At 49.9% G+C, this 68,531-nt stretch overlaps 1 protein-coding gene and 4 long non-coding RNA genes across 6 annotated transcripts; all 5 read left to right on the plus strand.

Annotated features, from left to right (window-relative positions):
* The first annotated feature begins 13,924 nt into the window (after window positions 1-13,924).
* LOC128810798 (uncharacterized) lies at window positions 13,925-19,204 on the plus strand. Its single transcript, XR_008438133.1, has 5 exons — window positions 13,925-14,004; window positions 15,098-15,328; window positions 16,850-17,062; window positions 17,452-17,483; window positions 18,990-19,204. It is a non-coding gene; the product is annotated as an uncharacterized LOC128810798 (long non-coding RNA).
* A 6,985-nt stretch (window positions 19,205-26,189) lies between these two features.
* LOC128810433 (uncharacterized) lies at window positions 26,190-30,996 on the plus strand. The gene is made up of 13 exons (XM_053983238.1): window positions 26,190-26,585; window positions 26,859-26,923; window positions 27,038-27,223; window positions 27,407-27,555; window positions 27,813-27,960; window positions 28,168-28,352; window positions 28,435-28,572; window positions 28,843-28,957; window positions 29,130-29,267; window positions 29,500-29,676; window positions 29,802-29,957; window positions 30,106-30,207; window positions 30,569-30,996. Exons 1-13 carry the CDS (start codon window positions 26,468-26,470, stop codon window positions 30,806-30,808), a joined length of 1,917 nt encoding a protein of 638 aa, XP_053839213.1. The 5' UTR covers window positions 26,190-26,467; the 3' UTR covers window positions 30,809-30,996.
* Window positions 30,997-33,460: 2,464 nt separating this feature from the next.
* LOC128810847 (uncharacterized) lies at window positions 33,461-35,634 on the plus strand. Of its 2 annotated transcripts, XR_008438159.1 has the most exons (5): window positions 33,461-33,530; window positions 33,634-33,910; window positions 34,213-34,319; window positions 34,853-34,994; window positions 35,613-35,634. It is a non-coding gene; the product is annotated as an uncharacterized LOC128810847 (long non-coding RNA). The 2 variants fall into 2 exon arrangements; XR_008438158.1 differs by lacking the exons at window positions 33,461-33,530; window positions 33,634-33,910 and having other exon boundaries at window positions 34,065-34,319.
* A 4-nt stretch (window positions 35,635-35,638) lies between these two features.
* On the plus strand, window positions 35,639-36,545 carry LOC128810845 (uncharacterized). Its single transcript, XR_008438157.1, has 3 exons — window positions 35,639-35,725; window positions 36,046-36,233; window positions 36,302-36,545. It is a non-coding gene; the product is annotated as an uncharacterized LOC128810845 (long non-coding RNA).
* Window positions 36,546-52,093: 15,548 nt separating this feature from the next.
* On the plus strand, window positions 52,094-52,424 carry LOC128810619 (uncharacterized). Its single transcript, XR_008438092.1, has 3 exons — window positions 52,094-52,140; window positions 52,221-52,261; window positions 52,343-52,424. It is a non-coding gene; the product is annotated as an uncharacterized LOC128810619 (long non-coding RNA).
* Window positions 52,425-68,531: the final 16,107 nt, after the last annotated feature.

The following is a 68,531-nucleotide window of genomic DNA, read 5'->3' on the forward strand; positions in this document are numbered from 1 at the left end:
CACCCTTAAAACCACCCCTACAAGGGTGGAAAGTGCACGGTGGAGGTTAGGGGGCCACAGGACAGTGTCGGGGGGCTTGGGGTGACACACAGACATTGCGGGCTGAGGGGCAAAAAGGGGGGGACTTGACAGGTGGAGAGCTGACCCTGAGGGTTAGGGGTACAAAGGACAGGGCACGGGGTACCAGGAAGGGTTAGGGTTCAGCAGCAGCCCTCACCCCAACCCTAAGCTTACCCTAAACACACCCCTAGAACACCAGTGTTCCTCAACAGCAGCTGCAGGCAGCAACCCTACTGCTGGGACAGCCCCAGAACCCTCCCAGCAGCTGCAGGCAGTGACCCTAATGAAAAGGTAGGGATGATGTTTGCTGGCTAGAGAGTGACTGGTAGAGGTTGGGGACTGAGCACTTTTTTAGGGGTTTTTTAGGGCTTTAAAAAGATATTTTAGGGGTTTTTTCACAGGAGCTTTTTAGGAATTTTCTGTGACTATTTAGGATACTTTTAGGGCTTTTTTAGGGCTTTTAAAAGATTTTTTTTAGGGTATTTTCATGGCTTTCTTACTACTAATTAGAATGTTTATGGGGTTTTTTTGGGGTGTTCTTGGAGCTTTTTTTAGGTCTATTGAGGGTATGTGGAGGACTCTTAGGACTAGGGTATTTTTAGGTCTTTTGAGGGAACTTTTAGGTTTTTTTAGGGTCTTATCAGGGCATTTTAAGTATTTTGGGGTATTTTTAGAGCTCTTTTAGGAATATTGAGGGATTTCTTAAAGGTTTTTTTAGGGATATTTAGGTGTGTTTTAGGGTTTTTTTTAAAAGTAGGGTATTTTTCTTGTATTTTAAGGGTATTCTGAGGCTATTTTTATGTTTTTGTGGGGCTTTTAGAACATTTTGAAGATGAGGGGTTTTTAGGGAAATTTTATGTTTTTTCATGGCACAGCACCTAGAGGCTGAGGGGCACTGTGGGGGCTTGAGGGTGACAGAGGCTGGGAGCTGAGGGAGGCACGGGGAAAGGGGACAGTGGGTGACAGAGAGATGCTGAGGGGGGCAGGGGCAGCTGGAGCATGACACAGAGAAGCTGGGGGCTGAGGGGCAAAGGAGAGGGATTAAGGGTGACGCACAGGAGCTGAGGGGCAGCTGAGAGGGGGCTTGAGGGGCAAAGGGGGGGCTCGAGGGTGACACACAGAGCCTGAGGGCTGGGGGGCAGAGAGAGAGGTTGAGGGGTAAAGGGCGAGGGCTTGAGGGCTGGACAGTGCAGTGGAGATCAGGGCTACAGGGTACAGCTTAGGAGGCAAGTTAGGGTACAGGAGCACCACCTCTCCCCCCAGCCCTAACCTCAGCCTAAGCAGCCCCCCTAACAAGAGCCTTTTCCCTTTTCAGCCCTGCCAGCAGCAGCACCACACAGCAACCCTAACAGCGAGAGCACACCGGAACGCTCCCGCTAGGACAAGGCAGTGACCCTCACACCAGGACAACGACAGAACCCTCAGAGGACAACAGGACCCCCTGGAGAAAGGTAGGGATGACATCTGTGGGCTAGAGAGCACCAGGAAGGGTTTGGAGGCTGAGCAGGTTTCCTTGAGTGTTTTTGCAGGACTATTAGGAATATTTAGGGGATTTTGGAAGGCTTCTTAGGACTTGTCTGGTGTCTTTTAGGGCATTGTTACACCTTCCTAAGGGCTGTTTTAGAATTCCTTAGTGCATTTTAAGGGTCAGGATGAGGGTCAGACAGGCTGAACCACTGGAAATGCAGAGTACTACTGGAATCTAGTGCAATGCTTTGGAAAGGTGCCAGTGGAGGGCACATCCTGGCTTCTTGGGATTTTTTGGAGGTGTCCGGCCACTCAGGGCCACAGGCCCCTGGAGGCAAAGATCAGCCTTTTTCCCTGGGAAAGAAAAGTGGCCAGCCCAGGTTCCTGATGTCAGTTTGTAGGGTTCCCTTGGGACTGTCAGGGCAGCAGAGGATTGAGGTGGGGGCAGCTTGGGTCTGCGACACATCTTCGATCATTTGGATTTTTGCAGCTGTCCGGCCACACAGGGCCACAGGTCCCTGGAGGCAAAGATCAGCCTTTTTCCTTGGGAAAGAAAAGTGGCCAGCCCAGGTTCCTGATGTCAGTTTGTAGGGTTCCCTTGGGACTGTCAGGGCGGCACAGGTTTGAAGTGGGGGCAGCTTGGGTCTGCGACACATCCTCGATCGTTTGGATTTTTGGAGGTGTCCGGCTACTTCAGGGCCACAGGCCCCTGGAGACACAGACCAGTCCTCTTCCCTGGGAAAGAAAAGTGGCCAGCCCAGGTTCCTGATGTCAGTTTGTAGGGTTCCCTTGGGACAGTCAGGGCAGCACAGGTTTGAGGTGGGGGCAGCTTGGGTCTGCGACACATCTTCGATCGTTTGGATTTTTGGAGGTGTCCGGCCACTTCAGGGCCACAGGCCCCTGGAGGCAAAGATCAGCCTTTTTCCCAGGGAAAGAAAAGTGGCCAGCCCAGGTTCCTGATGTCAGTTTGTAGGGTTCCTTTGGGACTGTCAGGGCAGCAGAGGTTTGAGGTGGGGGCAGCTTGGGTCTGCGACACATCTTCGATCGTTTGGATTTTTGGAGGTGTCCGGCCACTCAGGGCCACAGGTCCCTGGAGACACAGACCGTTCCTTTTCCCTGGGAAAGAAAAGTGGCCAGCCCAGGTTCCTGATGTCAGTTTGTAGGGTTCCCTTGGGACTGTCAGGGCAGCACAGGTTTGAGGTGGGGGCAGCTTGGGTCTGCGACACATCTTCGATCGTTTGGATTTTTGGAGGTGTCCGGCCACTCAGCGCCACAGGCCCCTGGAGGCAAAGATCAGCCTTTTTCCTTGGGAAAGAAAAGTGGCCAGCCCAGGTTCCTGATGTCAGTTTGTAGGGTTCCCATTTTTATACATCGTTTCCATGTGTTTTGCTGGAGTGTAAATAAAAAAAAATATTCAATAAATTTGAATCAACCCTAATAATGATGCCCCCCGCTCCCTCCCCTTCCCCCTTTGGCTCCTGTGTTTTTTTGGTGTGGTTTAGTAATTTTTTTTTTCCCCACTGTATTTCTTCCTTTGCTTCTTCTCTTAGTTTTCTTTCTGTCACGTCATTTCTGTCCGTCCCTAACTTTGTTTCTGTTTCTCACTGTTTCTAACTCTCTCTCTCTCTGCTTCTCTATTTCCCTGTATGTCTTTTCTTCTGTTTCTCTGTTTCACTATTTCTAACTATTTATTTGTCTCTCTAGTTGATACTTTTACTCTTTATTTCTTTTTCTCTCCAGCTTCTCTTCTTTTTTTCTCTATTCTTTTGTCCTCTTTTTCACTCTCACCCTCTTTCTCTTTCACTGTAACCCTTCTCATTTTTTTACTCTTTGCCATTCTTTTCCTATTTCTTTTCGTCTCTTAAGTCGTCTCTTAAGTCCTCTCTTAAGTGCTCTCTTAAGTCCTCTCTTAAGTGCTCTCTTAAGTCCTCTCTTAAGTCTGTCTTTTTCTTTCTTTCCATCTTTTCATTTCTAACTTTGTTTCCCTTTCTAGCTTTCAAAAAGCAGCAGTAGAAACTTTCAGGCTCCCTGGGAGTAAAATAAAAAACAAACTTTAAATAATTATTAACAAAAAAAAAGAATTTACTCCCCGGGAGCCTGAAACTTTCTACTGCTGCACCGGACATATAGTTTTTCTTCTTTTTTATATATACCTATACAACCCCTAACTAGTGCTCCACCTGGCACATTACAATACCCACTACCCACATCACCCCCACCATGTAGACACCGCCACCTTGCTCCCCATCACGTGACCCTATGGGCGCCACCATCTTGCTCCCTGTCACATGACCACACAGGTGCTGCCATTTTACTCCCCATCATGTGACCACAGGGGTGCCACCATCTTGTAGGGTTAGGGGTTAGGGTTTGGGTTTAGGGTTTAGGGTTAGGCCCTCAGTGGCCGGCTGCGTCCCAAAATCCGAACGATCGAGGATGTGTCGCAGACCTAAGCTGCCCCCACCTCAAACCTGTGCTGCCCTGACAGTCCCAAGGGAACCCTACAAACTGACATCAGGAACCTGGGCTGGCCACTTTTCTTTCCCAAGGAAAAAGGACTGGTCGTTGTCTCCAGGGGCCTGTGGCCCTGAAGTGGCCGGACACCTCCAAAAATCCAAACGATCGAGGATGTGTCGCAGACCCAAGCTGCCCCCACCTCACACCTGTGCTGCCCTGACAGTCCCAAGGGAACCCTACAAACTGACATCAGGAACCTGGGCTGGCCACTTTTCTTTCCCAAGGAAAAAGGCTGATCTTTGCCTCCAGGGGTCTGTGGCCCTGACATGCCCTTTTCCCTGGGAAAGAAAAGTGGCCAGCCCTGGTTCCTGATGTCAGTTTGCAGGTGGTGTTTGGCTTTGCCCTGTCCACTAAAATTGTATTTTGCTGCAGCTTTGGTCTGGGATATGTGGACTGCCCCCTCCAAATGTCCCTCTTCCCTCTGCCCTGTTCTGCTCTGTCCCCGTCTCCACCCCTCACCCCTACTTGTCCTTCCAGCCCACCCCTTCCCCAGTCTCTCTCCACCCTTCACCCCTCCCCATCCCGCCCCTGCCCCATCCCTCACTCCTCCCATGCCCCAGGTGTGACTCCCTGCAGCAGGACATGGGAGCCCGGACTCGTGGGGATAGTGCGGCCCTCGCAGCAGGACAACACCCAAAGAAAACAGGCAGGGACGACGTCTGTGGGCCGCGCGGTGTCACAAAGGCACCTGGGGCTGAGGGGAGGGGGCTGGAGGGTGACACAGAAGATGGGGGCAGCTGAGAGGCAGAAGGGGTCTTTAGGAGTTAAAAAGGGGGGCTCCAGGGTGGCACAGAGACGCTGAGAGGCTGCGGTGGGAACCTGAGGGTGACACAAGGAGGCTGAGAGGCAGGGGGTGCCTGAGGGACAAAGTGGGGGGGTGCCTGAGGGTGACAGGTGAACCAGCCCTCACAGCACCCTTAACCCCACCCTTAAAACCACCCCTACAAGGGTGGAAAGTGCACGGTGGAGGTTAGGGGGCCACAGGACAGTGTCGGGGGGCTTGGGGTGACACACAGACATTGCGGGCTGAGGGGCAAAAAGGGGGGGACTTGACAGGTGGAGAGCTGACCCTGAGGGTTAGGGGTACAAAGGACAGGGCACGGGGTACCAGGAAGGGTTAGGGTACAGCAGCAGCCCTCACCCCAACCCTAAGCTTACCCTAAACACCCCTAGAACACCAGTTTTCCTCAACAGCAGCTGCAGGCAGCAACCCTACTGCTGGGACAGCCCCAGAACCCTCCCAGCAGCTGCAGGCAGTGACCCTAATGAAAAGGTAGGGATGATGTTTGCTGGCTAGAGAGTGACTGGTAGAGGTTGGGGACTGAGCACTTTTTTAGGGGTTTTTTAGGGCTTTAAAAAGATATTTTAGGGTTTTTTTCACAGGAGCTTTTTAGGAATTTTCTGTGACTATTTAGGATACTTTTAGGGCTTTTTTAGGGCTTTTAAAAGATTTTTTTTAGGGTATTTTCATGGCTTTCTTACTACTAATTAGAATTTTTATGGGGTTTTTTTGGGGTGTTCTTGGAGCTTTTTTTAGGTCTATTGAGGGTATGTGGAGGACTCTTAGGACTAGGGTATTTTTAGGTCTTTTGGGGGAACTTTTAGGTTTTTTTAGGGTCTTATCAGGGCATTTTAAGTATTTTGGGGTATTTTTAGAGCTCTTTTAGGAATATTGAGGGATTTCTTAAAGGTTTTTTAGGGATATTTAGGTGTGTTTTAGGGTTTTTTTAAAAGTAGGGTATTTTTCTTGTATTTTAAGGGTATTCTGAGGCTATTTTTATGTTTTTGTGGGGCTTTTAGAACATTTTGAAGATGAGGGGTTTTTAGGGAAATTTTATGTTTTTTCATGGCACAGCACCTAGAGGCTGAGGGGCACTGTGGGGGCTTGAGGGTGACAGAGGCTGGGAGCTGAGGGAGGCACGGGGAAAGGGGACAGTGGGTGACAGAGAGATGCTGAGGGGGGCAGGGGCAGCTGGAGCATGACACAGAGAAGCTGGGGGCTGAGGGGCAAAGGAGAGGGATTAAGGGTGACGCACAGGAGCTGAGGGGCAGCTGAGAGGGGGCTTGAGGGGCAAAGGGGGGGCTCGAGGGTGACACACAGAGCCTGAGGGCTGGGGGGCAGAGGGAGAGGTTGAGGGGTAAAGGGCGAGGGCTTGAGGGCTGGACAGTGCAGTGGAGATCAGGGCTACAGGGTACAGCTTAGGAGGCAAGTTAGGGTACAGGAGCACCACCTCTCCCCCCAGCCCTAACCTCAGCCTAAGCAGCCCCCCTAACAAGAGCCTTTTCCCTTTTCAGCCCTGCCAGCAGCAGCACCACACAGCAACCCTAACAGCGAGAGCACACCGGAACGCTCCCGCTAGGACAAGGCAGTGACCCTCACACCAGGACAACGACAGAACCCTCAGAGGACAACAGGACCCCCTGGAGAAAGGTAGGGATGACATCTGTGGGCTAGAGAGCACCAGGAAGGGTTTGGAGGCTGAGCAGGTTTCCTTGAGTGTTTTTGCAGGACTATTAGGAATATTTAGGGGATTTTGGAAGGCTTCTTAGGACTTGTCTGGTGTCTTTTAGGGCATTGTTACACCTTCCTAAGGGCTGTTTTAGAATTCCTTAGTGCATTTTAAGGGTCAGGATGAGGGTCAGACAGGCTGAACCACTGGAAATGCAGAGTACTACTGGAATCTTGTGCAATGCTTTGGAAAGGTGCCAGTGGAGGGCACATCCTGGCTTCTTGGGATTTTTTGGAGGTGTCCGGCCACTCAGGGCCACAGGCCCCTGGAGGCAAAGATCAGCCTTTTTCCTTGGAAAAGAAAAGTGTCCAGCCCAGGTTCCAGGTGTCAGTTTGTAGGGTTCCCTTGGGACTGTCAGGGCAGCACAGGTTTGAGGTGGGGGCAGCTTGGGTCTGCGACACATCTTCGATCGTTTGGATTTTTGGAGGTGTCCGGCCACTTCAGGGCCACAGGCCCCTGGAGACAAAGACCGGTCCTTTTCCCTGGGAAAGAAAAGTGGCCAGCCCAGGTTCTTAATGTCAGTTTGTAGGGTTCCCTTGGGACTGTCAGGGCAGCAGAGGATTGAGGTGGGGGCAGCTTGGGTCTGCGACACATTTTCGATCATTTGGATTTTTGCAGGTGTCCGGCCACACAGGGCCACAGGTCCCTGGAGGCAAAGACCTGTCCTTTTCCCTGGGAAAGAAAAGTGGCCAGCCCAGGTTCGTGATGTCAGTTTGTAGGGTTCCCTTGGGACTGTCAGGGCAGCACAGGTTTGAGGTGGGGGCAGCTTGGGTCTGCGACACATCCTCGATCGTTTGGATTTTTGGAGGAGTCCGGCCACTTCAGGGCCACAGGCCCCTGGAGACACAGACCGGTCCTTTTCCCTGGGAAAGAAAAGTGGCCAGCCCAGGTTCCTGATGTCAGTTTGTAGGGTTCCTTTGGGACTGTCAGGGCAGCACAGGTTTGAGGTGGGGGCAGCTTGGGTCTGCGACACATCTTCGATCGTTTGGATTTTTGGAGGTGTCCAGCCACTCAGGGCCACAGGCCCCTGGAGGCAAAGATTAGCCTTTTTCCTTGGGAAAGAAAAGTGGCCAGCCCAGGTTCCTGATGTCAGTTTGTAGGGTTCCCTTGGGACTGTCAGGGCAGCACAGGTTTGAGGTGGGGGCAGCTTGGGTCTGCGACACATCTTCGATCGTTTGGATTTTTGGAGGTGTCCGGCCACTCAGGGCCACAGGCCCCTGGAGGCAAAGATCAGCCTTTTTCCTTGGGAAAGAAAAGTGGCCAGCCCAGGTTCCTGATGTCAGTTTGTAGGGTTCCCTTGGGACTGTCAGGGCAGCACAGGTTTGAGGTGGGGGCAGCTTGGGTCTGCGACACATCTTCGATCGTTTGCATTTTTGGAGGTGTCCAGCCACTCAGGGCCACAGGCCCCTGGAGACAAAGACTGGTCCTTTTCCCTGGGAAAGAAAAGTGTCCAGCCCAGGTTCCTGATGTCAGTTTGTAGGGTTCCCTTGGGACTGTCGGGGCAGCACAGGTTTGAGGTGGGGGCAGCTTGGGTCTGCGACACATCCTTGATCGTTTGGATTTTTGGAGGTGTCCGGCCACTTCAGGGCCACAGGCCCCTGGAGACACAGACCGGTCCTTTTCCCTGGGAAAGAAAAGTGGCCAGCCCAGGTTCCTGATGTCAGTTTGTAGGGTTCCCTTGGGACTGTCAGGGCAGCACAGGTTTGAGGTGGGGGCAGCTTGGGTCTGCGACACATCTTCGATCGTTTGGATTTTTGGAGGTGTCCGGCCACTCAGGGCCACAGGCCCCTGGAGGCAAAGATTAGCCTTTTTCCTTGGGAAAGAAAAGTGGCCAGCCCAGGTTCCTGATGTCAGTTTGTAGGGTTCCCTTGGGACTGTCAGGGCAGCACAGGTTTGAGGTGGGGGCAGCTTGGGTCTGCGACACATCCTCGATCGTTTGGATTTTTGGAGGTGTCCGGCCACTCAGGGCCACAGGCCCCTGGAGACACAGACCGGTCCTTTTCCCTGGGAAAGAAAAGTGGCCAGCCCACGTTCCTGATGTCATTTTGTAGGGGTCCCTTGGGACTGTCAGGGCAGCACAGGTTTGAGGTGGGGGCAGCTTGGGTCTGCGACACATCTTCGATCCTTTGGATTTTTGGAGGTGTCCGGCCACTCAGGGCCACAGGTCCCTGGAGACAAAGACCGGTCCTTTTCCCTGGGAAAGAAATGTAGGCAGCCCAGGTTCCTGATGTCAGTTTGTAGGGTTCCCTTGGGATTGTCAGGGCGGCACAGGTTTGAGCTGGGGGCAGCTTGGGTCTGCGACACATCTTTGATCATTTGGATTTTTGGAGGTGTCCGGCCACTCAGGGCCACAGGCCCCTGGAGACAAAGGCCCGTCCTTTTTACTTGGGAAAGAAAAGTGGCCAGCCCAGGTTCCTGATGTCAGTTTGTAGGGTTCCCATTTTTATACATCGTTTCCATGTGTTTTGCTGGAGTGTAAATGAAAAAAAATATTCAATAAATTTGAATCAACCCTAATAATGATGCCCCCCGCTCCCTCCCCTTCCCCCTTTGGCTTCTGTGTTTTTTTTGGTGTGGTTTCGTAATTTTTTTTTCCCCACTGTATTTCTTCCTTTGCTTCTTCTCTTAGTTTTCTTTCTGTCACGTCATTTCTGTCCGTCCCTAACTTTGTTTCTGTTTCTCACTGTTTCTAACTCTCTCTCTCTCTGCTTCTCTATTTCCCTGTATGTCTTTTCTTCTGTTTCTCTGTTTCACTATTTCTAACTATTTATTTGTCTCTCTAGTTGATGCTTTTAATCTTTATTTCTTTTTCTCTCCAGCTTCTCTTCTTTTTTTTCTCTATTCTTTTGTCCTCTTTTTCACTCTCACCCTCTTTCTTTTTCACTGTAACCCTTCTCATTTTTTTACTCTTTGCCATTCTTTTCCTATTTCTTTTCGTCTCTTAAGTCCTCTCTTAAGTGCTCTCTTAAGTGCTCTCTTAAGTCCTCTCTTAAGTCCTCTCTTAAGTGCTCTCTTAAGTCCTCTCTTAAGTCCTCTCTTAAGTCCTCTCTTAAGTGCTCTCTTAAGTCCTCTCTTAAGTGCTCTCTTAAGTCTGTCTTTTTCTTTCTATCCATCTTTTCATTTCTAACTTTGTTTCCCTTTCTAGCTTTCAAAAAGCAGCAGTAGAAACTTTCAGGCTCCCTGGGAGTAAAATAAAAAACAAACTTTAAATAATTATTAAAAAAAAAAAAAGAATTTACTCCCCGAGAGCCTGAAACTTTCTACTGCTGCACCGGACATATAGTTTTTCTTCTTTTTTATATATACCTATACAACCCCTAACTAGTGCTCCACCTGGCACATTACAATACCCACTACCCACATCACCCCCACCATGTAGACACCGCCACCTTGCTCCCCATCACGTGACCCTATGGGCGCCACCATCTTGCTCCCTGTCACATGACCACACAGGTGCTGCCATTTTACTCCCCATCATGTGACCACAGGGGTGCCACCATCTTGTAGGGTTAGGGGTTAGGGTTTGGGTTTAGGGTTTAGGGTTAGGCCCTCAGTGGCCGGCTGCGTCCCAAAATCCAAACGATTGAAGATGTGTCGCAGACCCAAGCTGCCCCCACCTCAAACCTGTGCTGCCCTGACAGTCCCAAGGGAACCCTACAAACTGACATCAGGAACCTGGGCTGGCCACTTTTCTTTCCCAAGGAAAATGGCTGACCTTTGCCTCCTGGGGCCTGTGGCCCTGAAGTAGCCGGACACCTCCAAAAATCCAAAGGATCGAAGATGTGTCGCAGACCCAAGCTGCCCCGAGCTCAAACCTGTGCTGCCCTGACAGTCCCAAGGGAACCCTACAAACTGACATTAAGAACCTGGGCTGACCACTTTTCTTTCCAAAGGAAAAAAGCTGATCTTTGTTTCCATGGGCCTGTGATCCTCAGTGGCCGGCTACGTCCAAAAATCCAAACGATCGAAGATGTGTTGCAGACCCAAGCTGCCGTGACCTCACACCTGTGCTGCCCTGACAGTCCCAAGGGAACCCTACAAACTGACATCAGGAACCTGGGCTGGCCACTTTTCTTTCCCAAGGAAAAAGGCTGATCTTTGCCTCCAGGGGTCTGTGGCCCTGACATGCCCTTTTCCCTGGGAAAGAAAAGTGGCCAGCCCTGGTTCCTGATGTCAGTTTGCAGGTGGTGTTTGGCTTTGCCCTGTCCACTAAAATTGTATTTTGCTGCAGCTTTGGTCTGGGATATGTGGACTGCCCCCTCCAAATGTCCCTCTTCCCTCTGCCCTGTTCTGCTCTGTCCCCGTCTCCACCCCTCACCCCTACTTGTCCTTCCAGCCCACCCCTTCCCCAGTCTCTCTCCACCCTTCACCCCTCCCCATCCCGCCCCTGCCCCATCCCTCACTCCTCCCATGCCCCAGGTGTGACTCCCTGCAGCAGGACATGGGAGCCCGGACTCGTGGGGATAGTGCGGCCCTCGCAGCAGGACAACACCCAAAGAAAACAGGCAGGGACGGCGTCTGTGGGCCGCGCGGTGTCACAAAGGCACCTGGGGCTGAGGGGAGGGGGCTGGAGGGTGACACAGAAGATGGGGGCAGCTGAGAGGCAGAAGGGGTCTTTAGGAGTTAAAAAGGGGGGCTCCAGGGTGGCACAGAGACGCTGAGAGGCTGCGGTGGGAACCTGAGGGTGACACAAGGAGGCTGAGAGGCAGGGGGTGCCTGAGGGACAAAGTGGGGGGGGTGCCTGAGGGTGACAGGTGAACCAGCCCTCACAGCACCCTTAACCCCACCCTTAAAACCACCCCTACAAGGGTGGAAAGTGCACGGTGGAGGTTAGGGGGCCACAGGACAGTGTCGGGGGGCTTGGGGTGACACACAGACATTGCGGGCTGAGGGGCAAAAAGGGGGGGACTTGACAGGTGGAGAGCTGACCCTGAGGGTTAGGGGTACAAAGGACAGGGCACGGGGTACCAGGAAGGGTTAGGGTTCAGCAGCAGCCCTCACCCCAACCCTAAGCTTACCCTAAACACACCCCTAGAACACCAGTTTTCCTCAACAGCAGCTGCAGGCAGCAACCCTACTGCTGGGACAGCCCCAGAACCCTCCCAGCAGCTGCAGGCAGTGACCCTAATGAAAAGGTAGGGATGATGTTTGCTGGCTAGAGAGTGACTGGTAGAGGTTGGGGACTGAGCACTTTTTTAGGGGTTTTTTAGGGCTTTAAAAAGATATTTTAGGGTTTTTTTCACAGGAGCTTTTTAGGAATTTTCTGTGACTATTTAGGATACTTTTAGGGCTTTTTTAGGGCTTTTAAAAGATTTTTTTTAGGGTATTTTCATGGCTTTCTTACTACTAATTAGAATTTTTATGGGGTTTTTTTGGGGTGTTCTTGGAGCTTTTTTTAGGTCTATTGAGGGTATGTGGAGGACTCTTAGGACTAGGGTATTTTTAGGTCTTTTGAGGGAACTTTTAGGTTTTTTTAGGGTCTTATCAGGGCATTTTAAGTATTTTGGGGTATTTTTAGAGCTCTTTTAGGAATATTGAGGGATTTCTTAAAGGTTTTTTAGGGATATTTAGGTGTGTTTTAGGGTTTTTTTAAAAGGAGGGTATTTTTCTTGTATTTTAAGGGTATTCTGAGGCTATTGTTATGTTTTTGTGGGGCTTTTAGAACATTTTGAAGATGAGGGGTTTTTAGGGAAATTTTATGTTTTTTCATGGCACAGCACCTAGAGGCTGAGGGGCACTGTGGGGGCTTGAGGGTGACAGAGGCTGGGAGCTGAGGGAGGCACGGGGAAAGGGGACAGTGGGTGACAGAGAGATGCTGAGGGGGGCAGGGGCAGCTGGAGCATGACACAGAGAAGCTGGGGGCTGAGGGGCAAAGGAGAGGGATTAAGGGTGACGCACAGGAGCTGAGGGGCAGCTGAGAGGGGGCTTGAGGGGCAAAGGGGGGGCTCGAGGGTGACACACAGAGCCTGAGGGCTGGGGGGCAGAGGGAGAGGTTGAGGGGTAAAGGGCGAGGGCTTGAGGGCTGGACAGTGCAGTGGAGATCAGGGCTACAGGGTACAGCTTAGGAGGCAAGTTAGGGTACAGGAGCACCACCTCTCCCCCCAGCCCTAACCTCAGCCTAAGCAGCCCCCCTAACAAGAGCCTTTTCCCTTTTCAGCCCTGCCAGCAGCAGCACCACACAGCAACCCTAACAGCGAGAGCACACCGGAACGCTCCCGCTGGGACAAGGCAGTGACCCTCACACCAGGACAACGACAGAACCCTCAGAGGACAACAGGACCCCCTGGAGAAAGGTAGGGATGACATCTGTGGGCTAGAGAGCACCAGGAAGGGTTTGGAGGCTGAGCAGGTTTCCTTGAGTGTTTTTGCAGGACTATTAGGAATATTTAGGGGATTTTGGAAGGCTTCTTAGGACTTGTCTGGTGTCTTTTAGGGCATTGTTACACCTTGCTAAGGGCTGTTTTAGAATTCCTTAGTGCATTTTAAGGGTCAGGATGAGGGTCAGACAGGCTGAACCACTAGAAATGCAGAGTATTACTGGAATCTAGTGCAATGCTTTGGAAAGGTGCCAGTGGAGGGCACATCCTGGCTTGTTGGGATTTTTTGGAGGTGTCCGGCCACTCAGGGCCACAGGCCCCTCGAGGCAAAGATCAGCCTTTTTCCTTGGGAAAGAAAAGTGGCCAGCCCAGGTTCCTGATGTCAGTTTGTAGGGTTCCCTTGGGACTGTCAGGGCAGCACAGGTTTGAGCTGGGGGCAGCTTGGGTCTGCGACACATCTTCGATCGTTTGGATTTTTGGAGGTGTCGGGCCACTCAATGCCACAGCCCCCTGGAGACAAAGACCCGTCCTTTTTCCCTGGGAAAGAAAAGTGGCCAGCCAGGGCTGTTAAGACTCGTTCTGTGCCTTCTTTGGGGGCCAGGAAAAAGGGCTGAAGACTCGGGGCTCTGGTGTCATTTGGGGCACCCTAAGGTCCCTAGGAGAGGGACGCACGCTGCGGCGGAGGAGCAGGTGGGTGGTGAATGAGGGGGGGTCCTGCCGGGTGCCGTCCCCCCGAGGGACCCAAAGCTGCCCCAAAATGCACAGGGAGGGGGGTGTGTAGAATACTACATCCTGTCAAGTGCTTCGTTTTTATAGGTATTGGTAAAAATAGGAATTTGTCTCTAAATTCATTTGGAAAGAAAGCTAGAGCAGCCCCAGGTCTGAACTGTGAGGATAAGGAGGGGCCGGCTCCTGCCGGCGGCTGTTTTAGGGGCTTTGCCTCAGCTGATTTTACAGGGAGCTGCTGGAGAAGAGGAGTTTATGGGCGGCTCCTGGGGCTGTCCTTGCAGGGACGGTGACAGCTTCGGACAGGGTCTGCGGAATCACCTGGATACGCACTTGGATACCTGGAGCATTGCTCAGAGGAGGTGCCGAGGAACAAACCTTTGTGCCGGGTAGCGGCAGCCAAACAGGTGAGCCCATGTGCATTTGTAGCGGGGACATTTCTCCTTTCCCTTTTAAATTTCATCTTGCCAATCCCTCCCCGGTGCTCCCAGAAAAAAAAAAAAAAAGGAAAAAAAAAAAAAAAAAAAAAAAAAAGTATTTTGAGTACAAAAGAAATTCAAATTGAGGGTAGCGACTTGTCTTCCATTATTGACCGTGTCTGAACTGGTGGGGGATCCCCTTTCACGTGTGGTTTTGAGGGTATTGATTGAAGGCAAACCTGCCTTTTCCAGGATGTTAGGGGTATCCCAGGGGTGTCAGGGAATCCCTGTGTTCTATTTTAAATGGAAGGGGGGAAATATTGTTGTCGTATGATGGGTTTGATTTGAGGGTAACCCCCCCACACACCATTTTCATCACCCTAAGGTTTAAATTTGGGTGGGCAGCCCTGTTGTCCCTACTTTTAAAGGATTTGGATGGAGGTAAAAATCCCCCTTTCCCCATCATTTCTGTCGCCAGCCGGGGGTCTATGTACAAATCAGGAACGGGACGGGACTGCTGAGGAAGGCGTCTCGAGCTGTTTTATTTTTTTGCATCACTCTCATGACATGGTTATGACAACGGGAAGGTGCCAGCAGCTCACATCCCCGCCAGCAGACCAAGAACTTAATGTTAGAATTTACTTTAAAGTTTTTTGACCAGTCACACGAAGCAAAAGCATATTGACACCCGTTCTATCCCACCACTGCAAGCACACGTACCTTTGGTTAAAACAACGCTCGCTTTTTTCCAATGCAATGCCTGCTCGTAAGCCTTAAAGCACAATGCACAGGGCTCCATTCTTAAGCTTAGAACTTCCTAACATCTCGCTAGATACACTTTTCTGTGGCTTAGGGAGTTATTCCAGACAAGTGATAATACACAGCCCATTGTTCTATTTGTAGTTAACCTCTACTTCTTATATAATTTTTCTGCTGACAAGTCTTATGCTTAGCTCGAATCGCAGTTCTGCTGTTTCTGAGGCCTGCCTTTTGCAGCTTTCCCAAAACCCTCTGGTTTGAAAGATTCCCACAACTTGAGGGATTTCATTTGAGGACAAGCCCTTCTTTTCTGCTCTTATAGGGGATGAAACTGAAGGGGAGAACACATTTATTTGCCCTTGTTGAAGTGAGGCGAGCACCTGAGTGTGGCGTAAGTTCCGGGGGTTGAATTGAAGGAGGCTGCAGCTCTCGCAGCGTTTGAAGGGTTGGAATCGGGCTGTGCCGCTGCATTGGAGGGCGCTTCTTCTGCCCCTGGCCCGGCAGCCAAGGCTGTGGCGCGGGAGCTGCTGGCGTTGCCTGGGGAGCTGCCGAGGTGGAAGGGGACTTGGGCGCGGCCGGGCTGGCGCGGGACTGCCGGAGCCGCGCCGGAGCGAGGCGTGCGGAGCCGCGGGGAGCTTTGCCGGGCCGGCGGGCGGGAGAGGCGGCGCGGGCGCTGCGCCGGTGCCGGCCGGTGCCGGCCGCCCCGTCCGCTCCGGGCGCGGGGCTCGGGCGCCGCCGGGGCCCCCTGGGCCCGGTGCCGGCCCCGCCGGGCAGGGGGAGCGGGCGGGGGGCTCCCGGCGCGGCGCCGCCTCTGCCTGCCGCAGGAGCCGCTTTCCTGCCGGGAGCCGCGCTCCGCCCGGTGCCGGCAGCGCGGCTTTTCATTTTCCGAAGGTCCTTGGTGTAGCGGTTTGGAAGTGGTTCTTAGGAATTGGTTGTATCGTTTTGTTTTGTTCGTAGCTGGTGTATGCTAAGGGACATGGTGTGCTTCTTGAGTGTTATGGTTCTTGGTTCAGGTGCTGATGGCAAGGGTTTATTTGGATTGAGTTTTGTTGTTGGATTTTTTTTTTTTTTTGATGGTGTATTATGTTTTTAAAGGACATGTTTTTAAGGTTCACAGTGTTTTTTATGGGTCGTAGCATGAAGTCGCGGGTAGGTTTTAAATTCTGTTCTGGTGGCTCTTATTAGCGTATGTAGTGTTTGTTTTGGTGGGTTTCAGGTAGTGTCCTGGAGTTAATTGGTGAGGTTTTTAAAATATTGTTATCTGCATTATAGTTTATTATAGGGATTTTATTTCTTTGGTTGGTTTGATTGTAGTGTATGTTTTATGGTTACGGATCCTTTGGGAGATACTGTTTATGGTTACATTTATCTTTTGGCATCCTGTTTATTTCTAGGTGGTATTTTTCTTTTGATGGTTGAGGCATTGTGGGTTCATTGAGTTAGGAATAATTTTTGTATTGTTTTTAATGGAAGTGTTTTTTTGTAGTTTGATGGATTTGGTTGTTTTTTATTAGTTTTATTTTGGGAACATGGGTATTTATATGGTGGAATTTTTTAGGTAGTTTTATTTTGGTAGTGATTTTTTATTTCTTGGTGGTTTAGATTTTTTTATATGGTTAATTAGGTTGGTGGGGTTTTTTAGTTAGTTTTATAGAGTATTGGTTGCTCTTTATGAGCTAGTGTAGAGGTAGAGTTTTGGTTATTTTTTTTTAGTAACAGTCAGGGTCTGTTGTACGGTTTGGAGTTTAGTAAGTTGGTTGGATTTATTTTTTTAGTGGTTTTTGTGATTTGCTGTGTGGGTTTCTATATGGTTGTTTTTTATTTCTGTTTCATTTTTGTGATCTGATAAGAATTGTTAGTGAAAAGAGTGTAGTGTGTTTTTTTTGCTGGTAGTTGGTTCTATGGTGGCGTTTCTTTAGTGTTATTTGGTTTTGGGGGTTTTTTGTTAGTTAGAGATTAAACTTTTTATTTTGGGGTTTATTTGTAATGATTTTTAAGGATTTAGGGCAATTTAGATTTTTGACAGGGTTGTGCTGTATGATGAGAGTAATTTATTTCTTGTATTTCATTGCAGAAGTGTTGCACACACACTTGTATTTCATTATGGAAATGAAGCAAGGAAGCTGGAGAATAATCAGTATGAAAATCAGGGGCCTGGCTTCTCATTTATGTTGAAACAAGCAAAACTTTTCACCTGCTTGCTTTCCATCCAGCAAACGGCTGGACTCTAGCTGAGCCTCACAACAGCAGCTTGTAATCCCAAAATCCGGATGAAGCCCCAAGTCTGGTTTGTTTTACGTGCCTTTGCTGGAACTTGGACTATTTTATGTGGCTGTTAAATATACATGTGGCATGAAATCAGTTGAAATATTATGCAGCAATCATAGATGATGATAACTGTAGATCTAAAATATCTTGTAAAATAATAAGAATTAAAAAATGGTTGCCAGAAGCTGAAATTACATAGCTGGTGGCAGCTATTGCTCTCTGCTTTGAAATGGGTGGGCTGGTCTGTGTTGTGTATTTGAAAATCTGTTGCTGTTGTAGCAAAACCTGAAGTAATTTAATATGAATTTAATGAATGAATTTAATTTAGTAATTTAATATGAATTTTATGTTTTTAGAGACCATTGAGTAGAAATTAAAACCAAACACTTTTTTTCCTTCTTTATGCAGGGGATTTGGGAAGCAAGGATTCCAGTGCCAAGGTAAGCGACAACTGCTTTGCTGGCACACACAGGTGGTGGCACCTCATTTTGAAGGTACCCAAAACTCGCCAGCAGCAAGGGAGAAACAGTCCTGGGAAAACCAAGCAAACATCATTGCCTATGTGAATTCTAAAAGAAGGCAATTATTCAATTAAGTAATTAGTGATTTTTATATAATTGACATTGAACAATCAAGTAATTATTCATACTGTGATAATATAAAAGGTTGGATTTGTTTGTTGGTGGTTTTTTTTTTTAATCCCAGCACAGTAAATATTGTATAATCTGCAAGATTCTACCTTTTCATGGAAATAATCTGTGCAGTTTAGCTTTGCAGAGATCATTTTTCTCATCAGAAGCTCTTGTCTGTGTGGGTGTTTTGGAACATGGATTCACTCTTTAGTCATATGGCTTCTTTTCATAACCCAAAGTCCCTGGTTTTCATTTCCCTACAATGCATGTTCAGGAGGACCTTTGGCTTTATCTCTGTATTAGGACAAGACAGTTCTGCCTTACGTAATACTGAATTACAAAAAAGAAAATTCCACCTGTATAAAATCACTGATTTAATGAATCTGCTAACCTTGAGAAACTGAAAGCTGCTGTAGTAGAACTGCAAATGCTGTATTCTCACGGAGCCTGTACTTCTGCCAAATACTTACCATTATTTAGCATTTAATCATGAAAAAACCACGCCCAACTAGTGCAGGTTTTTTCCTTTGTCATACGGTTGCTTACTTAGGATGAGCTTTTTGTTGTCCCTCTCACTTCTCCACCTTCTCCCTGTCCCTTCTGCTGCAGCTGCATGTTGGGTATTCATTAGTTGGCCTTTCCCTTCCTTCTTTCATGGCATTTCTGATGGGTATTTGCTCTTGCCTTAGAGCACGTTTGACTCTCCTGAACATTGCTCTTACTTAGCAGTTAGGGAAATGATGGATTCTGTGGTGTTTTTGTGAAAGTTGATGTGAGCTGATGCTTCTTGAAATTAAACCCCTGAGAAAGTGGATGTCAAAGACTGATGCCTATTAAAGATTAGTGATCAATAAGTTTTCTTTCTGCAAGTTGAGCCTTGCAGACACACACACAGAGCATTTCCTGATGGAGCTAAGCAGACATCCATGATTTTTCCTCTGTGCCCCAAAACATTGATATGAAATTTTGTAGCTATCGTCCAGGTTTTTGCCCCCCATCACATCCAAAGCAGCGCCGTAGATGAGTGTGCAGTGCTTAGGTGGTAATGGAATGGCATTTCCCCAGTCTCATTCAGGACAGCTCAGTGGTTACTAGTTCAGGAATTATTTAGAGGTTCATTACAGATTCCTCTTGGTATACAGAAAATAATTGGGGCTGCATTATCCAGCTTAGCTTTTGCAGCTTGCACGGTGCTGACTTTCTCCTGTCTCCCAGCTGGGGGCTCAGGCTGGGCAGGATGCCCTGCCCTGAGCCACAGATCCACCCTGGCCTGGCAGCTCATCCCCAGGCCTTTGGGTTTCCTTTCCTTTTCAGTTTCCTTTCCTCTGCCTGGAATTCCTTCTACCATCGTCATTCTGCTGAGCCAGGAGCAGTTCTGCTGCTGAGGACTGATCTGTACAGAGCCAGCTGAAGTTCTGGAGTCAGTCTTGTTTCCCCGGCAGATGCTATTCATGGATACAACCAAGAGTAAAAGCAGTAGGGCAGCTCTGTTTGTTCTTAAGTGCCTCAGAAGTGACTCTTTTTAGGAATCTACACAAACTTGACTTCTGTCTGTATCAGAGCGAGAACCTACACTTTTTCTTTGAAGACTGCTGTATCCAGTGGTTTTGTCTGTTTTCTTGGTCAAAATCTCTGAGAAAAACTCTGATTATACATGGTTTGTAGCAAGCTGTTGTTTGTGCTCTAACAAGTTTGAGTAATGGGGTTTTGTAACCGTCATTCATTACACTTGTGTTCAAAATCAATGCGTTCGTACTCTTGGGATAATACTCTTGAAAACATAAAGCTTCCATGATAAAGTTAAGCCACCGAATCAATGTTTTTTCAGTTGAACTTTCTGAAGCTTCTGTCTAAAGCGTCACCAGCTAAAGCTGGAAAGTCCAATCAGTGATCAAAGTTACTGAGAACATGAGGAATTAAAGCCAAAATTCTGAAACTAGAAGGTAGGCTGTAGAAAAAAAACCCTAAATTCTATAATCTATATATTACTGTCTTTACAGAGAAGAATGACAAATGGAGAATTAAGTGGAATTTTCAGTAGGACACGAAGGAAAGAATACTGCAGCGACAGCTCTTAGCATGACTGCAGTTCTTGGTCCTTCAGCGTTTCCATTATAAAAAGCCTTTTCTACTCTGTTTTCAAGAGTGTTGTAAAATCTCTCACTAGATACAAACTTGATCTCGGGCAGAATTCAGAGCTGGGGGTTTTGTTCTTTCCAGTTGTTTGAAATTCCCCTGGCCTTTTGATACAAAGGGGAAGAAGAGGAAGGCCCACAACAGCCACACACCACACTCAAGTGATGTTTCTACGATAAAAAACTGCAATTCTATCAGTGTTTGGATTAGAGTGCTTTAATTAAACAAAAGGTCTTAGTTGTTGTGCAGTTTTAAGTATTACAGCAAATGTAGTATGTTTTTATGTATTTTTTAAATTTCCATTAAAAAAGTGTCACACAAAATGCAGTCCTAGTTTTATTTTTGAGATGCCCTCAAACAAAATATTTCAATATTTTAATAAAGATTTTCTTAGAATTTAAACTGTGCTGTAGTGAAATGATCTGATTTTGGACCATCAATACCTTTCTTCATTGGACTTGCTTAGATCCTGTTCCCACTCGTATGTTATCACTTTGGTTTTCAGATTTTGATGCCTGTTTCTGCTGTAGTGTTCAGCTTCAGCATTCCATAAAGACATTTAAATGAGCTCTTAAGAATTGAAGAGAATTATTTCCATTTATTTTCCTAAAACATTTTGCAATATCATTATTTTCACCTCCTTATTTATGGGATCCTGATGAATTTGCAAGAGACAGCAAATTAAATTTTGGTGTGGTTTTCATGCCCTGAATGTGGCAGAGGGTCAGGTGCAATTGCATTATTACCACACAAATGCTCAGCAAGGGACAGTCCACATCCTAAGTAGTTTGTCTTTCTTGATGGGTGTATTTTAATGTGGCTGCTGAATATTCCAGCAAACAGAACCTCAGAAAGACTGCTGAGGTTTGCAGCCAGGAACTGGGATGTGTTAGTTCATGGAGAGGAGGCAGAATTCTGTTGCACGATTGAAAAGAAGTTTTTTAGATAAGGGGGTTGGGGATCATGAAGTAGCAGTGGAAAAGGTCTGTCTTTGTGGCCGTGTGTGGGCTGGAAAATCAGCTTGAAAGACTTCAGCTGGATTAGTGTTCACATAGGGATAGGATTCAGGAAGAATTTCTTCACAGGAAGGATGGTCAGGCATTGGAAGGGGCTGCCCAGGGAGATCTGGAGTCTCCTCCATCCCTGGAGGTGTCCAAGGAATAACTGGATGTGGACTCAGGTTTCTGGGCTGGTGATAAGGTGGGGATTGGTCGCAGGTTGGACTCGGTGCTCTGCGAGGTCTTTTCCAACCTCAGTGATTCTGGGATTCTATGCAATTTTTATTCCTGTTACTAGAAAGCATTTTGCCATTTGATATTTGTGGTTTGTTGTTGATTTATAGAAACATGAAGTATTTTCAATATTGTGCTTGTGAAACAGGAGTTCTCATTCTGCTGTTTTGCTTTGGCTCTTTGCTGTTGATCATGTCTGTGGCAGTGCAAACACAATGGGAGGATTATTCCAGGGAGTTTTGGCTTTGTTTTGTTTTCTTACATTGTCAAGCAGGCCCGCACGCTGTCTGTAGCACTGAAAGCTTTCCTCTGAAGTGCACCTGCAAGAACAAGTTGAAAAACAGAATAATTTAAACCTTTTTCAATCTGCCACAGCATGAAAGTTCCTCGTTTGAGACAGCCAACTTTAAATTAAGCAAGCAATTAAGTTAAATTTTGGCTTCATCATTCTTTTGATAGACTGTTCCACTCTTGAGTGTAACCTACACTTGTTTCTTTCTGTTGGATTTGTAAGAAGCATTTTTCTGGCAAACAGAGATCAACAAATAGGAACTCACTCACTAAGATGTGAGGAGCCAACATTGTAGACCATGTATTTCTGTAGAGGTTGTTGGAGGTTGTTTTAAGTTCAGCACTGAAGGCTCAGCACATTTCCTCAGGGCAGAAATATTTTTAGTTACAGTCATATAAATGTGATCAGCTCATGTTCCTGATCAAGGGTCTGTTGTTAATTCTCTCCTAAATGGTCAGAATTTGTAGTTATTGCAGCAAGGTTTCCCTCTTTTACATGGTTGCTGCAGGCTTTACTGAAGTGCAATATTCTGCTGTAGTTCACCCATGAAATACATTTGGCTTTAGGAGAGTAATGAGCTAAGGAAGAGTTTCACATTTGTGTCCTAATTTGCATAAATAAAAATTAGAGAAATCAATTGAAGCAGATCATTATGCTTCCCTATCTGAGCAACTATTGCTCTTTCCACTGTTTTTTCCTGTCTTCCCTCAATTTCTTTTCAGATCAGCTTTCTCTGAATGTTGAATTTTACCTTCCATTCTTGCCCTAAGCTGCTTGGAACAGCTTGTGCCACGCTGGCTCTGGGCTGGGCAGACATCTACAGCAATTCCTTCAGTAAAAAGGAAAACGGGGACATTTTATTAGTTTTTAATACTCAACTATTGTAACATTGGCACATCAAACCAGCACTTCATTTCCTCTGCATTGTTTATCTTTTATCTGATGATTCTTGACCTCTCTTCTACAACAAAAAGACCAAAGAACCCCTTGGTGCCACCTCATTTTTAAATCATGTCTTTTCATTAGAAATGTTGTATTAAATGTCTGTGTAGTGATTTGGTTTTGAAACTAATTTTTCATGTTCTATGATCTGAAGATTTGAACCAATGAAAACTCTGACCACTTCCAACCCGGTTGACACACAGAGTTTTTCATCAATGCTCAGTGCTGACATATTTATAGTAGGAGTGGCACCATTCTTTTCTGTCTTTGCATCAAGACTTAATACTTGGTTTTCCATCCTGAAGGCTGTGTTTCCCCTACAGTTTCTACTTCCTTTTACAGTCTTCATTTTCCTTTGTAACCTAAGAAAAATCTATTGCCTTGTGACATTGCTTCTCATAAAAATAATTTCTCTTCCTTACTTGGAAATATTTTTGCCAAAGGGTGAACAAGACATAAAGCAAGTTCTCTTTGCTATGCCAGAACTGCTCCTCTTGTGTCATTATCATTTTCTGTGGTGAGATGGGGTATTAAAGACCAGGGCTTGAACAATGGGGGTGTTTTCCTTTGTGCTCTTTATATTATTTATTAGTTATGTGCTACAGTCTACATTAATTAATGCTGCTGTAAGCCTGAGACTGAGAAATTAATTCCATGGAAGGCTGTGACTGTGGAGCTTGAAAGCCAGCGTGAAATCTTCTCCAACAGGAACTCAGTAAAAACACACTTCCAGCAGCTGCCTCATGAATGTATTTCCATGTGCATAACTTGGAGGTATCTGTTCAAAAATGGAACCCCCCAGAGCAAAACCCAAACAGTTACACACGCTCCCAAAAAAAATCACAACCCAAACAAAATAATAAACAGCACCTGGGAGCATAAATTGAATCTGCACTCAGTTTCCATGATTCCTCGCTCTCCTTTGGCCTTTCCTTTGGCCTTTTGCCCTCAGCCTGATCTGTGGACTGTGCATTTCTGGACCTCTTCTCAAAGGGCAGTAATTTTACTGACCTGCAGATAATTTGACATATACACACACAGAGATAAGATGCTTCTTGTGCATTTGTCTTGTCAGCTTCTATTTATTGTTCCTCCCCTCGTTTGGCTGTCCTTACTTTTCCAACATCTGACCCATTTTATGAGGCAATATGGTGCCATTAATTGCTGATGCCTGTGGAAGTTGAGATTGTTCCTTTTTCTGCAGGTGAACTCTGAGCGATCTTTGAAAAATTGCCCATGTTCTGAGTTCCTCCTGAGAACAGCAGTGATGGGTGAAACTCCTGAGTCTTAATGAGTGCAGACCCATCAGTGCTGGTTCAGACCAGGAGAACCCTTTGGAAATGTGTATCCCAGTCATCCCAGCTCTGTCTGTGTTGCTGGGTGGTCCTGGGGCATGGAGCTTGTTTTTGGTTCCTGGATCCCACTGCAGCTCATTGGACATAAAAGCCCTGCCATGGAGAGCTTAGTTCACAGCATTTTCCTCCACAGATGTGCTCCCGTTGGCTGGCTCTCTGCATCTTGGAGAGCACAAGGTAGGCATTTCTGGCAGCTGGGCATCAGCAGGCCTTAAAATGGGGGCGTGTTGTGGAGCGAGCCCAGCTGAGATACCCTGAGAGGAGCCCAGTGCTCCTTGCTCCTCTCTGCTGACACGGGAGCGTCTGTCTGCCTTCGGGACGGCCCTGGCTGTGTCAGGGGTGCTACGTGGACACGAGACAGCCGGTCCTGTCCCGCTGGGTCCCAGCAGTGCCTCGCAGCAGTCCTGCATCCACGTCAGGATGCTGGCCAAGAGAGGCCCTGGAAGCTGAGGCAGCTGATTTTAAGCTTTTGCAGATACACGCAGGGGATGGCCAACAGTGCTCCCTCAGGATACTGCAGTCCTCAAGTGCCTCCCCAGAGCTGCCTGATGCTGCCCACTCCTTGTGGCACCAGTTGCTTTCCTCTGGAATGTTCTACCTCCCCCGAGAGTGAAGAGGGAGCTGGAGAAAGAGCTTGCCAGGCTGCTCTCCATCCTTTCCCAGCAGCCCTGGCTGAGTGGAGAAGCCCGAGCTGAGCGCAGATGTGCCAATGGAACAGCCGTGCACAGGAAGGCTCGGTGGGAAGGATGAGCCAGGATCCATAGGCCTGGCAGCCTGAGCTTGCTGCCAGGGAAGGCCTTGGAGCAGATGCTCCCGAGTGCCATCCCACGGCACGTGCAGGGAACCAGGGGGTCTGCTGGAGGGTGGGAAAGCTCTGCGGAGGGACGGGGACAGCTGGGGCTCCTGGTGGGCTGTTGAGGGCTTCTGTGGGAATGTTTGCGGGGGGTTGGTCTTGGGGAGCGTGTTGGGGAAGGAGTTGTCTGCAAGGTGAGAGGTCTAGGCTGGAATTGGAGTCAGCTTGAAGGCAGCATCTGTGCTTTGGCACAGCTTTGCTTATGGAGGGCAGCAAGAATATCTGTGACTATTTCTGTTCATGGTCCTGATTCTCCTGCAGGGAACAAGATGGGAGAGCTGTACTTTATTGGCCACTTAGATATCTGTACTGGGGGAGGATGAGCCCTTCTTCCATCTACTCATTTGTTTGGGCTACTTTTGTAAGACTGAGTGGACTACCATTCCTTGAGAGCTTTCATTCCTTAAGAGAATCACGATATTATCATCCCTTCATCGAAAACCATTTGCACTGAAACATAAACTTTAAGAGATTTAGAGATTCTAGAGGAGCTAAGATTTTAGTTAGAGATAAGCCTTTCTAGAGTTAATTAAAATAAAGGGATTCTGTAAGTAGGCCTTGATGAAGTTAAGAGTTAGTAGTTAACTAAGAATTGATTGCTTGTCAACACAATGTTTAGTGAGCTGAGTTTATAATGAAGACTATAGAAACTGACAAATAGCTTTTAGGAACATAAGACAATTGTGGGCCTCCTCTGTTCTGAAACCAATTGAAGACAAGGAATGGGAGTTCTACCAAGGTTCATATTTGCATTGAAAAGGTAGAAAGGTCAGAATGAGGAAGACTTCATTGACTTCCTCATTTTGGGACCCCTCCCCATGAAAGGGACCACCGACCCATTTCAAGGAACAAACTACGCATGCTTAATAGCTTTTGAAATGATTAGCACAGGAAGCGAGGAATGGGATGTACCATAATGATGAATATGTCTTTGTATTTTAAATATTCAATTCTTGTGTGGATAAAAGGACTCTGTAATCATTGGAAAGGTGCGGTGGGTATTTGGGAGCTATCCCGCACACTGTCCGGCGTCGCAATGAACATACACTTTCTAACTTTAAACTGTTAGAGAGTTTTTGTCCGTCACAGTTGGATATTGGTGCTAGATCAATATCCATATTTCTTTAATAAATCAGCACACCAAAGAATGGCCTTCTTTTTGCCTCTGTATAGTGCTATGTTTCCAAAGTGACTTTCGATGGAATGTGTTAAGGCAAATTAATTGCTGCTTTTAGATGGGAACAAACTTCCAAATCCTTCACATTCTCCGGCAATCGCTATTAATTTGAGAAGTTTGCAAATGTTGGAAACTCCTTCAGTTGTGCAATGAGAAGTAAAGCCTTTAAGAATTGAGGATTCTTAAATGCCCTGATCCCGCAGAGCAGGGCAGGGTTTGCTGGTGGTTTGAGCTGTTCCTAAAGATCCTGTCGGGCTGTCTTAGACACTTGGAGCCAGGGATTCCTTCCAACCTGGGCCATTTTGGGGGGGCTGGGGGCGGCCCCAGGGCAGGTGACAGTGTGTGCAAGGTCCCTTTGTGACACGCTGCACCATGGTCAGCCTGGAATGGAACAGGACAGGGTTTCCAAGGGCCCTCCCTTTGTGACACGTGGTGACATAGGAGCTGGCGGTGACAGGAGCACGCCACAGTGCTTGGTGCACATATCAGGACAGGACAGAACTGAGTAGTGCTGTGAGGAGCCCCCCACAGCGTGCTCATTTGTGTCTGACCCAGCAATTTTCCAAGGCGTTATTCCTGCAGCTGACCTCGCGGCCAGACTGTGGGACTTGGTGATCAGAATCATTTACGAGGAGTCTCCTGTCATTGTGGCAGGAGCCCTCCAGACCACAGTGCAGGACTTGCTGTCCTGCAGCCTTCCTGAGGCTCCTCTGTCTCAGGTGTCTTCAAGGGTCAACTGCAATTGTTGACTTGGATATATCCTGAGACATCTCTCTAGAAGGTGCCTTCAAGGCTAGCTGGTGGAATGGCGGGCAGATTTCTCAGCCTGTGCAAAGTGTTCAGGAGGGGAAAAAAGAAAGGCCCTGGAGTTGCCCCAGCACAACAGCCTGAAGAGCCAGAGCAGATCCAGACACTGCAGGATGGTGAGTGGCAGAGTGGGGCCACAGGGCTGATGCCTGCAGCCAGCTTGACCCCATCCTATCCCATCCCATCCCATCCCCTCCCATCCCAGCCCATCCCCTGGGGACATGCCCATGGACAGGATGGAAGAGGGGCCAGGCAGACACCCCACAGGGGCCGTGCTCCATCCCCTGGGGCATCCCGGGGCTCTCCCTGCCTGGGGAGCGCAGGGCTGGGCTGTGTTCTCCGGCCTCTCCCGCAGCCCCTCAGCTCTGGCTGCGCTCGCTCTTTGCCAGATGCAGCCCTGGGCCGGACACAAGAGCGGGAACCCGCCCGTGGCCGCTTCCACAGAACCCTGAAGGTACCAGCAGCCATCCCCACCTGGGCTGGGCCTGCTGTCACTGCTCAGCCCAGCACCACGCTTGGAGCACTCCATGGAACACTCCCGGCTTCCCTGTCCTTTGTTCTCCTGCAGATGTTCCGGAGGTTACTGCACATTCGGCGTAGAAAGACCTCAGTGAATGAGGATGTGGCCATCACAAACACCAAAACGAGGGAGACTCAGGGCCTCACAAATACTGGTACCACGCCTGCTCCAACTATGATTGCTGCTCCCGCTATGGATTTTTTCAAAGAGACTGCTGTTCCTCCTCAGCAGCGGGTAAGCAGCCGGGGGCCAGGCCTGGAGGCCTCCCAGGATGGTGTGTCCCCTCAAGCCACAGTCACTGGGCCCCTCAGCCTTTGAGGCCAGCACAGTGTGGCAGGAACAGAAGCACTTCTTGGGGGAAGCTGGGCAAGTTTCTCCCTTGGACAGTGCTCCAAGTCTCCCCCATGTCTCCTCCAGGTGCCAGCCAAGGTGAAGGACATCCACCAGAGTCTCCTGTCCCACGTCTCTGCGGATGCCAGGCTGCAAAGGGACATTGTGAGGCTGGCAGAAGAACACCCTGCTGACGTGGTGCTGACCCTCCTGCGCTGTGCCCCAACGTGTGACAGGTACGGGGCCCACGAGTCTTGAGAGCTCAGGGCTCAGCAGCCTTTAGGGCCCGTGGCCCTGCGCAGCCTGTCCAATGGGGTCTGCCAGACAGGCAGAGAGGCCCAGGACCCTCGGGCCCCTCTGTTTCCTGAGCCTGCTGCCAGTGCTCCTTCCCTGCCCTTCAGGGCACCGGGGCTCTGTCACCTGGGCCCCCACAGCTGCACAGGGCATGGTGCTGTGACTGAGATGCCCCTGACACAGAGCTCCCATCCCACAGAGCAGCTGCAATGATGTGGAGAGCCATAGGCTCATCGGGACCAGCAGTGGAGAAAGTGCTGCCAACACTGCTCTGTGTGATGGAGGACTGGCCACAGCACAGAATGTGCACCTCCGATGGGGACAACGAGGATGTTTTTGCCCTGGCTGTGAGTTTCTGGACCTGGCCTCTGCTCGCCCCCAGGTCACCTTTCCAGCAGCACTCCATCCTCTCCATGCCCCAGGCGCTGGGCTGAAACCGGGGCTAGGGGCAGGCTCAGGGGGCACCAGGCCCGCTGCTCCCCCTGCCTCTGCCCTTGGGCCCTGCCCATGGACACCTCGGCACTGAGCGCTGCCTTGGGCTGCTTCTTTTGCAGGCAACTCTGGTGATCTGGGTGATCGTGCCCGTGTACAACAAGGCGACGATCCCTTTTACTGGGCGATTGTTTGTGGCTCTGCTCTTCCATGTTGCCATCACCACACAGCAGATGCCACCAGAGGAAGTTGGTCACTTCTGGAGAGCGTGCTGGGAGGAACACCGCCTTCCCAGCGAGCCCAACAGGTCCCAGTCCTCCTGTCCTTCCCGTGCCCTTGTGGCCAATGCCAGTGCTCCCAGTGTGACCTGGGCTTTGCTCTGCACACAGGTTTGCAGTGCAGGCCATGAAGGCTCTGCTCTACCGACTGCCGAGTGACAAGGTGGTGATGGCTATGGAGCGCAAGCGTGGCTGGGACACACTGCTGCGTGCTCACACCCAGCACTATGCCGTGGGTCTGCTGGCCAGGTGAGACCCCCTTCTCCCCACTGCCCCCGGCATTTGTGCCCTGTCCCCAGGTGCCACTCACAGTCCCTGTGGTCATGGGCCAGAGGGCCTTGTCACCGAGGAACAGCTGAGCAGACTGGAAAAGGCTGGGAAAGGAGGGTGCCCAGAAAGGGCTGCCTCACAACGTGCCCACATCCCCTCCAGGGATGCTGGGGAAAGACCGGACCTCTGTGACTCAGTCCTGGGAGAGGATTGGTCTCCCCACCTCAGCGCCTTTTTCCCCCCTGCCAGGGAGATGCACCATGTCTCCATCCTTTTCTGTTCTTGCATCGCACCCCACGTGCTCTGGCACCTCAGCAGGGAGGAGCCGTGCTGGGATCTGCCTGCCCTGGCATTCCTTGTGGAGGTGAGCCTGTTGGTCAGCGCTGCCTCGCTCAGCTGCCTCCCAGCTCCCTGCCCTCTCGTAGCCACAGCTGCCTGGGACGGTGCCCACGCCCTGTGCTGCTGCCTGGGCCCAGCCCTGTGCGCTTCTGGGCTCCTGCCGGCCGGCTCCCCTGTCACTGCCCTGTGCCTTTCAGGTCCTGGATTGCCTGGACTTGAGTAAATGTGGTGGCAGCGTCCTGAACATCATGTCAAGGCACCTCCAGAGTGAATGCAGTCAGAGGCGTCGCCTGGCACTCAGAGGCCTCGTGCTGCTCAGCAAGGATCCCTCGATGGTGAGAAGGGGGCAGCAGCTGAAGCTGCGCCGGGCAAAGCAGCCCCGTGGGCTGGCAGGGCTTCAGGAGCTGAGGCAGCTACTCCCAGCTCTCCTGCCTCACCTGCCCCAGTGCTTTGGGACAGGCCTTTGGCCTGTGGGCCCTGCAGCAGCAGGGTGGGGTTGCAGTGCCAGGGCGGTATTGGCCATGCAGCCGTCCATGGCTTCCCAGCACAGCCTTGTGTTCCACACAGGCCGGAAGGATGTGCAGTCTGTCTTGCAGCCTTCTGGAGCTGCTGAGGGATGCAGATGGAGAGGTGGTCAGCATGAGCCTCCGTGTGCTCACGAATGTGCTCCCGCACCACGGCATCCTGCGATCCAGCATCATTGCCCCAAAGCTGGCTGAGGTGCTCCTGCTGCTCTTTGACCACGTAAGGTTCTGCATCCTGAGCCACAGGCATCAGGTGCTTCCCAGAAACTTTGTGCCCTGTGGATTTTCAGGCCTTTGCCCAGGTGGGCCTGGAGTAGCTGGTGTAGGTCTTTTCCTTTCCTCTAGAAAAACAGCCACGTGCAGTTGCTCTGCATTCAGCTCTTCTGTAAGCTGATGGAATTGGTAGTGGATGAGGGGAAAAAGCCCCTGAAGACAATTGTGAACAAGAGCCTGTACACACTTTTAATCTACTGCCATGATGACAACTGGCACGTGGCAAAGGTGAGCATTTCTATGATGCTGGGAGGGGGCTCGGCTGCCTCCTGCCCTGGCGCCTGGCAGGCTGCAGCCTCCTCCAGGCCTTGGCACAGGGACAAAGGTCTTGTGCCCTGGGCTGTGGGGCCATCTCTGGGTCTCTGCTGCTCTCCAGGCCTCTCGGGAAACGCTGCATTGTGCGGCCAAGTTCCTGATGAGGAGAGATCTCGAACAGCTGGTGGAGAAGGAGCAGCTGTCAAAGTTTGTCAAGTGCCTGGTAAGAATGGCCTGGAAGGCCCAGCCTCAGCCTGGAGAAGCCCCCTGAGCGCGGTGCTCAGTGTGTGGGCTGGCAGCTGTGCCCCTGCCCGCTGCTGCACCCAGAGGCCGCGCGGGCTCTTCTCCAGGCTCCCGTGGGTCCCAGCCGGGTGCCGATGGAGCCCCGGCCCGGCGGGGCTGCGGGGCGGCACCGCGGCTCCCCGGGCAGCAGCCGGCCCTCTGCCCCCTCCAGAGCCCGGCGCCAGCGGCTGCTGGCCGGGCCTCAGGGCTGTGCGGGCAGGGGAGGCCGGGGCTGGGCGCAGGGAGCGGCCGGCCCAGGGGCTGAGCCCGCGCCAACTCTTCCCTCCTGCCGCTCTCTCCAGCTGGCAGAGGACAGGAGCCGAGCGGCCGAGCACCTGCGCCCTAACACTGAAATTCACGCCAAGTTAGCCCTAAGAGCTGAAGAAGTGGGGTCATCCTCTGGATCCAGGCAATCAGTGTCCCAAGAACAGCACCAGGAGACACTGAAGAGCACATCACCTCTTAGTGCTGCTGGCGCTCCAGGCAGAGCTGACGCTGGCCACAATTCTTGTGGCTTCAGCCCTCTCCCTGCCTCTAGATAGCTCCCTCCCTCTAGATAGCTCCCTCCCTCCAGCCCTCAGACACTGTCTGTCCCCTTTTTTTCCCTCCACTCTTCCTGCCTTTTGACAGCTCCATTCCTCTAGCCCTCAGACCCTGCCCATTCCCTTTTTTTACCTCCCCGCTCATCCCTTTGTTTCATCTTCCATTAATAAAGAGTTTGGCTTTTTCACTTTGCCTCCGTCTCTGTGGAGATGAAACTACGCCAATCCCGAGCCCTGGGACACACAGACCCCTGCTGCCCTTCTCTTCCACACCGTCTTTTGTGCACACACACAGGAACGAGGGCAGATCAGGCTGGAAAGCTGCCTGTGCTGAAGCTGCAGTTCCACAGCACTGTGGAGCTGCAGATCTTGCTGAGCACCCTGGAGCCCCTGGAATTTGGAAGAGCCAACCTGAGGATGCTCTGAAGCCAGCTGTGAGGGATTCCATGGCAAGCATCCACGGAGGGCAAAGGAGCTTGGAATGCTGGAAGGTTTCAAGAATAGCTTCCTGAAAGCACAGCAGTGCTCCATCCCTGCACAGCATGAGGAAGAGGACAGAACCAGCGACCATCCGGGCTTAACAGGGAGCTTTAGGTGTGCCTAAGAGCAAATGAAGCAGCAGCGCGGTGCCCGAGACTGGGACGCGCCACCGTGCCAGTGCCCGGAGCGCTGTCAGGCAGTGCTGGGATCCCGGGTGTGGTTCTGGTCTCCAGAGGTGAGGAATGGCAGCCCCAGGCTCAGAGCCAGTCAGAAAGCCAACCAAGTGAGCCCACAGAGAGGGCACCCTTCCAGTTTCTCTTGGGCATGGCTGCAAAACAGCCCCTGCTGCTTCTTCCTCCGCCTGTGTTTGGGGTGTGCTGCTGGCAGAGGCAGCCAGGTTGTGCTCTACCTTCCAAAGCCTGTTGGGAGCGGGCATGAAAAGCGCTGCCTGCACAGCGGAGAGTCCTGGAAGGTGCTGGTAAGAGCATCCTGTGGGAACAGGGCTCTGGTCTGTGGCCGGGAACAGCCTGGTTTTGGTGCCGTGAGCGCAGGCAGGAGTTGAGGCAGGTGAAGAGGCAGTGAGCAGCTTGTGTTTGTAGAGGGCCTGGGGCTGCACGTCTGAACCTCCACCTGGAAACGCACTTGGGGGACTAGGAGCGAGAGCTGGAGTGCCTGGCCTGAAAGGACATGAAGTCCTTCAGCCTTGCCAGCGTTCCTTAAGGGTGTGTTGGTGTTCCCCAGAAAAGCTGCGCCTTTGGGAAAACGCCTTTGGAGGAAAGGGGCTTGCTTCTCAGGGAAAGCGCTTCCCAGGGAGCTCCCAGTGAGGCAGGTGCAAGTGGGCACCGGCGGAGGCGCGGTCGCAGCGCTCACGGGCCGGGGGCGGCGGGCGGGGGGCGAGCGGCGTCGGAAGAGGGCTGCACCCCGCTTTCCTGACCCCCGCACGCGTCCCTCTCAAGACGCTGGAAGCGACCGCGTGCTGGAAAATCTCGCGGGGTGGCGTGCAGGCGGCGCAGGCGGCGGAGCGGGGCCCCGGCTTTCCCCGCCCTTTCTGCCGGCATCTGTGGAAGGTCAAGCGAGTCGTCCCCGTCCCGCCGCGTTCCCACTGTCTCCACTCTCACACAAACCGCCCCCCTCCCGGCCCCCCTCCGCTGCAGGGAAATGCAGGAGAACGCGAAAGCATCGGGGCAGAGCAGCCGCTGGAGGTGCCCGAGCCGTCTCCCCCTTGCCCGCAGGGCCGGAGTTGCCCACCGCCGGGAGCTGACAGGTACGCTGACAGCACGGGCGGCTCCGGCACGCTTTGCCTCGCTGTGTTCCGGTGCCGTGCTGCTGCGGGAGGACGGGGCCAGCGCTCCAAAGGCCAGAGCAGAGCGCTGGCGAATGGGAGGCGAGGAAGGCTTGGGCTAAGGATGGATTGAAACCGGGCTGCCTGTAAGTGCGCAGAGAGACCTTTGTCATCCACGCTGCCAAAAGGAGCACCTGGCACACCCTATAGGTGTGCCTTGTGTTTCACGTGTTTTCATTTCCTGTTTGTGTCATCCCAAAAAGCAGGGACGGAGCAAATGGGACTGGTTTCCACTATTGCTGTGTGAAGGCTTTTTACAGGCTGCTGTATTGATGTCATCTTTTTTTCACTCCAAGCTTGGCTTTTCCCATTCTTTTCCCGTGGCTGCTGAATTGGGTGTCCCCAGGAGGGCTGGGTTCCTCAGCAGGGGTCTTAGGAGTTGCTATGGATTCTGATTTTTCTGAAGCTGTATGGAAGCGTGCTAGCGAATCAGCTCTTTTCTCTCCTGAAAAGCTTTCCATCTATGTCCACCCGTGCATCTCTGTGTTTTAATCACGTAGCCGGACGCACTCAAGTTTTTACTTTCTAAGCCAAAACCTGTAGCAGATGACCCGTTCGCTTTGTGTGTGTGAGAAGGGGCACTTGTGCTGGAGACCTGCAGTGGGGAAGAAAAGATGGACTAAATGTGCTCTGGGGATGGGCACGGGTAGAAACGCACAGAAAGGCAAGCAGTGATGATTGCGGAGGAGAAATGAGAGGTGGTTGCTTCCCATCCGTGAGGACTTTCCTTGGGAATGATCGATCAGAGAGCATATGGAAGTAGAGAGCATCTTCTGGCTGCTTCTGTTCTGTAAACTTCTCCCTGGCTTCACAGGTCCGTGCTGGAGAGTGGGAGAAAGGTCCCTGCTGTTTGCCGTGTCCTGGGTGGGCACAGAGCTCTGACCTTGGCCAGATGGGCTGGTGAGTATTGAATCAATCCCTGCCTCCTCGTGAACAAGTTGTTTGAAGGAGTTTGAGGCAGGGACAGCTTTTAGCCGGCTGCAGTTCAGTTTCTTTCTCACAGGTTTCCGGGTGTTTTGATCCTGACGTCACCAAACCCTCAGGTTTGCTGAACTGGGGCTCTTACCTGTGTGACCCGTGAAATGTCCCGGAAGCTGATCGATGTCTTTGTGCTCCCGCTGTGTTCATTTGGGCTGTGCTTCAGGCTTCTCTCCCGGGGCCCTTGCCGTTGCTGTATCTCTTGGATGCCGTGCAGAACGGAATCAGGCAGCCAAGCCTCAGGTTCACCTTCTCCCTCACCCTCTGCGCTGCTCGTGTGGCACAGCAGATCCTGAAGCCAGGTACTGGAACGTGCTGCGTGTGTCACTGCTGGGGTGAAAAACAGAGCCCTGGGGAGTGTCGATCCCCTCACCTGCTCTCTGCTCGTGCGCTCTTGCCTGAGCTTTTCCTCCTGGGCAAGAGAAGGGGAGGGTGGGCAGCAATGGGAACGCGCCTCAGAGCAAAGGCCTTCTGCAGTTGCCGGGCTGTTCTCCCAGCTCGGAGCGCTGCACGCTCACTGACTGCAGCTTCCACGAATTGTCGTCCGTGCTTGTGGATTGGGAGCGCTGTCCTCCTCCACCATGCCAGCTTTTTCTCTTTACAGAGGAGCACGTGTACATAAGGGTAAAGAGATTCCTTCTGTCACACCGGTGTTTGGACCTGAGGAAGGTACCAGGCTTTCTCCAGCTTTTCTACAGTTTTGATTTTGAGGTGAGAGTCCCATTTTAGGTACCCAGTAATTCTTCAGAAATGTATTAGAAACAGCCGCACAAATAGAATGAAACCTCATTCTCCCACAGGTAGTTAATTAGAAGCGTCTTTCTTCTGTTTCATATAGGAATTCAAAATGTTATTTCTGTGAGGTTTTTGTTGTCTTCTTAATACTAACGCACAATGAGTTGTGCTGTGTATGCTCTGTGAGCACGAGAAGAGAATGTTCTGCCCCGGCTAGCTACAATTCCTCTTTGAGTTTAGGTTAGTAACTTGGAGTTCAACTGAAGTATTTTAGAAACAGCAACTTGTAAAATTCCATTTCCACTGCATGTTTGGGCTGCAGACTGACTGTTCCCAATGGATGTTAGCGATTAAATTTGATAGGAATGGAAAATTGAGAAGTCCAGAACAAGCTGTGGTAATTCCTGAGCTGGCACTCGGAGGGAACCGGGGTTTTGTGCTCTTAGGAGCAGGTATCCTTAGGAAATGTCGGAATGTCTGACGGTGGTATTTTTCTTTGTGGCTTCCAGTACAAAACAGCACGAGTGGATCCTCAGATTTCTTGGGGAAGGGCTGCGTGACAAACATTGCTGTGAGCTCTATGTCTACCAGAGGATTTTCCGGGTCATTCTTGCCTTTCTCAGCAGTCCTTTGTGTGACCAGGGCTCCCAGGTAAGAATTGAAAAAGAACAGTTCCCAAATACCCCAAAACCACAACAGCTTGTATTGGCCTCGAGATCTCAAGTACCAAACAGAAAGGAATAGCTGATTCTGCCTTGGTCCTCTTGAAAATCTGTTCCTTGTTGGTTTTGTGGATTTGTGGAGGGAGAAATAATTTTGCTTGTGTCTAAACCAGTCCCATCCTTATCCCCTGAAACTGGGACCGGTTCCTGCCGTCGTGGAGCCTCACGGGGGTGCCGTGGTTTTGCTCCTGCAGTCGGGGCCTTTTCTTTTTGGGGTCTCTATTCCCCCAGCCAGCACGTTTGTCACCTGCACAGTGCTTCGGCAGGAGGGAACCTCGCCTGCCGGGAGCTCTCAGGTTTGGGAGCATCCACCCTGAGGATTTCAGGTATCAAAACCTCGGACAAAAAGAGAAAACTGTCTTGCTACCTGAATACTTCTTGTAAGAGCAGCACGTTGAAGGGAGAATGTCTTTCCTTCTCTGGAGTTGCTGAGAACAGGCGGTGTTCGTTTTAGCTGGAAGTTGATGGGGTACCAGCCAAATTGCTCATTTTATTTTAGATAATCAGATCTTGGCTGTAAAAGAACAAGTTGCATTCTCTGTTTCAGAGTCGTATTCTGGAGGTATGACAGAGTGCTGCCCGTGTCACCTCTAGAGCTGCCCATGAGCTGATAGAGGATCACAGCCTCCTCTCGGGGGTCCTGCACAGCTTAGAGAAAAGGTAACCAGGGAAGTACGGGAGAAATGGGGACAATTTCCTGTCCACGGCTGAAGAATGACGTGGCTGAGGATGAAAGCAAGGGGGACAGACCTGGAGACGGGGGCACCCCGAGGGCTGCACTGGCAGAACTTGCTGAACTCTGAGGTGTCCCTTGTGTTTTTGAGAAGAGAATCAAGAGGCTTTCAGGTGGTGGTGGGAGGGACGATGGTGGGGGGGCTGTGTGATTTGGGAATCACTTCCTTGACAAAGCAAAAGGACACCTTGTGCTGGTGTCTTTAGCTTTTAAATTTCAAGCAGCCTCAGTTCCCATCCTGTCACAGGACCTGCTGCACAGGAAGTGGCACAGTAATGGATTTGAGCTGTCTAGAACGTTATTTCTCCTCCCCTTGCCTCTCCCTGACAAAAAAAAAAATCTCTTCTGCAGGCACAGAGTGCCCTGACAGGTTCAGGCAAGTGCACCAAAAGTGCCCTAGAATATGGTCCCCCGTAGGAGATGGACCAGCTGCTGGTGAGGATCTGCCTTTCAAATGTGGTTTTCTTTTTTTTCTTTTTGTTCTGTTTTCTTTTGTTTTTCAGGTTTCTGGAGAACAAGGTGATAAATAAAATGATTTCCTTACTCCATCCTCTATGGCTAATAAATTTAGGAGACAAGAGAGAAAACAGGAATCGGTCCCAGATGCTGCTGTTGAGATGGATATATGATCTATCTATCTATCTGTATATAGATATATGTATATACGTATATCTGTGTAGTGATAATAATGGGATTTTTTATGATACGTTGCTTCACCGTTTTATATTTTTAATAAAGTGTGATTTTAAGTTATTAGTTACGATATTTTATTATAGTTATTGGCTAAAGTAACATTTTCTTGTATTTTATTGGTATCAAGTAATTAATGTTAATCATTAATTGGTAAGAGTTTGTAATGAATTATTAAGCTGTGAATATTGTTCATTAAGGTACGTCTTTTTTAACTGTAGGTATTTTCATGTGTTTATATGGGTTTTTATGTTAATGATTTGGGGTTTTGATGTTATGAATATATTAGTATTTTATTAGGTTTTTCTTGTTAGTTTAGTTGTTTGGTGTGTAGATTATTCATGAAGTATGTTTATCTATAAATGTTTTAAATTTAAGTTATAAATCTACTTGTTAAGGATTTTTGTAGAGTTCTATGTAAAAATTTAAATCGGTAGGGGAGATAAAAAGCGGTAATTATTAATAAGATGAGTATTTTAGTTTTTAATAATGATTTAAGTTATTTAGTGATGTTTTAATTCTTGAAAATATTATTTCGTTATTTTTTATTTATGTGTGATTGATTAATTTAAAATTTTTGTAATGTTTTTGTAAATTGATTTCTTGTGATTTCATCAATTTATATATTTTTTAAATGTTTTATATTTATGATTGTGTGTGAATAATAAAAAATGAACAGTTGTTTTATTTTGTAAGGTAGTATGTTTAAAGATGTTCCTATTTGGCAGTAATTTATTTAATGTTATAGATGTGTTATTGTTTCATTTGGCTAGTTAATAAGTAAGTTCATTTAATGTGGTTCAAGTGTGAGTTGTAGTTATTTTAGGTGTTAAAAGAGATGCAGAAATAATAGAATTAGGTTATTAAAAGGTCGTACTGTTTTGATACTGAGAAGTAAATTTGTGTTGGAGCGATTGGGTATTTTTGGGTGGGTGTTCTTTTTTTTTGGTTGTTTGTTTGTGTTTTTTTTGGGTTTTTTTTTTTTGGTGTTTTTTTAATGTATTATTGTTAAGTTTGGTATTAGTGGATTAATTGTTTTAAATTGTAGGTTTGCTGTTTTGAGGTAACTTCTTTGTGGTTTTGTGTGGTTTGGGGGTTGTTTTGTAACTAAATATTGTACAAGTATTTGTTTGTAATGATTTGAGTAATTTTACTTTTGGTGGTTTACCTGTCATTTGGGGTATGAGTGTATAAATGTTATTTGAAGAGTTTATGTTACGTGTAAGTTTTTTGATTTGCAATTTAGTGTTTGTAAAGGATAAGGTTAGTTGTGAGGAGGTATACAAACGAGACACGTTGAAAAGAGATTTTTCGGGTTGGTGACTGATGAACAGTGTATTTGGATGCGTGGTTTTAGTTAGTGTTACTTGTTTGTTCTGTTTTGGTTGTGGAACTATTTCTTTTAGGTTTCTTTTTTGTGTGTTTTAAATAAGGCTTGACACAGTGAGTAGGACTCGTGTGTGATTTTTCTTTTTTTAAGTGTGGAAACTTAAGTATAACGTGTTCTTTAGGTTCTGAAATTGACGGGACTACTTTCTCGGCTACTTACTGAGTCTTGTAGTTGAGTAGGTTTTTGTAACTCTGATTTTGAAATCAAAGAAGAAAACTGAGGAGACGAAGGAGGTAGAGGAGTTGATCTCCTTCTAGGACAGAAAGGGTTTAGCGCAGAAACTGCTGGGTCTGATGTGGCGCGGGGGTTTCCGTGCGCCGGCCGGGCCGGGCGCGGGGCTCGGCGGCAGGAGAGCGGCGAGCTGTGCGCGTGCGCGGGAGGCGCGCTGCCGCGGGGAGCCGAGCGGAGCCGAGCGGAGCCGAGCGGCTCCGAGTTGAGGCGAGCCGAGCTGCGCCGAAGAGGCGAATCCAGCCGAGTCTAGCGGAGAACAGCCCGAGTGTAGGCGAGGAGCCGAGTGGGGCCGAACCGAGCCGAGCTCCGCCGAGCGCAGCATCCCGAGCAGGGCGGGCCGCCGGGGCGGGCTCGGGGTGGATCGGCGCTCTCTGAGGCTCCCCGTCCTGTCCCGTCCTCTACCGCTCCTTCCTACTCCCTGTATTCCTCTTCTTTCTCTCTTTCCCCCATTTCCCTCTCTCCCCAAAGCCGACCCCTTTCTCTCCCTTTTCGGCCTCCCCTCTCGTCCCCCCCTCCATCCTTCCTTCCTCCTCCCCGTATTCCTGTTCTTTGTCCGCAGACCCTCCCCTCCTCTCCCTCCCAAACCCGACACCCCGCGCCCCCCCCCCCCCCACTCCTTCCTGCTCTGTCCCTATCCCGCTCCTCCGTTCTATTCCTCTTCTCTCCCTCCTCTGTGCACCGTCCCTCTTCCCCGCTCCCGGCCTTTCCCTTGCCCTCCCGCTTTCCTCCACAGCCCGACCTCCCTCCCTCCATACGCTGTCTCACGCCCTGCTAGCCCTCCTCTCTTGCCGTCGCCCCGTTCCTTCTTTCCCCGCAGCCGCGGGGCCGGGGGCGCCGGAGCATAAAGCCCAGAGGGCCGGAGCCCGGCGGCCCCGGGCCCTTGCGGGAGTCCCCGCACGGGGCCGGAGGCTCTCGGCGGATCCCCCCGTGCCGGTCAAACCCCGCCCGGCCCCGCCGGACCTGCGGCTTTGCCGGCATCGCGCTGAGAGCGGCCCCCGCTCGGTGCCGTGCCGTCCGTGCCGCGTCCCCGCCGTCTCTGCCGCTCCCTCTCTCTGCCCCTCGCCCGTGACAGCGAGGCTGGGCAGGAGCTTCGACCCTTCTGGCGGCTGCCCCCCTTTCTCGTTGCGGCAGAGTCCCTTTCGGGGGGGATGTACATGTGGAAAGGGATGGAAGCAAGTGCTGGGCTGCTGTCCGGGGCAGTTAAGACTCGTTCTGTGCCTTCTTTGGGGGCCAGGAAAAAGGGGTGAAGACTCGGGGCTCTGGTGTCATTTGGGGCACCCTAAGGTCCCTAGGAGAGGGACGCACGCTGCGGCGGAGGAGCAGGTGGGTGGCGAATGAGGGGGGGTTCCTGCCGGGTGCCGTCCCCCCGAGGGACCCAAAGCTGCCCCAAAATGCACAGGGAGGGGGGTGTGTAGAATACTACTAAATCCTGGCAAATGTTTCGTTTTTATAGGTATTGGTAAAAATAGGAAAGTATTGCTAAATTCATTTGGAAAGAAACCCTCTCTCTATCCACTCATTTGTATCCAGGAATGTAGGAAACTCTGACTGGCGATGGGTAGTAGTTTTGAAAATAATGCCATAACGTTTTGATCTAGGAATGAACCAAGCAAGTGCCCTGAAACCATCAGAACAGCTGCAGGGGCTGAAGGGAATAGAAAGGGCGCTCTGGCACCTTTTGCCTCCATTCTCTGCCAGTCCCCAAAACGTGTCACAGTCTCGTAAGAGGCGTTTGTCATCCAGACTGCCAAAATGAAGACCTGTAAAATCCTAGCTCTGCCTTTTGTTTAACGTGTTTTTACTTCATATTTATGTCATCACAGAAAGCAAGGAGAGATGAAATGTGACTGGTTCCCACTATTGCTGTGTGCAGGCATTTTGAAAGGCTGGTGTACTTATGTTCTCTTTTTCCACTCCAAGCTTGACTTTTCCCCTCCTTTTTCGAGGTCTGCTGCTTTGGGTGTCCCAAGGAGGGCTGGGTTCCTCAGCAGAGGTCTTAGGAGCTGGTGCTGATTCTGCTTTTTCTGAAGGTGTATCAAAGTGTGCTTCCAAAATGACTATTTTCTCCAGTGGAAAGCTTTCCCTCAATGACCATCAATGCACGTGCGTGTTTTAATCGTCAAACCAGACGGACTAAGAAAAGCCAACACCCCTAGTGGATTTCTGCTTGGTGTGTGTCTGTGAGAAGTGGGCTGTGTGCTGGACAGGGAGAGGCGCTGTTGGAGAGTGGCAACAGCACCAGGTGTGAGCTGTGAGGATGATGAGGGCTCAGAGCAGCCCCAGGTGTGAGCTGTGAGGATGATGAGGGCTCAGAGCAGCGCCAGGTGTGAGCTGTGAGGATGATGAGGGCTCAGAGCAGCCCCAGGTGTGAGCTGTGAGGATGATGAGGGCTCAGAGCAGCCCCAGGTGTGAGCTGTGAGGATGATGAGGGCTCAGAGCAGCCCCAGGTGTGAGCTGTGAGGATGATGAGGGGGCGGCTCCTGCCGGCGGCTGTTTTAGGGCGTTTGCCTCAGCTCACTCTTGCATGGAGCTGCTGGAGAAGAGGAGTTTGGGGGGGGGGCTCCCGGGGTTGTCTCATGGAAGGACGGTGAGAGCTTCAGACAGGGTCTGGGGGATCGCTTGGATACCTGGAGCATTGCTCAAAGGAGATGCCGAGGGACAAACCTTTGTGCTGGGAAACAGCAGCCAAACAGGTGAGACGGTGTGCCTTTGTAGCGGGGACTTTTCTCCTTTCCCTTTTAAATTTCGTTTTGCCAATCCCTCCCCATTGCTCCCCGAAAAAAAAAAAAAAACACCAAAAAAACCAAAAAACCCCAAAACCAAAAAAAAAAAAAACCACAACCCCAAACAAACTAGGGTTTATTAAGACAAAAGAAATTCAAAATGAGGGAAGCAACTTCTCTTCCATTATTGCTTGTGTTTGAACAGGGTGGGATTCCCGTGCACTCGTGGTTTTGAGGGTCTTGATTGAAGGAAAACATGCCTTTTCCAGGGTGTTAGGGGTATCCCGGGGTGGTAGCGAATCCCTGTGTTCTATTTCAAATAGAAGGGGAAAAATATTGTTGTTGTATTCTGGGTTTTGACTTGAGTGTAGCCCCCCCCCCCCCCCCCTTTTTCATCATCCTGAGGTTTAAATGGAGGGGGTAGTTGGTAGGGGACGTGTTGTCCGTCCTTGTAAAGGGTTTGGACTGCGGTAAAAATCCCCCTTTTACCATCATTTGAGGAAAGTACCTTCTTTTTTGCTCTTATAGGGGCTGAAACTGAAGGGGAGAACACATTTATTTGCCCTTGTTGAAGTGAGGCGAGCACCTGAGTGTGGCGTAAGTTCCGGGGGTTGAATTGAAGGAGGCTGCAGCTCTCGCAGCGTTTGAAGGGTTGGAATCGGGCTGTGCCGCTGCATTGGAGGGCGCTTCTTCTGCCCCTGGCCCGGCAGCCAAGGCTGTGGCGCGGGAGCTGCTGGCGTTGCCTGGGGAGCTGCCGAGGTGGAAGGGGACTTGGGCGCGGCCGGGCTGGCGCGGGACTGCCGGAGCCGCGCCGGAGCGAGGCGTGCGGAGCCGCGGGGAGCTTTGCCGGGCCGGCGGGCGGGAGAGGCGGCGCGGGCGCTGCGCCGGTGCCGGCCGGTGCCGGCCGCTCCGTCCGCTCCGGGCGCGGGGCTCGGGCGCCGTCGGGGCCCCCTGCAGCCCTCAGGAGCCGCCGGAGGAGCCGCTTTCTTACCGGAAGCCGCGTTCCGCCCGGTGCCGGGAGCGCGGCTTTTAATTTTCCGAAGTTCCTTGATGTAGTGATTTTGAGGTGGTTCTTAGGAATTGATTGTATCGTTTTATTTTGTTCGTAGTTGATGTATGATAACCGACATGGTGTACTTCTTGAATGTTATGGTTCTTGGTTCAGGTGCTGATGGCAAGGGTTTTTTGAGATTGAGTTTTGTTGAATATTTTTTGTTGTGGAATTTGCTAGATTTTTTAGTTTCTATTTTTTTTTTTTTCTATGTAGTAATATTTTTATGCTATAAAAATATAATTAAAACAGTAGAATTTTACGAGGATCTCTTCTTTAAGGTCTACAAAAGTCTATATGGGTCATACCATGAAGTAGAGGGTAGGTTTATAATTCTGCTGTAGTGGGTTTTATAAGTGTGAGTATGTAGTGTTCGTTTTGATGGGTTTTAGGTACTGTCCTGTAGTTAATCAGTGAGGTATTTATAATATTGGAAATTGCATTATTATTTATGGTATAATAGAGGTTTTATTCACTTAGTTTGTTTGATTGTCGTGTATGTTTTGTTTGTTGTTGCAGCGAATCTCTGAAATACTGATTATGGTAACATGTTTCTTTGGTGTTCTTGATTGTAGCTGAGCAAGGGGCCACAGTCGGTGACTCTAGGAAACTGGGAGCGGGCGAGGCGGCCTTCCTCGGCACCGGACGTGGATTCTCGTCCCCGGACGTCCAAGAGATAAGTCGAGGGCTGGGACCCTGAGAGGGGATGGAAGCGAGGTGCTGGGAGGGCTTTTGGAGGCAGCTTTGGAGATGGGGGTGGCCCTTTAGGCCACATAAAGGAAAAGCCTCGCAGTGCTGAAGTGCTCAGGGCAGAGCAGTGCCGGTGCACGGTGTGTCACTTGTCTGTCGTGCCTTCTGTGTCTTTTGCCTTAGTCCTTTGAGGGGCTTATCGGAAGCCCGGGCGTCCATCTTTGCATCTCTCATCTCTGTGTTCCTCGGCCCCGTGCTGATTCCTTCTTACCTTTGGCTCGGGAGCCCGGACAGGCCTCGGAGTAGCATCCGGTCAGCTGTCTTTTGAGGTCTTGTTCTGGGCTGTTCTCGACAGCTGTGATTTGCGACAATAGTGACAGCAAGGATGCCTTCTAGCAGATTAGGACTCGTAGCGATGCGGAGATCCGTAGAGCATTCTGACGCTAGGGTTCTCGGGCATCCGTCTCTGCCTTGCTTGGAATAGGTCATTCAGTTAGCATCTTGTTCCTGCAGGGTTCTCTGAGCCTTAGAGGCTCGCCATCAGTCTCAGCTAGGTCATCTCATTCTGCAGTCTCTGGCTCCCTGAGGGCATTCTTCTCGCTCAGAGCTTTCTCCCCCTGTTGTGTCCCCTTGTTTGTCTTGTTCTGTGTCACGGGTGTCTGGGTATTTGGCCTGGAGCTGCTCTGCCCTGCTGCATAGCCTGGTGTAGGTCTAGAATGGGGCGTGTCCTGGGGCCTGGAAATTTGTAATGTGGGGTGTATTTGGACTCTAGGTGGGATCTGTAGATTGATGAAGGCTATCTGTAGCTGTTAAGTTATCCTGCAGTGCTCTGACTTTTGTCCTAACGTTCTTTCAGATGCAGCCAGATGGAATCCGTGGCAGAGGGCCCCGTCCCGGGTGAGGGGGGGTCCCCCGAGAAGGTCAGTCACCGTTTGTCTTTGCAGGGGGAGTATAAATGGTGCCTCTGTATTACAGCTATTTTCTTTGTTGTTATTTTTAGGAACTAAAGCCAGATACTAGCAGTCAAGGTAAGTGGGCAAGGTGAGCAGTGAGCGGTGGCCGGCAGCAGTTGTTCTTGCTCCGGTCTCAATTCCCGGTGCAGCTCTTAGGCTCCGTTCTTGTTTGCGTGCTCTAGGCGGTCCGCTCGTATTACGCCGAGACCCCCCTCAGCAACGGGGCCGCAGACCCGCTTGGTCACTCTCGTGGGAATTCGGGAAGCAGTGCACGGATCTGTGATGAAGCCTTGATCTTTGTCATTTGGAGGTGTGACCCGGGGAGCCTTCAGGAGCGGCCGAGGAGTAGCTGTAAGTCGGGGAGCTAGGGAGGAGGAGCCAGGGTCCACTCGAGTTTCAGCAATGCCACGTCACCTCGTCTCCTCTTCACCCAGGCAGATCCTGCCGCGAGGGCATCGGCCTCCGGGCGCGGGCAGCTGAGGCGGACGTTCTTAGGAGAATGGTGAGTAGCAGAATTGTTATTGGTTATTGGCCGCTGTGCAGCTAAGATCCTGCAGTGATGTTTGGTGTTCTTGATTGTAGCTGAGCAAGGGGCCACAGTCGGTGACTCTAGGAAACTGGGAGCGGGCGAGGCGGCCTTCCTCGGCACCGGACGTGGATTCTCGTCCCCGGACGTCCGAGAGATAAGTCGAGGGCTGGGACCCTGAGAGGGGATGGAAGCGAGGCGCTGGGAGGGCTTTTGGAGACAGCTTTGGAGATGGGGGTGGCCCTTTAGGCCACATAAAGGAAAAGCCTCGCAGTGCTGAAGTGCTCAGGGCAGAGCAGTGCCGGTGCACGGTGTGTCACTTGTCTGTCGTGCCTTCTGTGTCTTTTGCCTTAGTCCTTTGAGGGGCTTATCGGAAGCCCGGGCGTCCATCTTTGCATCTCTCATCTCTGTGTTCCTCGGCCCCGTGCTGATTCCTTCTTACCTTTGGCTCGGGAGCCCGGACAGGCCTCGGAGTAGCATCCGGTCAGCTGTCTTTTGAGGTCTTGTTCTGGGCTGTTCTCGACAGCTGTGATTTGTGACAATAGTGACAGCAAGGATGCCTTCTAGCAGATTAGGACTCGTAGCGATGCGGAGATCCGTAGAGCATTCTGACGCTAGGATTCTCGGGCATCCGTCTCTGCCTTGCTTGGAATAGGTCATTCAGTTAGCATCTTGTTCCTGCAGGGTTCTCTGAGCCTTAGAGGCTCGCCATCAGTCTCAGCTAGGTCATCTCATTCTGCAGTCTCTGGCTCCCTGAGGGCATTCTTCTCGCTCAGAGCTTTCTCCCCCAGTTGTGTCCCCTTGTTTGTCTTGTTCTGTGTCACGGGTGTCTGGGTATTTGGCTGGAGCTGCTCTGCCCTGCTGCATAGCCTGGTGTAGGTCTAGAATGGGGCGTGTCCTGGGGCCTGGAAATTTGTAATGTGGGGTGTATTTGGACTCTAGGTGGGATCTGTAGATTGATGAAGGCTATCTGGAGCTGTTAAGTTATCCTGCAGTGCTCTGACTTTTGTCCTAACGTTCTTTCAGATGCAGCCAGATGGAATCCGTGGCAGAGGGCCCCGTCCCGGGTGAGGGGGGGTCCCCCGAGAAGGTCAGTCACCGTTTGTCTTTGCAGGGGGAGTATAAATGGTGCCTCTGTATTACAGCTATTTTCTTTGTTGTTATTTTTAGGAACTAAAGCCAGATACTAGCGGTCAAGGTAAGTGGGCAAGGTGAGCAGTGAGCGGTGGCCGGCAGCAGTTGTTCTTGCTCCGGTCTCAATTCCCGGTGCAGCTCTTAGGCTCCGTTCTTGTTTGCGTGCTCTAGGCGGTCCGCTCGTCTTACGCCGAGACCCCCCTCAGCAACGGGGCCGCAGACCCGCTTGGTCACTCTCGTGGGAATTCGGGAAGCAGTGCACGGATCTGTGATGAAGCCTTGATCTTTGTCATTTGGAGGTGTGACCCGGGGAGCCTTCAGGAGCGGCCGAGGAGTAGCTGTAAGTCGGGGAGCTAGGGAGGAGGAGCCAGGATCCACTCGAGTTTCAGCAATGCCACGTCACCTCGTCTCCTCTTCACCCAGGCAGACCCTGCCGCGAGGGCATCGGCCTCCGGGCGCGGGCAGATGAGGCGGACGTTCTTAGGAGAATGGTGAGTAGCAGAATTGTTATTGGTTATTGGCCGCTGTGCAGCTAAGATCCTGCAGTGATGTTTGGTGTTCTTGATTGTAGCTGAGCAAGGGGCCACAGTCGGTGACTCTAGGAAACTGGGAGCGGGCGAGGCGGCCTTCCTCGGCACCGGACGTGGATTCTCGTCCCCGGACGTGCGAGAGATAAGTCGAGGGCTGGGACCCTGAGAGGGGATGGAAGCGAGGCGCTGGGAGGGCTTTGTGAGGCAGCTTTGGAGATGGGGGTGGCCCTTTAGGCCACATAAAGGAAAAGCCTCGCAGTGCTGAAGTGCTCAGGGCAGAGCAGTGCCGGTGCACGGTGTGTCACTTGTCTGTCGTGCCTTCTGTGTCTTTTGCCTTAGTCCTTTGAGGGGCTTATCGGAAGCCCGGGCGTCCATCTTAGCATCTCTCATCTCTGTGTTCCTCGGCCCCGTGCTGATTCCTTCTTACCTTTGGCTCGGGAGCCCGGATAGGCCTCGGAGTAGCATCCGGTCAGCTGTCTTTTGAGGTCTTGTTCTGGGCTGTTCTCGACAGCTGTGATTTGTGACAATAGTGACAGCAAGGATGCCTTCTAGCAGATTAGGACTCGTAGCGATGCGGAGATCCGTAGAGCATTCTGACGCTAGGGTTCTCGGGCATCCTTCTCTGCCTTGCTTGGAATAGGTCATTCAGTTAGCATCTTGTTCCTGCAGGGTTCTCTGAGCCTTAGAGGCTCGCCATCAGTCTCAGCTAGGTCATCTCATTCTGCAGTCTCTGGCTCCCTGAGGGCATTCTTCTCGCTCAGAGCTTTCTCCCCCTGTTGTGTCCCCTTGTTTGTCTTGTTCTGTGTCACGGGTGTCTGGGTATTTGGCCTGGAGCTGCTCTGCCCTGCTGCATAGCCTGGTGTAGGTCTAGAATGGGGCGTGTCCTGGGGCCTGGAAATTTGTAATGTGGGGTGTATTTGGACTCTAGGTGGGATCTGTAGATTGATGAAGGCTATCTGGAGCTGTTAAGTTATCCTGCAGTGCTCTGACTTTTGTCCTAACGTTCTTTCAGATGCAGCCAGATGGAATCCGTGGCAGAGGGCCCCGTCCCGGGTGAGGGGGGGTCCCCCGAGAAGGTCAGTCACCGTTTGTCTTTGCAGGGGGAGTATAAATGGTGCCTCTGTATTACAGCTATTTTCTTTGTTGTTATTTTTAGGAACTAAAGCCAGATACTAGCGGTCAAGGTAAGTGGGCAAGGTGAGCGGTGGCCGGCAGCAGTTGTTCTTGCTCCGGTCTCAATTCCCGGTGCAGCTCTTAGGCTCCGTTCTTGTTTGCGTGCTCTAGGCGGTCCGCTCGTATTACGCCGAGACCCCCCTCAGCAACGGGGCCGCAGACCCGCTTGGTCACTCTCGTGGGAATTCGGGCAGCAGTGCACGGAACTGTGATGATGCCTTGATCTTTGTCATTTGGAGGTGTAACCCGGGGAGCCTTCAGGAGCGGCCGAGGAGTAGCTGTAAGTCGGGGAGCTAGGGAGGAGGAGCCGGGGTCCACTCGAGTTTCAGCAATGCCACGTCACCTCGTCTCCTCTTCACCCAGGCAGACCCTGCCGCGAGGGCATCGGCCTCCGGGCGCGGCCAGATGAGGCGTGAGGCGGACGTTCTTAGGAGAATGGTGAGTAGCAGAATTGTTATTGGTTATTGGCCGCTGTGCAGCTAAGATCCTGCAGTGATGTTTGGTGTTCTTGATTGTAGCTGAGCAAGGGGCCACAGTCGGTGACTCTAGGAAACTGGGAGCGGGCGAGGCGGCCTTCCTCGGCACCGGACGTGGATTCTCGTCCCCGGACGTCCGAGAGATAAGTCGAGGGCTGGGACCCTGAGAGGGGATGGAAGCGAGGCGCTGGGAGGGCTTTGTAAGGCAGCTTTGGAGATGGGGGTGGCCCTTTAGGCCACATAAAGGAAAAGCCTCGCAGTGCTGAAGTGCTCAGGGCAGAGCAGTGCCGGTGCACGGTGTGTCACTTGTCTGTCGTGCCTTCTGTGTCTTTTGCCTTAGTCCTTTGAGGGGCTTATCGGAAGCCCGGGCGTCCATCTTAGCATCTCTCATCTCTGTGTTCCTCGGCCCCGTGCTGATTCCTTCTTACCTTTGGCTCGGGAGCCCGGACAGGCCTTGGAGTAGCATCCGGTCAGCTGTCTTTTGAGGTCTTGTTCTGGGCTGTTCTCGACAGCTGTGATTTGTGACAATAGTGACAGCAAGGATGCGTTCTAGCAGATTAGGACTCGTACCGATGCTGAGATCCGTAGAGCATTCTGACGCTAGGATTCTCGGGCATCCTTCTCTGCCTTGCTTGGAATAGGTCATTCAGTTAGCATCTTGTTCCTGCAGGGTTCTCTGAGCCTTAGAGGCTCGCCATCAGTCTCAGCTAGGTCATCTCATTCTGCAGTCTCTGGCTCCCTGAGGGCATTCTTCTCGCCCAGAGCTTTCTCCCCCTGTTGTGTCCCCTTGTTTGTCTTGTTCTGTGTCACGGGTGTCTGGGTATTTGGCCTGGAGCTGCTCTGCCCTGCTGCATAGCCTGGTGTAGGTCTAGAATGGGGCGTGTCCTGGGGCCTGGAAATTTGTAATGTGGGGTGTATTTGGACTCTAGATGGGATCTGTAGATTGATGAAGGCTATCTGGAGCTGTTCAGTTATCCTGCAGTGCTCTGACTTTTGTCCTAACGTTCTTTCAGACGCAGCCAGATGGAATCCGTGGCAGAGGGCCCCGTCCCGGGTGAGGGGGGTCCCCCGAGAAGGTCAGTCACCGTTTGTCTTTGCAGGGGGAGTATAAATGGTGCCTCTGTATTACAGCTCTTTTCTTTGTTGTTATTTTTAGGAACTAAAGCCAGATACTAGCGGTCAAGGTAAGTGGGCAAGGTGAGCAGTGAGCGGTGGCAGGCAGCAGTTGTTCTTGCTCCGGTCTCAATTCCCGGTGCAGCTCTTAGGCTCCGTTCTTGTTTGCGTGCTCTAGGCGGTCCGCTCGTATTACGCCGAGACCCCCCTCAGCAACGGGGCCGCAGAGCCGCTTGGTCACTCTCGTGGGAATTTGGGAAGCAGTGCACGGATCTGTGATGAAGCCTTGATCTTTGTCATTTGGAGGTGTGACCCGGGGAGCCTTCAGGAGCGGCCGAGGAGTAGCTGTAAGTCGGGGAGCTAGGGAGGAGGAGCCGGGGTCCACTCGAGTTTCAGCAATGCCAGGTCACCTCGTCTCCTCTTCACCCAGGCAGACCCTGCCGCGAGGGCATCGGCCTCCGGGCGCGGGCAGATGAGGCGGACGTTCTTAGGAGAATGGTGAGTAGCAGAATTGTTATTGGTTATTGGCCGCTGTGCAGCTAAGATCCTGCAGTGATGTTTGGTGTTCTTGATTGTAGCTGAGCAAGGGGCCACAGTCGGTGACTCTAGGAAACTGGGAGCGGGCGAGGCGGCCTTCCTCGGCACCGGACGTGGATTCTCGTCCCCGGACGTGCGAGAGATAAGTCGAGGGCTGGGACCCTGAGAGGGGATGGAAGCGAGGCGCTGGGAGGGCTTTGTGAGGCAGCTTTGGAGATGGGGGTGGCCCTTTAGGCCACATAAAGGAAAAGCCTCGCAGTGCTGAAGTGCTCAGGGCAGAGCAGTGCCGGTGCACGGTGTGTCACTTGTCTGTCGTGCCTTCTGTGTCTTTTGCCTTAGTCCTTTGAGGGGCTTATCGGAAGCCCGGGCGTCCATCTTAGCATCTCTCATCTCTGTGTTCCTCGGCCCCGTGCTGATTCCTTCTCACCTTTGGCTCGGGAGCCCGGACAGGCATCAGAGTAGCATCCGGTCAGATGTCTTTTGAGGTCTTGTTCTGGGCTGTTCTCGACAGCTGTGATTTGTGACAATAGTGACAGCAAGGATGCGTTCTAGCAGATTAGGACTCGTAGCAATGCGGAGATCCGTAGAGCATTCTGACGCTAGGGTTCTCGGGCATCCGTCTCTGCCTTGCTTGGAATAGGTCATTCAGTTAGCATCTTGTTCCTGCAGGGCTCTCTGAGCCTTAGAGGCTCGCCATCAGTCTCAGCTAGGTCATCTCATTCTGCAGTCTCTGGCTCCCTGAGGGCATTCTTCTCGCTCAGAGCTTTCTCCCCCTGTTGTGTCCCCTTGTTTGTCTTGTTCTGTGTCACGGGTGTCTGGGTATTTGGCTGGAGCTGCTCTGCCCTGCTGCATAGCCTGGTGTAGGTCTAGAATGGGGCGTGTCCTGGGGCCTGGAAATTTGTAATGTGGGGTGTATTTGGACTCTAGATGGGATCTGTAGATTGATGAAGGCTATCTGGAGCTGTTAAGTTATCCTGCAGTGCTCTGACTTTTGTCCTAACGTTCTTTCAGATGCAGCCAGATGGAATCCGTGGCAGAGGGCCCCGTCCCGGGTGAGGGGGGTCCCCCGAGAAGGTCAGTCACCGTTTGTCTTTGCAGGGGGAGTATAAATGGTTGCCTCTGTATTACAGCTATTTTCTTTGTTGTTATTTTTAGGAACTAAAGCCAGATACTAGCAGTCAAGGTAAGTGGGTAAGGTGAGCAGTGAGCGGTGGCAGGCAGCAGTTGTTCTTGCTCCGGTCTCAATTCCCGGTGCAGCTCTTAGGCTCCGTTCTTGTTTGCGTGCTCTAGGCGGTCCGCTCGTATTACGCCGAGACCCCCCTCAGCAACGGGGCCGCAGACCCGCTTGGTCACTCTCGTGGGAATTCGGGAAGCAGTGCACGGAACTGTGATGAAGGCTTGAACTTTGTCGTTTGAAGGTGTCACCCGGGGAGCCTTCAGGAGCGGCCGAGGAGTAGCTGTAAGTCGGGGAGCTAGGGAGGAGGAGCCAGGGTCCACTCGAGTTTCAGCAATGCCACGTCACCTCGTCTCCTCTTCACCCAGGCAGACCCTGCCGCGAGGGCATCGGCCTCCGGGCGCGGCCAGATGAGCCGGACGTTCTTAGGAGAATGGTGAGTAGCAGAATTGTTATTGGTTATTGGCCGCTGTGCAGCTAAGATCCTGCAGTGATGTTTGGTGTTCTTGATTGTAGCTGAGCAAGGGGCCACAGTCGGTGACTCTAGGAAACTGGGAGCGGGCGAGGCGGCCTTCCTCGGCACCGGACGTGGATTCTCGTCCCCGGACGTCCGAGAGATAAGTCGAGGGCTGGGACCCTGAGAGGGGATGGAAGCGAGGCGCTGGGAGGGCTTTGTGAGGCAGCTTTGGAGATGGGGGTGGCCCTTTAGGCCACATAAAGGAAAAGCCTCACAGTGCTGAAGTGCTCAGGGCAGAGCAGTGCCGGTGCACGGTGTGTCACTTGTCTGTCGTGCCTTCTGTGTCTTTTGCCTTAGTCCTTTGAGGGGCTTATCGGAAGCCCGGGCGTCCATCTTTGCATCTCTCATCTCTGTGTTCCTCGGCCCCGTGCTGATTCCTTCTCACCTTTGGCTCGGGAGCCCGGACAGGCCTTGGAGTAGCATCCGGTCAGATGTCTTTTGAGGTCTTGTTCTGGGCTGTTCTCGACAGCTGTGATTTGTGACAATAGTGACAGCAAGGATGCGTTCTAGCAGATTAGGACTCGTAGCAATGCGGAGATCCGTAGAGCATTCTGACGCTAGGGTTCTCGGGCATCCGTCTCTGCCTTGCTTGGAATAGGTCATTCAGTTAGCATCTTGTTCCTGCAGGGCTCTCTGAGCCTTAGAGGCTCGCCATCAGTCTCAGCTAGGTCATCTCATTCTGCAGTCTCTGGCTCCCTGAGGGCATTCTTCTCGCTCAGAGCTTTCTCCCCCTGTTGTGTCCCCTTGTTTGTCTTGTTCTGTGTCACGGGTGTCTGGGTATTTGGCTGGAGCTGCTCTGCCCTGCTGCATAGCCTGGTGTAATTGCACAAGTCCTGGAGACCTGCAATTTGGAATGGGGGGACGTAGTTGTATTCTAGATGGTATTCCTAGGTTCACACAGGATGCTTGGACCTGTTAAGTTATCCTACAGTTGTTTGAATTTTCTCCTAACTTTCTTTCAGATGCAGACATTTAAGATCTGTGGCAGATCGCCCCTCCTGGGTCAGGGGGTTTTCCCTGAGAAGGTCAGTCGCTGTTCGTATTTGCAGGGGAAGCATAAATGGTGACTATGTTACAGCACTGTTCTTTGTCTATTATTAGGAAGTCCAGGCAGATAGCTGCAGTCAAGGCCAAGTGTGCCAAGTGAGCAGTGGACAGAAGCAGTTGTTCTCGCACAGGTCTCAGTTTCTGGTGAAAGTCTAAGCATCCCCTTTTTTTTTTTTTTTTTTTTTTTTATTTTAGGCGGTCCTCTTGTGAGATGTCTCTGATCCCAGATGTCTGAGGCCAGGTGGGTGCAAGCTTAAGGTGTAGGTGGGCGTACTTGTGGGGTCTGGGTGGTGGTCTTTTCTCAGTATCTCAGTGTGGTTTTTTTTGCTTTGTTTCTTTGCAGGTGTCATTGCTGCCCTAGGCGTGTGAAGGAACAGAGTCAAGCGGGTGAGTCGGCATTTAGGCTGGGGACTCATAGGTGACCGTTATGCGGCAGCACGCTCAGCCTGTACCTTTTCCTTTTGTAGGTATCCTCCTGGCAGCCTGTTGAGTCGCGTCAAGATTTCAGGTGAGCCGGGGCAGCGGTGCGTCAGAGTTCCGGGGATTCCTCTTTTGCAGGGCGCCAGTTGCATTTTCTGTTTTGTCTTAGGTACCGTGAGGAGGCGCATAGCTGAAGTTTGGAAACGGCAGCACCGAAGCGGACGTAGAGAACGTGTCGCCGTCCACGTCTGGCTGACGATGGATTTTGTCCGGTCGTCTTGCAAAAGCTAAGTGTCGGGGCCAGTAGGTGGGAGAAGGGGAAAAACCTTTACTATCACAGGAGACAATTAGATGTTAGCTTAGAGGAGAGGCCCATAGTGGGCCGGGCCCCTCGGAAGCAGAGGGAGAGGTTTTCTCCTCAGCCTCACCAGAGTCTTTGCCGGGCAGGGCAGTTCCGATCCGTCTTCGCGTCCTCGCGAGGTTTGCGTCGGCGGCCTTCTTCGACTCTCGACGTCGTCGTGGATCTTTTCACCCGAGGAGCCCGCCTTCACGTCCGGAGCTATAGCCACGGTCACGCCGTAGTCATCGCTTTCTTGTCTAGGCCTACTGAGCTTCTTAGGCTTCCTCTTAAGTCCTTTGGCACTAACATCTTGAAAGGAGTTAAACTTCATCATCACATGCTATTGCCCTAGGGCTTTCTTTCCTTTGGCATCATCGGCCTATGACTCATCTTGGACTAGCAATCTTGGGTCCATAAGGTGGAACTGGCAGGCAGTTTCCACTCGTGTCTGTGTTATGTCGTCCGTGTCTGTGTTATGTCGTCCGTGTTATGTCGTCCGTGTCCATTGATTTCTGCGTCATAGGCCTTTGTTACATCTCGAGGCTTTATCGGCATTGTTCTCTGCCGTATTGGCCATATTTTACTCGTGTGCCTTCCTGGATATCGCTTATTCCGGCATCGTTACATTTTTACTTTTTGAGACGGGAAGAAGTACAGGAGACGTTCTCATCCATCTTCTTTCTCACCTTTGGTAGCGCCTTCTCTTCCCGTGCCATTCTCTCGGACTTCTAGAGGGAGCGTATTAGACCCTCATCGCCTGACCGCAGTAGTTCCGTAGCTTGCGCCTTCTCAAAGGCTATAGGGCTCGACAATTAATCTTCCGGAGAGTTACGTCAAGTCCTCACTTATATTGTATCTACGTTGGCTTATATTGTACGTGCTTAGGTTGTACCTACCTATGTTGGCTTATACTGTATGTGCTTATATTGTATGTACTTATGTCGTATGTACCTATGTCGGTTTATATTGTATGTACTTATACTGTATGTACCTACGTTGGCTTATATTGTGCATATATTGTATGTACCTACCTTGGCTTATGTTGTACATGCCTCTGTCGTGCCACTTAAGATCGGAGCTGCCCTGCCCAGGCACGTAGTCACGGTTAGGTAGAGCAGTTATAAAACTTTACAGTTCATCTGTCTTCTGTGGGGGTTTTGGGTACAAAATTTATGGACCCGGAGCGGGAATAGCTCCTAGCCGTCAGATAGTCACTCGTCGACCGCCTCCCGTCGTCTCTGTCGTCTCGCAGGTCCCCGGGTCCCTACACGTTATCCCGGAATCTACCGCCGGACGTGGAAGAGCCGCGGTCAGAAGACGCGTCGAAGCGTCAACGTAGCGTTTCAAGTAAGGGTCGCGGTCAGCGTGTAAGCGGAAGAGCGCGTGAGAGAGCACGATTGTCCGTGTCTGTCTGTGAGAGCTTGTGTCTGCAGGTGTGAGTGTGTGTTGACCGGTTCTAACCTTGTGCATATGGCCTTTGCCTTTCAGGTTTTTCAGCTCTTTTTTAAATTTAGAATAAAAAATCCCCAGCCGGGGTTGTTTTTTTTTTTTCCACCCGGCTGGGTTTTTTTTTCCTCTGTCCCGGCCGGTCCGCGAGGTGAAGTTCATCGCCAAAGTTCGGAGGCGGACCGTCCCGGGACCGGGGTTTTCGTCAGGCAGGAGGATTTTTTAGGAGGCTCCCGGGAACCACGTTCCTGAGGAACAACGCTTGCCGGGGCGTAACAGAGCGGTTGAAACGAGAGCGACAGTGAGTTTGCGTGCAATGTGAAGGAGGCGGTCACGGTGGATGACTGTTGGTTTCTGTGTGCTATTTTTGTTTTGGTCTTTCCTCTAACAATCAAACAAAATGTAATGTAAATAGAAAAAAGTTATATTGTGTTAATATGCGTTCGGTTTCTATTGCCCCGTATCGTTCAGTGTTTGCATTTGGCGCCGCATTTCCACATACGGCTCCGTACGCAAGTGGGATTTCTACCGGTCAGCGTACGGATTGTATCTACGCTCCCATTCGTATACATCGTTTCCATGTGTTTTGCTGGAGTGTAAGTAAAAAAAATCATTCAAAAAAGTTGAATCAACCCTAATAATGATGACCCCGCTCCCTCCCCCTCCCCCTTTGGCTTCTCTGTTTTTTTGGCGTGGTTTAGTAATTTTTTTTTCCCCACTGTATTTCTTCCTTTGCTTCTTCTCTTAGTTTTCTTTCTGTCTCGTCATTTCTGTCCGTCCCTAACTTTCTGTTTCTCACTGTTCCTAACTGTCTCTCTCTGCTTCTCTATTTCCCTGTATGTCTTTTCTTCTGTTTCTCTATTTCACTATTTCTAACTATTTATTTTTCTCTCTAGTTGATGGTTTTACTCTTTATTTCTTTTTCTCTCCAGCTTCTCTTCTTTTTTTTCTCTCTTCTTTTGTCCTCTTTTTCACTCTCACCCTCTGTCTTTTTCACTGTAACCCTTCTCATTTTTTACTCTTTGCCATTCTTTTCCTATTTCTTTTCCTCTCTTAAGTCCTCTCTTAAGTCCTCAGTCCTCTCTTAAGTCCTCTCTTAAGTCCTCAGTCCTCTCTTAAGTCCCCTCTTAAGTCCTCTCTTAAGTCCTCAGTCCTCTCTTAAGTCTTAAGTCCTCTCTTAAGTCCTCTCTTAAGTCCTCTCTTAAGTCCTCAGTCCTCTCTTAAGTCCTCAGTCCTCTCTTAAGTCCCCTCTTAAGTCCTCTCTTAAGTCCTCAGTCCTCTCTTAAGTCCCCTCTTAAGTCCTCTCTTAAGTCCTCAGTCCTCTCTTAAGTCCTCTCTTAAGTCCTCAGTCCTCTCTTAAGTCCCTTCTTAAGTCCTCTCTTAAGTCCTAAGTCCCCTCTTAAGTCCTCTCTTAAGTCCTCTCTTAAGTCCTCAGTCCTCTCTTAAGTCCCCTCTTAAGTCCTCTCTTAAGTCCTCAGTCCTCTCTTAAGTCCTCTCTTAAGTCCTAAGTCCCCTCTTAAGTCCCCTCTTAAGTCCCCTCTTAAGTCCTCAGTCCTCTCTTAAGTCCTCTCTTAAGTCCTCAGTCCCCTCTTAAGTCCTCTCTTAAGTCCTAAGTCCTCTCTTAAGTCCCCTCTTAAGTCCTCTCTTAAGTCCTCAGTCCTCTCTTAAGTCCTCTCTTAAGTCCTAAGTCCCCTCTTAAGTCCCCTCTTAAGTCCCCTCTTAAGTCCTCTCTTAAGTCCTCAGTCCTCTCTTAAGTCCCCTCTTAAGTCCTCTCTTAAGTCCTCAGTCCTCTCTTAAGTCCTCTCTTAAGTCCTATGTCCCCTCTTAAGTCCCCTCTTAAGTCCTCTCTTAAGTCCTCTCTTAAGTGCTAAGTCCCCTCTTAAGTCCCCTCTTAAGTCCTCTCTTAAGTCCTCAGTCCTCTCTTAAGTCCCCTCTTAAGTCCTCTCTTAAGTCCTCAGTCCTCTCTTAAGTCCCCTCTTAAGTCCCCTCTTAAGTCCTCTCTTAAGTCCTCAGTCCTCTCTTAAGTCCCCTCTTAAGTCCTCTCTTAAGTCCTCAGTCCTCTCTTAAGTCCCCTCTTAAGTCCCCTCTTAAGTCCCCTCTTAAGTCCTCTCTTAAGTGCTAAGTCCCCTCTTAAGTCCTCTCTTAAGTCCTCAGTCCTCTCTTAAGTCCCCTCTTAAGTCCTCTCTTAAGTCCTCAGTCCTCTCTTAAGTCCCCTCTTAAGTCCTCTCTTAAGTCCTCAGTCCTCTCTTAAGTCCCCTCTTAAGTCCCCTCTTAAGTCCTCTCTTAAGTGCTAAGTCCCCTCTTAAGTCCCCTCTTAAGTCCTCTCTTAAGTCCTCAGTCCTCTCTTAAGTCCCCTCTTAAGTCCTCTCTTAAGTCCTCAGTCCTCTCTTAAGTCCCCTCTTAAGTCCTCTCTTAAGTGCTAAGTCCCCTCTTAAGTCCCCTCTTAAGTCCTCTCTTAAGTCCTCAGTCCTCTCTTAAGTCCCCTCTTAAGTCCTCTCTTAAGTGCTAAGTCCCCTCTTAAGTCCCCTCTTAAGTCCTCAGTCCTCTCTTAAGTCCTCTCTTAAGTCCCCTCTTAAGTCCTCTCTTAAGTCCTAAGTCCCCTCTTAAGTCCTCTCTTAAGTCCTAAGTCCCCTCTTAAGTCCTCTCTTAAGTCCTCTCTTAAGTCCCCTCTTAAGTCCTAAGTCCCCTCTTAAGTCCTCTCTTAAGTCCCCTCTTAAGTCCCCTCTTAAGTCCTCTCTTAAGTCCTCTCTTAAGTCCTAAGTCCCCTCTTAAGTCCTCTCTTAAGTCCTCTCTTAAGTCCTAAGTCCTCTCTTAAGTCCTCTCTTAAGTCCTAAGTCCTCTCTTAAGTCCTCTCTTAAGTCCTCTCTTAAGTCCTAAGTCCCCTCTTAAGTGCTCTCTTAAGTCCTCTCTTAAGTCCTCAGTCCTCTCTTAAGTCCTCTCTTAAGTCTGTCTTTTTCTTTCTTTCCATCTTTTCATTTCTAACTTTGTTTCCCTTTCTAGGTTTCAAAATGCAGCAGTAGAAACTTTCAGGCTCCCTGGGTGTAAAATAAAAAACAAACTTTAAATAATTATTAAAAAAAAAAAGAAATTATTCCCCGGGAGCCTGTAACTTTCTACTGCTGCACGGGGCATATAGTTTTTCTTCTTTTTTATATATACCTATACAACCCCTAACTAGTGCTCCACCTGGCACATTACAATACCCACTACCCACATCACCCCCACCATGTAGACACCGCCATCTTGCTCCCCATCACCTGACCCGATGGGCGCCACCATCTTGCTCCCTGTCACATGACCACACAGGTGCTGCCATTTTGTAGAGCTAAGGAGCTGCATTCAGGGTTAGGGGGCAGGGGTTAGGGTTGCGGTTAGGGTTGGGGTTAGGGTTAGGGTCAGTTTGTAGGGTTCCCTTGGGACTGTCAGGGCAGCACAGGTTTGAGGTGGGGGCAGCTTGGGTCTGCGACACATCTTTGATCGTTTGGATTTTTGGAGGTGTCCGGCCACTTCAGGGCCACAGGCCCCTGTAGACAACGACCGGTCCTTTTCCCTGGGAAAGAAAAGTGGCCAGCCAGGGCAGTTAAGACTCGTTCTGTGCCTTCTTTGGGGGCCAGGAAAAAGGGGTGAAGACTCGGGGCTCTGGTGTCATTTGGGGCACCCCGAGGTCCCTAGGAGAAGGACGCACGCTGCGGCGGAGGAGCAGGTGGGTGGTGAATGAGGGGGGGTCCTGCCGGGTGCCGTCCCCCCGAGGGACCCAAAGCTGCCCCAAAATGCACAGGGAGGGGGGTGTGTAGAATACTACTAAATCCCGGCAAATGTTTCGTTTTTATAGGTCTTGGTAAAAATAGGAAAGTATTGCTAAATTCATTTGGAAAGAAAGCCAGAACAGCCCCAGGTATGCGCTGTGAGGATGTAATGTATAATTAATATACGTGTATATATAAATATAAATATAAAATAGAAAAAAATACAAAATCACAGAAATCGATACAATACCTAATAGATATTCTAGTGTATATGTCTTATTATACCACATTACATGTAATATATTATATATATCTAAATATAGTACGTCAATATACTGTAATATAATATACAAGAGCATATAGATGTAAATATCAAAAGCATGAATATAGAAATATTCAAATATAGTTTAAAATAAAAGGATTTTTAAAATGTTGTATTTGTTAGTAGGCAGGGTTTTTATTGTAAAAATTAGAAATAGAAATAAATTAGAAATCTATGTATAGAAGTATAGCATACGTACATTAAAATCTATATAAAAATTAAAATGTAAGTAAATAGAAGTATTAGCAGTATGTATGAAATATAATATATAGAATATTTTATCTATCTTGTTATCTTATTATATATATGATATACATTTATAAATATAATCCATCCATAGAAAGTATAAATGCAAATGTGATTATAATGATGAAAATATGCTATAAATATTTAAATATTGTTTAAAGAAAGGGCTTTTTTGGTTTTTATTTGGTTCGAGGCAGGGTCTTTATTTAAAAAAATATGAATATACATTTTATTTTGATAGACTTCTAAATATAAAAATATAATCAATGTATAAAGATAGATATAAAAATATAAAATATAAGTAAAAATAAGTAATAGGAAGAGATAGAATATAAATAACGACATCTATCAATCTACCTTTAAAATGCAAATTTGAATATAAATGCGAAAAATATATAGATAAATTTACAAACAGTTTAAAAGAGGTTTTTTTTTTTTTTTTTTTAGGTTTTTACTTGGATAGATGCAGGGATTTTATTTTTAAAAATATAAACCTTTCAGAAATATCAATCTAAATATAGAAATATGTAATCCATATATTAAGAGATGCATAAAAATATAAAATAAAATAAACTTTAAGTAATATGAATGAATGTAAGAAATTATAAAATGATCATTATACATCAGTATACATTTTAAATCAAAATGTGAATATAAATATAAAAAATATAAAAATAATATAGATTGAAATATAGCTTAAAAGAAAAGATTTTTTATTTTGGTTATTATTGGGTTAGAGGCAGTTTTGGTTTTTTTTTTTTTTTTTTTTGTCGGTGTTTTTTGGTTTCGTGCGGGCTGTTTAGGGGCATTTATTGCAGAGGATGTTTGGAAGGGGGTCGCGCCTGTTCTTCTTTGCGCGCCTTCCCCGCCTGCAGCCCCAGGGCGGGCGGCAGTGCCGCCGCCTTGTGGCCAGAGTGCGGTACTGCAGCCGTCGCCCGAGGTCCTCCCGCGGCCGCCATCTTGGGAGTGGGTTGTCGCGGACTCGCTTGACCTTCCCAATATGGCGGCAAAAAAAGGCGGGAAAAACTAGGACCACGGTCTGTTTACTGCACTGCCTGCACGCCACCCTGACGCCGGCGCCGCCCCGCGGGATTTTTTTCGCTTTTTCCCGTGTCGTGGCCACGGACTGTGAGCTCAGCGGCTGCGCGGGCGGTCAGGTTGTGAGCGGGCGCCGACAGGCATCGGCAAAAACGCCTCTCCCTTCCGAGGGCCTCACGCGGCCGCCATCTTGAAAGTGTCGCGGCGGCCGGGACACTCTTGACCTTCTCAATATGGCGGACAGTCGAAAAAAAAAAAAAAAAAAAAAAAAAGCGCGGGAAAATCGTGGTCCGCGTGCTTTCCCGCGGCCTTGCCAGTACTGCGGACGCGGGCTGTTGCCACACTTGCGCCGCGGACGGGTGGGTTTCAGGCAGCATTTTTCTTTTAAATAAGAGATCGTTAATATTAATATAATAGAGCTAGAATTTGGTTACAGGCAGGGCTTTTATTTTAAATAACAGAACTATTTTTGCAATATAAATATAGAAATGCATCATATATATATCTAGATCTATAAAAAGATAAAATAGAAATAAATAGAAGTCATAGGAAGATATTTAATATAGAATCGAAATGACATCATGCATCAATATACATGATAAATGCGAATGTGAAAAGTAGAAATATGAAAGATAGCTAGAGAGAGTTTAAAAGAAAAGGATTTTGGAGGGGTTGTATTGGGTTAGAGGCAGTGTGTTTTAGTTTGTGTGCGGGTGTTTTTTGGGCCGTTTATTTTTCAGGATTTTTCCAAGGGGATCGCCCCTGTTCTTTTCTGCCTCCCTTCCCTCCGGGCGAGCGGCAGCCCCCGGCTGTGGCCGCCGGCGGCGGTGCTGCCGCCTTGTGGACAGAGAGCGGTACTGCAGCCCCCCCCAGCCAGCGCCCTGCCCCTCGCCGCTGGGTGCCGGCTGAGGGGGGAAGGACGGCCGCCGAGCGTGGGAAGGGCGAGGCGCGGGAGCGAGCGGCAAGCGGGGCGGTGTCTGTAAATAGAGGGGAGGGGTGAAGGAGATTCGGGAGAGCAAAGGGACCCGATGACCGAGAAGAACGGCAGCGGCGAGGGCGGCCCGGCGGGGCCGCTTTCGGCGGGCGGCGGAGGCGCGGTCGCAGCGCTCACGGGCCGGGGGCGGCGGGCGGGGGGCGAGCGGCGTCGGAACAGGGCTGCACTCCCCTTTCCCGATCCCCGCGCGCGTCCCTCTCTAGACGCTGGAAGCGACCGCGTGCCGGAAAATGCCGCCGGGGCGGCGCGCGGGCGGCGGAGCGGGGCCCCGGCTTTCCCCGCCCCTCCTGCCGCCATCTTTGGAAGGTCAAGCGAGTCGTCGCCGTCCCGCCGCGTCCCCGTCTCGTCCCGCCGCGTTCCCGCCGCCTCCCCGAGCTTCCCCGCCGTCTCCACTCTGACACGATCCGCCCCCGTCCCGGACCCCCTCCGCTGCAGGGAAATGCAGGAGAACGCGAAAGCATCGGGGCAGAGCAGCCGCTGGAGGTGCCCGAGCCGTCTCCCCCCCTTGCCCGCAGGGCCGGAGTTGCCCACCGCCGGGAGCTGACAGGTACGCTGACAGCACGGGCGGCTCCGGCACGCTTTGCCTCGCTGTGTTCCGGTGCCGTGCTGCTGCGGGAGGACGGGGCCAGCGCTCCAAAGGCCAGAGCAGAGCGCTGGCGAATGGGAGGCGAGGAAGGCTTGGGCTAAGGATGGATTGCAACCGGGCTGCCTGTAAGTGCGCAGAGAGACCTTTGTCATCCACGCTGCCAAAAGGAGCACCTGGCACGCCCTATAGGTGTGCCTTGTGTTGCACGTGTTTTCATTTCCTGTTTGTGTCATCCCAAAAAGCAGGGACGGAGCAAATGGGACTGGTTCCCACTGTTGCCGTGTGAAGGCTTTTTCCAGGCTGCTGTATTGATGTCATCTTTTTTTCACCCCAAGCTTGGCTTCTCCCATGCTTTTCCCGTAGCTGCTGCATTGGGTGTCCCCAGGAGGGCTGGGTTCCTCAGCAGGGGGTCTTAGGAGTTGCTGTGGATTCTGATTTTTCTGAAGCTGTATGGAGGCGTGCTAGCGAATCAGCTCTTTTCTCTCCTGAAAAGCTTTCCATCTATGTCCACCCGTGCGTCTCTGTGTTTTAATCACATAGCCGGACGCACTGAGGTTTTTACTTTCTAAGCCAAAAGCTGAAGCAGATGAGTGTTTGCTTTGTGTGTGTGAGGAGTGGCATTTGTGCTGGAGAGCTGCGGTTGGGAACAAAAGATGGACTTAATGTGCTCTGGGGACGGGCACGGGAGGAAACGCACAGAAAGGCAAGCAGTGATGATTGCGGAGGAGAAATGAGAGGTGGTTGCTTCCGATCCGTGGGGACTTTCCTTGGGAATGATCGATCAGAGAGCATATGGAAGTAGAGAGCATCTTCTGGCTGCTTCTGTTCTGTAAACTTCTCCCTGGCTTCACAGGTCCGTGCTGGAGAGTGGGAGAAAGGTCCCTGCTGTTTGCCGTGTCCTGGGTGGGCACAGAGCTCTGACCTTGGCCAGATGGGCTGGTGAGTATTGAATCAATCCCTGCCTCCTCGTGAACAAGTTGTTTGAAGGAGTTTGAGGCAGGGACGGCTTTTAGCCGGCTGCAGTTCAGTTTCTTTCTCACAGGTTTCCGGGTGTTTTGATCCTGACGTCGCCAAAGCCTCAGGTTTGCTGAATTGGGGCTCTTACCTGTGTGACCCGTAAAATGTCCCGGAAGCTGATCGATGTCTTTGTGCTCCCGCTGTGTTCATTTGGGCTGTGCTTCAGGCTTCTCTCCCGGGGCCCTTGCCGTTGCTGTATCTCTTGGATGCCGTGCAGAACGGAATCAGGCAGCCAAGCCTCAGGTTCACCTTCTCCCTCACCCTCTGCGCTGCTCGTGTGGCACAGCAGATCCTGAAGCCAGGTACTGGAACGTGCTGCGTGTGTCACTGCTGGGGTGAAAAACAGAGGCCTGGGGAGTGTCGATCCCCTCACCTGCTCTGTGCTCGTGCGCTCTTGCCTGAGCTTTTCCTCCTGGGCAAGAGAAGGGGAGGGTGGGCAGCAATGGGAACGCGCCTCAGAGCAAAGCCCTTCTGCAGTTGCCGGGCTGTTCTCCCAGCTCGGAGCGCTGCACGCTCACTGACTGCAGCTTCCACGAATTGTCATCCGTGCTTGTGGATTGGGAGCGCTGTCCTCCTCCACCATGCCAGCTTTTTCTCTTTACAGAGGAGCACGTGTACATAAGGGTAAAGAGATTCCTTCTGTCGCACCGGTGTTTGGACCTGAGAAAGGTACCGGGTTTTCTCCAGCTTTTCTACAGTTTTGATTTTGAGGTGAGAGTCCCATTTTAGGTACCCAATAATTCTTCAGAAATGTATTAGAAACAGCCGCAAAAATACAATGAGACCTCATTCTCCCACAGGTAGTTAATTAGAAGCGTCTTTCTTCTGTTTCATATAGGAATTCAAAATGTTATTTCTGTGAGGTTTTTGTTGTCTTCTTAATACTAACGCACAATGAGTTGTGCTGCGTATGCTCTGTGAGCACGAGAAGAGAATGTTCTGCCCCGGCTAGCTACAATTCCCCTTTGAGTTTAGGTTAGTAACTTTGAGTTCAACTGAAGTATTTTAGAAACAGCAACTTCTAAAATTCCATTTCCACTGCATGTTTGGGCTGCAGACTGACTGTTCCCAATGGATGTTAGCGATTAAATTTGATAGGAATGGAAAATTGAGAAGTCCAGAACAAGCTGTGGTAATTCCTGAGCTGGCACTCGGAGGGAACCGGGGTTTTGTGCTCTTAGGAGCAGGTATCCTTAGGAAATGTCGGAATGTCTGACGGTGGTATTTTTCTTTGTGGCTTCCAGTACAAAACAGCACGAGTGGATCCTCAGATTTCTTGGGGAAGGGCTGCATGACAAACATTGCTGTGAGCTCTATGTCTACCAGAGGATTTTCCGGGTCATTCTTGCCTTTCTCAGCAGTCCTTTGTGTGACCAGGGCTCCCAGGTAAGAACTGAAAAAGAACAGTTCCCAAATACCCCAAAACCACAAAAGCTTGTATTGGCCTCGAGATCTCAAGTACCAAACAGAAAGGAATAGCTGATTCTGCCTTGGTCCTCTTGAAAATCTGTTCCTTGTTGGTTTTGTGGATGTGTGGATGGGGAAATAATTTTGCTTGTGTCTAAACCAGTCCCATCCTTATCCCCTGAAACTGGGACCGGTTCCTGCCGTCGTGGAGCCTCACGGGGGTGCCGTGGTTTTGCTCCTGCAGTCGGGGCCTTTTCTTTTTGGGGTCTCTATTCCCCCAGCCAGCACGTTTGTCACCTGCACAGTGCTTCGGCAGGAGGGAACCTCGCCTGCCGGGAACTCTCGGGTTTGGGAGCATCCACCCTGTGGATTTCAGGTATCAAAACCTCGGACAAAAAGAGAAAACTGTCTTGCTACCTGAATACTTCTTGTAAGAGCAGCACCTGTGGTGCGAAGCGTTGAAGGGAGAATGTCTTTCCTTCTCTGGAGTTGCTGAGAACAGGCGGTGTTCGTTTTAGCTGGAAGTTGATGGGAAGTTGATGGGGGTACCAGCCAAATTGCTAATTTTATTTTAGATAATCAGATCTTGGCTGTAAAAGAACAAGTTGCATTGTCTGTTTCAGAGTCGTATTCTGGAGGTATGACAGAGTGCTGCCCGTGTCACCTCTAGAGCTGCCCATGAGCTGATAGAGGATCACAGCCTCCACTCGTGGGTCCTGCACGGCTTAGAGAAAAGGTAACCAGGGAAGTACGGGAGAAATGGGGACAATTTCCTGTCCACGGCTGAAGAATGACGTGGCTGAGGATGAAAGCAAGGGGGACAGACCTGGAGACGGGGGCACCCCGAGGGCTGCACTGGCAGAACTTGCTGAACTCTGAGGTGTCCCTTGTGTTTTTGAGAAGAGAATCAAGAGGCTTTCAGGTGGTGGTAGGAGGGACGATGGTGGGGGGGCTGTGTGATTTGGGAATCACTTCCTTGACAAAGCAAAAGGACACCTTGTGCTGGTGTCTTTAGCTTTTAAATTTCAAGCAGCCTCAGTTCCCATCCTGTCACAGGACCTGCTGCACAGGAAGTGGCACAGTAATGGATTTGAGCTGTCTAGAACGTTATTTCTCCTCCCCTTGCCTCTCCCTGACAAAAAAAATCTCTTCTGCAGGCACAGAGTGCCCTGACAGGTTCAGGCAAGTGCACCAAAAGTGCCCTAGAATATGGTCCCCCGTAGGAGATGGACCAGCTGCTGGTGAGGATCTGCCTTTCAAATGTGGTTTTCTTTTTTTTCTTTTTGTTCTGTTTTCTTTTGTTTTTCAGGTTTCTGGAGAACAAGGTGATAAATAAAATGATTTCCTTACTCCATCCTCTATGGCTAATAAATTTAGGAGACAAGAGAGAAGACAGGAATCGGTCCCAGATGCTGCTGTTGAGATGGATATATGATCTGTCTGTCTGTAGATAGATATATGTATATACGTATATCTGTGTAGTGATAATAATGGGATTTTTTATGATACGTTGCTTCACCGTTTTATATTTTTAATAAAGTGAGATTTTAAGTTATTAGTTATGATATTTTATTATAGTTATTGGCTAAAGTAACATTTTCTTGTATTTTATTGGTATCAAGTAATTAATGTTAATCATTAATTGGTTGGTAAGAGTTTGTAATGAATTATTAAGCTGTGAATATTGTTCATTAAGGTACGTCTTTTTTAACTGTAGGTATTTTCATGTGTTTATATGGGTTTTTATGTTAATGATTTGGGGTTTTGATGTTATGAATATATTAGTATTTTATTAGGTTTTTCTTGTTAGTTTAGTTGTTTGGTGTGTAGATTATTCATGAAGTATGTTTATCTATAAATGTTTTAAATTTAAGTTATAAATCTACTTGTTAAGGATTTTTGTAGAGTTCTATGTAAAAATTTAAATCGGTAGGGGAGATAAAAAGCGGTAATTATTAATAAGATGAGTATTTTAGTTTTTAATAATGATTTAAGTTATTTAGTGATGTTTTAATTCTTGAAAATATTATTTCGTTATTTTTTATTTATGTGTGATTGATTAATTTAAAATTTTTGTAATGTTTTTGTAAATTGATTTCTTGTGATTTCATCAATTTATATATTTTTTAAATGTTTTATATTTATGATTGTGTGTGAATAATCAAAAATGAACAGTTGTTTTATTTTGTAAGGTAGTATGTTTAAAGATGTTCCTATTTGGCAGTAATTTATTTAATGTTATAGATGTGTTATTGTTTCATTTGGCTAGTTAATAAGTAAGTTCATTTAATGTGGTTCAAGTGTGAGTTGTAGTTATTTTAGGTGTTAAAAGAGATGCAGAAATAATAGAATTAGGTTATTAAAAGGTCGTACTGTTTTGATCCTGAGAAGTAAATTTGTGTTGGAGCGATTGGGTATTTTTGGGTGGGTGTTCTTTTGTTTTGGGGTTTTTTTTTTTGGGGTGTTGTTTTTTTTTTTTTTTTTTTTGGTGTTTTTTTTATGTATTGTTAAGTTTGGTCTTAGTGGATTAATTGTTTTAAATTGTAGGTTTGCTGTTTTGAGGTAACTTCTTTGTGGTTTTGTGTGGTTTGGGGGTTGTTTTGTAACTAAATATTGTACAAGTATTTGTTTGTAATGATTTGAGTAATTTTACTTTTGGTGGTTTACCTGTCATTTGGGGTATGAGTGTATAAATGTTATTTGAAGAGTTTATGTTACGTGTAAGTTTTTTGATTTGCAATTTAGTGTTTGTAAAGGATAAGGTTAGTTGTGAGGAGGTATACAAACGAGACACGTTGAAAAGAGATTTTTCGGGTTGGTGACTGATAAACAGTGTATTTGGATGTGTGGTTTTAGTTAGTGTTACTTGTTTGTTCTGTTTTGATTGTGGAACTATTTCTTTTAGGGGTTTTTTTGTGTGTTTTAAATAAGGCTTGACACAGTGAGTAGGACTCGTGTGTGATTTTTCTTTTTTTTTTAATTGTGGAAACATAAGTATAACGTGTTCTTTAGGTTCTGAAATTGACGGGACTACTTTCTCGGCTACTTACTGAGTCTTGTAGTTGAGTAGGTTTTTGTAACTCTGATTTTGAACTCAAAGAAGAAAACTGAGGAGACGAAGGAGGTAGAGAAGTTTATCTCCTTCTAGGACAGAAAGGGTTTAGCGCAGAAACTGCTGGCTCTGATGTGGCGCGGGGGTTTCCGTGCGCCGGCCGGGCCGGGCGCGGGGCTCGGCGGCAGGAGAGCGGCGAGCTGTGCGCGTGCGCGGGAGGCGCGCTGCCGCGGGGAGCCGAACGGAGCCGAACGGAGCCGAGCGGAGCCGAGCGGCTCCGAGTTGAGGCGAGCCGAGCTGCGCCGAAGAGGCGAATCCAGCCGAGTCTAGCGGAGAACAGCCCGAGTGTAGGCGAGGAGCCGAGTGGGGCCGAACCGAGCCGAGCTCCGCCGAGCGCAGCATCCCGAGCAGGGCGGGCCGCCGGGGCGGGCTCGGGGTGGATCGGCGCTCTCTGAGGCTCCCCCTCTTGTCCCTCTCTCTACCAATCCTTCTTCCTTTCTTCCTCCTTCCCGTATTCCCCTTCTTTCTATCCCTTAGTTCCCTGTCTCCCCAAAGCCGACCCCTTTCTCTCCCTTTTCGGTCTCCCCTCCCGTCCCCCCCTCTACCCTTCCTTCCTCCTCCCCGTATTCCTGTTCTTTGTCCGCGGACCCTCCCCTCCTCTCCCTCGCAAACCCGACCCCCACTGCCCTGTCCCTATCCCGCTCCTCCGTTCTATTCCTCTTCTCTCCCTCCTCTGTGCACCGTCCCTCTTCCCCGCTCCCGGCCTTTCCCTTGCCCTCCCGCTTTCCTCCACAGCCCGACCTCCCTCCCTCCATACGCTGTCTCACGCCCTGCTAGCCCTCCTCTCTTGCCGTCGCCCCGTTCCTTCTTTCCCCGCAGCCGCGGGGCCGGGGGCGCCGGAGCATAAAGCCCAGAGGGCCGGAGCCCGGCGGCCCCGGGCCCTTGCGGGAGTCCCCCCGCACGGGGCCGGAGGCTCTCGGCGGATCCCCCCGTGCCGGTCAAACCCCGCCCGGCCCCGCCGGACCTGCGGCTTTGCCGGCATCGCGCTGAGAGCGGCCCCCGCTCGGTGCCGTGCCGTCCGTGCCGCGTCCCCGCCGTCTCTGCCGCTCCCCCTCTCTGCCCCTCGCCCGTGACAGCGAGGCTGGGCAGGAGCTTCGACCCTTCTGGCGGCTGCCCCCCTTTCTCGTTGCGGCAGAGTCCCTTTCGGGGGGGATGTACATGTGGAAAGGGATGGAAGCAAGTGCTGGGCTGCTGTCCGGGGCAGTTAGACTCCTTCTGTGCCTTCTTTGGGGGCCAGGAAAAAGGGGTGAAGACTCGGGGCTCTGGTGTCATTTGGGGCACCCCAAGGTCCCTAGGAGAGGGACGCACGCTGCGGCGGAGGAGCAGGTGGGTGGCGAATGAGGGGGGGTCCTGCCGGGTGCCGTCCCCCCGAGGGACCCAAAGCTGCCCCCAAATGCACAGGGAGGGGGGGTGTGTAGAATACTACTAAATCCTGGCAAATGTTTCGTTTTTATAGGTCTTGGTAAAAATAGGAAAGTATTGCTAAATTCATTTGGAAAGAAAGCCAGAACAGCCCCAGGTATGCGCTGTGAGGATGTAATGTATAATTAATATACGTGTATATAGAAATATAAACAGAAAATAGAAAAAAAATACAAAATCACAGAAATCGACACAATACCTCATAGATATTCTAGTGTATATGTCTTATTATACCACATTACATGTAATATATTATATCTATCTAAATATAGTACGTCAATATACTGTAATATAATATACAAGAGCATATAGATGTAAATATCAAAAGCATGAATATAGAAATATTCAAATATAGTTTAAAATAAAAGGATTTTTAAAATGTTGTATTTGTTAGTAGGCAGGGTTTTTATTGTAAAAATTAGAAATAGAAATAAATTAGAAATCTATGTATAGAAGTATAGCATACGTACATTAAAATCTATATAAAAATTAAAATGTAAGTAAATAGAAGTATTAGCAGTATGTATGAAATATAATAGATAGAATATTTTATCTATCTTGTTATCTTATTATATATATGATATACATTTATAAATATAATCCATCCATAGAAAGTATAAATGCAAATGTGATTATAATGATGAAAATATGCTATAAATATTTAAATATTGTTTAAAGAAAG

This window comes from Vidua macroura, chromosome 8 (assembly GCF_024509145.1).
Source record: "Vidua macroura isolate BioBank_ID:100142 chromosome 8, ASM2450914v1, whole genome shotgun sequence".
NCBI lineage: Eukaryota > Metazoa > Chordata > Aves > Passeriformes > Viduidae > Vidua > Vidua macroura.

Excerpts from the sequence above, each read along its gene's own strand:
- LOC128810433 (XM_053983238.1), top strand. The coding sequence starts at position 26,468 with ATGGCGGGCAGATTTCTCAGCCTGTGCAAAGTGTTCAGGAGGGGAAAA. Across the intron at positions 26,586-26,858 it reads GATCCAGACACTGCAGGATG|ATGCAGCCCTGGGCCGGACA; the intron begins GTGAGTGGCAGA and ends GCTCTTTGCCAG. Across the intron at positions 29,677-29,801 it reads TCCTGCTGCTCTTTGACCAC|AAAAACAGCCACGTGCAGTT; the intron begins GTAAGGTTCTGC and ends CCTTTCCTCTAG.